Source organism: Miscanthus floridulus, chromosome 8 (genome assembly GCF_019320115.1).
Source record: "Miscanthus floridulus cultivar M001 chromosome 8, ASM1932011v1, whole genome shotgun sequence".
Taxonomy (NCBI): Eukaryota; Viridiplantae; Streptophyta; class Magnoliopsida; order Poales; family Poaceae; genus Miscanthus; species Miscanthus floridulus.
In genome coordinates, this window is record NC_089587.1 from 173,483,358 (window position 1) to 173,555,446 (window position 72,089).

The following is a 72,089-nucleotide window of genomic DNA, read 5'->3' on the forward strand; positions in this document are numbered from 1 at the left end:
TGCATCATGTTTATTGAGTAGGTGCATATCTCTTCTCGATTATTTAATTATCTACTTCCATAATGCATCGATTATGCCACAAAATAGTAGCTACTTGTTTCACTCATAACTGGAGTTCTACTAATCCAAATACAGTGATCCTAGACTTTCTGGAAAGCTTATCAAATTCTCTACAACTTTGTTATTAACTATTTTTACAGTACACATCATTTTCAACATGCAACTCATCAAACTCCAGAATCTGTCTAGAAACTATTCAATTTGCAATACAAAGCAACAATACTTCTACTTCATGTAATCAGTCAAAATTTGACAACATAAAATCTACCAACAGTTTAAGCATACTAAATACATTTAAGATAAAATAATGGTGAAGCCCAAACTATTTATTTAAATACCTTTATTATTTTACTGAGATATTTAGGTTAAATAATAAACATATACTAGATGTACTTCATAAATTCTCAAAAAATTTGCAGTGCCTTACTAATGCTATCAAAGGACTACTATAAAAATTTCATGTCATTTTACCAAGTAGAACATCCTATACAAAAATGACAAGGCAGCAAGGCTTGAAATAGCATAAATGGAAAACCTTATTGAAAAGTGTCAAACAATAGATTTCCTATTTTTCTTAGCATCCATATGGTACTAGGATTACCTCCAACAAATTTCATGAATTTTGGATTCATAAATAATTTATAAAAATTTACACAAGGATCTTCTAATTATAAAAGAAAAATCTATAACTACAACTCTACACATGCACTCATCTTCAAATTTTTACCAGAGCTCACATATGCTAAGACTAGCTTACCACAAAAATTTCATAATTTTTGGAGCACAGGAACTCTAGATATAAAATAAACAAATTTGAATGCATTCAAAAGCACATTTCAAATCCCTATTTAAATCTCCAAAAATTTCTACTGTAAATGTCAAGAACATATTTTTCCTAAATACTACACTTCCTAAGGAACACTAACAAATTTATTTCACAATTTTTGAAGCTACCAAACTGAAGATACAAAAATTACAAAACATATGAAATCTGCATTCAAAATGAACTGGCTTTAATACATGGAGTTGCTGACAAGCGGGACCCACTAGTCAGTTGACCCCACCTGTCATTGAGACAGAAACAGAGCCGGCGGTGCTACTCTATGGACACGGCCAGAGCTCGCCGACGGCGAACTTGTCGGCAGTAACATCTTCATGGCGTGACCTACTCGACCTAGCGCATCTATTGAACCACTTGGCTAGCCCTATCGTCGACGCCTGTGACGATGGCGGCGGCCATGGCGGAGCGAAGGTGTGGGCCGACGGCGAGACGCCAGTGGAAGCTACGGCGGCTCAATCAAACGCTACGCCGAGCATCACCGAGCTACGGCGGACCTAGCTAGCGCCCTATCGTGGCTTGGGATGGTCGGTGGCGATGTGGCCATGGTGACGGGGCTAGCGGCGGAGCTCCGGCGAGGCTTTGCACGGTGCGGTGGCTTATCAAGTGCTATCAGCGGGCACGGGAGGAGGCAGTTGGATGCTGGGAAGCTGGTGGTGCTGCTGCGGTGATGATTGGGCGGCTCGACGTGAGCTTGCACACGGCTATGGTGACGGCGGAGGCGAGGAGATGCTTGGCTATTGCTACGGGCGCTGCCAGTGATGAAGGAGAGTTGGGAAATGCGAAATGAGGGCGCAGACAGGAGTGGGCGGGTGCTGGTGTGATAATGCCGCGCTCAGGCGCGTCGTGGCCTACGCGGTCAGGGCAACAGCGATGCACGGCCATCGCGACCTCCACGCGGCACGCGATTCCTGCCAGTGTCGGCCACTGACGATTTCGATTTAGTCGGTTCAGTTAAGCAAGGCCGAGCCTAACGACGAGTTTTGCAATCGAGTTAACTGAGAATCCGTGGCTCCGTTGTGCAAACATCCTAAATCGAATTGGTAGACCTATGTACCAGCTTCAACTATTGTTCAATAATTGTGTTCTAATTCCCAACCAACATCGAGTAAAATCAATCCAAAGTCGGGCTAACAGCACTGTCAGTGATCAAGACTTAGAAAAATTTTGTGAAGTGTTGAAATCTTGATTCTTCTAACTTTTGTGGGACCAATTCAAGCATGCTAGGAGCTGAATCAGTCAATGACCTAAAAATAAAAGTTGTTCCTTATGTCAAATACTACAACTTTGCTTTAGTGATCTTCTCCATGCAAGGTCTCTAACACCTAGTTCAAACTTGGTCAAACATGTCACATTTACATGATGATACACATCAAAGCATGGCTTAATGACCTTTTTACCCCTAACCATGAATATCAAAGTTGTTCATAAAGATACTCTAAACATGTTTAAGCAATTTGCAAGGTCATTCAATCATTTCATGTAGTAGTCACTCATAGGGCTAATTAGTGTAATCACAAGAAAGCTTAAGTGTTGGTTCATGAAATGTAGCCATGAACAAGGTCCTATTTGCTACCCTAGGTGTTGCTACATGTTTGTGTGACTCACATCCACCAAGTACATGTGTCCACTCATGATCATATGCATAGACACATGGAGACATGAAATAACGAGAAAAGTTGCATATGTTTAAGAAACATGCGATAATAAGCAAATGTTGCAGATGTTTCAATCCAATGTTTCAAGTGTCAAAGCTTATATATGAATGCTTTATGATCATGCTCATGCTATGCAAGTCAAGTTATGCAAGGCTAACACCCGAGGTGTTACATTAGTCTTGTTGAGTACCATTGTACTCAAGGTTTGTTAACCCTTGTTGCAGGTGAGTCACATGCGCAGGCTTGTTTTGGTCTCTACTGCATGTCTGTGTTTGAAGTCAATGACGATGAGGAGTGATGAATGGCCTTTGGACAAGGCACTAGTTTATATGATAAATAAAGTTAATGTAATATTATCCCGCTACTATGGTTGTATAACACTTTTGGTATTGTAAGTTTGAAAACAACTGATTTGTAACCTATGTTACCTTAAGACTTCCGCTATCTTTACTCTGATGTATATATTTGAATAAACTATTGTAATCTATAATGTCTGGGATCAGGATCCTGTTTGAAAAGAGAATCGTGGATGATTCGGGTTTCCCGAGGACACCCGACAGACCTGTTGAGTTGTTGGGAACTCGTGAACGCTATCCGAGGTCTGTTAAGACAACGATAGGTGCACGTGGGCCCGATTCCTTAGGAGGTTCTGCCACAGCTTGCTAGTATTAGGGGGAGAGCCTCTCTGATTAATAACTTGTTACAAAAATCATATTACTCTCTTTTCTTTGTATGAGTTTTTCCTTTTTGGGTTTCTCATATAAAGTTTTTAATGAGGCAATATCAACACAAGGTTATGTCATATCATCTATTTTTCCCACAAGGGTTTTTTGATGGATGATATTGGGATATAAGATGCATTGTACTCTTTTCTTTGTGTGAGTTTTCCATTTATGGTTTCTCATATAAATTTTTTGATGAGGCAATGTCAACATAAAGTTATATGCTTATCATCTAGTTTTCCCCACCGGGTTTTTTGGAAGATGATATTTGACGCATATTGACCATATGGTCAAACTGTTTCTAGACTAAGGCTTTTGGTTTATCTCAAAGGGTCTAATAACACTGGTGATTGTATATCATGGTGTTTCTCCTTATTTTTTCCATCGGGTTTTAAGGAGTTTTGCCTAGTATACCAGTATTACTTTGGTTTTTTTCCACATGGTTTTTCAAAGATTCATAAAGATGCATAATAGACGAACAGTAAAGACTATAAGGAGTTAATTGATCAAGGGAGAGTGTTGAGAATTATTATTTAGTGCTCAATTATGGATTAATCCAAGGGGTGTCTTTTCACCCCCTCTCTCTCTTTCACACTTATAACCGTCCACATGGGCTCTGTATATATATGTACGCATTGTTCATTGGAATACAACAGAGACCATTTGCATCACTCGCTTCTCTCCCGTTCTCTACTTTTCTAACAGTAAAGTTCATTGAATCATCGATTGGCTGGGACAATTTATTTAGGACTCCCTCCTTTCCAAAAAGATCCAATTCTAGATTAGTGATATATTAAAGCACAATTGAGTTTGACCAAATTTATTTTCTCTAAAAATATTACTCCCTCCTTTTCAAATATAAGATGTATTATTTTTTTATACATTATAAATAGCGATAGTCATCTTTGATTATTTGCTACATTCGTATATTTTCTATTAGATATATGGTATATCTAAGTTCACAGTAAAAATTATATCTAGAAAAGTTAAATCGTCTATAATTTAATAATTTAAAATGAAGGAAGTACAAAATAGGTATCATTTTATTTGTCATGAGAAATATTTTCATAATATACTTATTTAATATTTTTTACCTATCGTCGAACTTTAGGCACTTTAACAAGAATGCATGTAGAATATTTGTATTTTTTTTTTAGAATGGAGGTAATAAAAACTATCCCTTTTTTCAACAAATAGCACTTTTAATTTCATAATTGCATAACTTAATTGCTACTTTCCTAGAGCTGACATATATTTGTGTCTCTCCATGAGCTCTGATGGAGGGGCATTGTACAAGTTGAGAATGTCTCTTTTAGCACACCTGTTTGTGATGGTTTTCGCGATGTACTCTGATGAAAACAAGCTACCAACTCAGATAATATAGGCCACCACAACGGTTTGGTTGCGTCCTCAAACGTGAACTTACATCGCAACAGCAAGCAGTAATGAAGAAAATAAGTGCTCCCGTGAACCAAAAGCAAATTCTTCCCACTCAGCTTGCGGCTCCCTCCGACAATGAGATTTTGGTACCTTCTAAATTTCAGTGCACGAGAAGCACACATTGCATGAACAAAATGCCTGAACTATGAGGAAATAAGTTCACTTCATCTGTTTCTATACCTAATATTAAAGAGACAAAATTTCTCTTCATTTTTTATCCACCTCCTCTTAATTACCCAGATAGCATAGTGAAAGGTCCTAATATGGCTAGAGGGGATGAATAGCCTATTTAAAAATCTACAAACCAACTAGAGCAATTTTATTAGCATAACAAATAGTGAAATGTAAATTGTTCTAACTCTACAAGGGTTGCAAGCCACATATCCAACAATTCTAGTTGCTATAATCACTAAACACATAATTTGTTATGTCACTACTCACTAAGAGCTCTCATACTTGCTACACTAAAGAGCTCCACTAGATGAACTTAAACTACAAAGCAAGCTCTCAATTCTAGCTACACTAAAGAGCTTGCTACAACTAGTTTACAAGAATATAACTGAGTGGGTAGGGTGATTATACCGCCGTATAGAAGAGTGAACCAATCACAAGATGAATACTAAAGCAATCACCGGGAGAATACCAAATGGCAAGAGACAACCAGTTTTTCTCCCGAGGTTCACGTGCTTGCTGGCACGCTAGTCCCTGTTGTGTCGACCAACACTTGGTGGTTCGACGGCTAAGAGGTGTTGCACGAACCTCGTCCACACAATTGGACAACGTAAGAACCTACCCACAAGTGAGGTAACTCAATGACACAAGCAATCCACTAGAGTTATCTTACGGCGCTTCGCCGGGGAAGGCACAAAACCCCCCACAATCACCGCGATCGGAGCCATAGACAATCGCCAACCTCCGCTCGATGATCCTCACTGCTCCAAGCCATCTATGTGGCGGCAACCAGCAAGAGAAACAAGTGAATCCCGTAGCGAAACACGAATACCAAGTGCCTCTAGATGCAATCACTCAAGCAATGCACTTGGATTCTCTTTCAATCTCACAAAGATGTTGGATCAATGATGGAGATTAGTGAGATGGCTTTGGCTAAGCTTACAAGGTTGCTATGTCAATGCAAATGGCCAAGAGGGTGAGCTTGAGCCGATCATGGGGCTTAAATAGAAGCCCCCATGAAATAGAGTCATTGGCTCCTCAGTCTACTGAAAAACGGGGTGACCGAACGCGTAGGTCAGATCGACCAGACACAGGACCCCAGCGTTCGGTCGCGTGATGCACGCCACATGGCCCCTGCTTTAAATGTTGATCGCCCGATCTCAACGGTCATCAGTGCACTTAAGTTGTGACCGGACGCGCTGCTTGAAGTGACCGGACGCACCAACACCAGCGTCCGGTCGTTTCCAGTAAAGTTCCACTCGTGACCATACGCGTCCGATTGATCACGACCGGACGTAGGACCCCAGCGTCTAGTCACTTCTAGTAAGCTTCCACAGGTGGAAATTCATGCCTGACCGGACTCACCCAGCGTTCGGTTACTCACGGTCTTCTCAGTGCGCTGCCACATCAGCGGGATCGGACGCAACCAGCTAGCGTCCGGTCGAAGACCGACGCCAGTGTCTTCACTGCTCCCACTGACCGGACGCTCCGGTCTAATTGAGACCAGCGTCCGGTGCACTATGTGAAACCCTACCTTTTCTATACAGGGCGCCGGTAGCATCGTCGGACTATCCGCACTCTATGCGCGGACACCTCGCCGATGAAGTTTCTTACCCTTGCTCCCAAGTGCTAAACACAATGTGTATCATATTATACTCTTTTCTTTGTATGAGTTTTTCCTTTTTGGGTTTCTCATATAAAGTTTTTAATGAGGCAATATCAACACAAGGTTATGTCATATCATATATTTTCCCACAAGGGTTTTTTGATGGACGATATTGGGACATAAGATGTATTGTACTGTTTTCTTTGTGTGAGTTTTCCATTTATGGTTTCTCATATAAAGTTTTTGATGAGGCAATGTCAACATAAAGTTATATGCTTATCATCTAGTTTTCCCCACCGGATTTTTTGGAAGATGATATTTGACGCATATTGACCATATGGTCAAACTGTTTCTAGACTAAGGCTTTTGGTTTATCTCAAAGGGTCTAATAACACTGGTGATTGTATATCATGGTGTTTCTCCTTATTTTTTCCATCGGGTTTTAAGGAGTTTTGCCTGGTATACCGGTATTACTTTGGTTTTTTTCCAAAGGGTTTTTCAAAGATTCATAAAGATGCATAACAGATGAACAGTAAAGACTATAAGGAGTTAATTGATCAAGGGGGAGTGTTGAGAATTATTATTTAGTGCTCAATTAGGGATTAATCCAAGGGGTGTCTTTTCACCCCCTCTCTCTCTCTTTCACACTTGTAAGTGTCCACATGGGCTCTGTATATATATGTACGCATTGTTCATTGGAATACAACAGAGACCATTTGCATCACTCGCTTCTCTCTCGTTCTCTACTTTTCTAACAGTAAAGTTCATTGAATCATCGATTGGCCGGGACAATTTATTTAGGACTCCCTCCTTTCCAAAAAGATCCAATTCTAGATTTGTGATATATTAAAGCACAATTGAGTTTGACCAAATTTATTTTCTCTAAAAATATTACTCCCTCCTTTTCAAATATAAGATGTATTATTTTTTTATACATTATAAATAGCGATAGTCATCTTCGATTATTTGCTACATTCGTATATTTTCTATGAGATATATGGTATATCTAAGTTCACAGTAAAAATTATATCTAGAAAAGTTAAATCGTCTATAATTTAATAATTTAAAATGAAGGAAGTACTAAATAGGTATCATTTTATTTGTCATGAGAAATATTTTCATAATATACTTATTTAATATTTTTTACCTACCGTCGAACTTTAGGCACTTTAACAAGAATGCATGTAGAATATTTGTATTTTTTTAGAACAGAGGTAATAAAAACTATCCCTTTTTTCAACAAATAGCACTTTCAATTTCATAATGCATAACTTAATTGCATTCTGTACGAGTGTGATTTCATAGACATTTTTTCTTATTTGATCCAAAAATTTTGGAGACGAAACTGTCAAAAGTCACATCATTTTTTTTTATAAAGTCACACCAACCGGTAGAAGTACAAAACTTAGAATTGTAGTTAGCAGCACTCACACCATTTGGTAGATATACAAAACTAAAAATTGAAGTTAGCAGCCCCCAGATGTTAGGTTCTGTTTAACATAGTTGTAGGAAACTGTACGCCTGCCACCCGCGCGCAATGATCTTTGCTACTTTCCTAGAGCTGACAGATATTTGTGTCTCTCCATGAGCTCTGATGGAGGGGCATTGTACAAGTTGAGAATGTCTCTTTTAGCACACCTGTTTGTGATGGTTTTCGCGATGTACTCTGATGAAAACAAGCTACCAACTCAGATAATATAGGCCACCACAACGGTTTGGTTGCGTCCTCAAACGTGAACTTACATCGCAACAGCAAGCAGTAATGAAGAAAATAAGTACTCCCGTGAACCAAAAGCAAATTCTTCCCACTCACATGCAGCTTGCGGCTCACTCCGACAATGAGATTTTGGTACCTTCTAAATTTCAGTGCACGAGAAGCACACATTGCATGAACAAAATGCCTGAACTACGAGGAAATAAGTTCACTTCATCTGTTTCTATACCTAATATTAAAGAGACAAAATTTCTCTTTATTTTTTATCCACCTCCTCTTAATTACCCAGATAACATAGTGAAAGGTCATAATATGGCTAGAGGGGATGAATAGCCTATTTAAAAATCTACAACCTAACTAGAGCAATTTGATTAGCATAACAAATAGTGAAATACAAACTATTCTAACTCTACAAGAGTTGCAAGCCACCTATCCAACAATTCTAGTTGTTATGATCACTAAACACATAATTTGTTATGTCACTACTCACTAAGAGCTCTCATACTTGCTACACTAAAGAGCTCCACTAGATGAACTTAAACTACAAAGCAAGCTCTCAATTCTAGCTACACTAAATAGCTTGCTACAACTAGTTTACAAGAATATAAATAAGTGGGTAGGGTGATTATACCGCCGTATAGAAGAGTGAACCAATCACAAGATGAATACTAAAGCAATCACTGGGAGAATACCAAAGAGCAAGAGACAACCAGTTTTTCTCCCGAGGTTCACGTGCTTGCCGGCACGCTAGTCCCCGTTGTGTCGACCAACACTTGGTGGTTCGACGACTAAGAGGTGTTGCACGAACCTCATCCACACAATTGGATAACGCAAGAACCTACCCACAAGTGAGGTAACTCAGTGACACAAGCAATCCACTAGAGTTATCTTCCGGCGCTCCGCCGGGAAGGCACAAAACCCCCCACAATCACCGCGATCGGAGCCATAGACAATCACCAACCTCCGCTCGATGATCCTCACTGCTCCAAGCCGTCTATGTGGCGGCAACCACTAAGAGAAACAAGTGAATCCTGTAGCGAAACACGAATACCAAGTGCTTCTAGATACAATCGCTCAAGCAATGCACTTGAATTCTCTTTCAATCTCACAAAGATGTTGGATTAATGATGGAGATGAGTGAGATGGCTTTGGTTAAGCTCATAAGGTTGCTATGTCAATGCAAATGGTCAAGAGGGTGAGCTTGAGCCGACCATAGGGCTTAAATAGAAGCCCCCACGAAATATAGCCACTAGCTCCTCAGTCTACTAAAAAACGGGGTGACCGGACGCGCAGGTCAGATCGACCGGACACAGGACCCCAGCGTTCGGTCGCGCGATGCACGCCACATGGCCCCTGCTTCAAATGTTGATCGCCCGATCTCAACGGTCATCAGTGCACTTAAGTTGTGACCGGACGCGCTGCTCGAAGTGACTGGACGCACCAACACCAGCGTCCGGTCGTTTCCAGTAAGGTTCCACTCGCGACCATATGCGTCCGGTTGATCACGACCGGACGCAGGACCCCAGCGTCCGGTCACTTCCAGTAAGCTTCTAGAGGTGGAAATTCACGACCGGACTCGCCCAGTGTCCGGTTACTCACGGTCTTCTCAGTGCGCTGCCACATCAGCGAGATCGGACGCAACCAGCTAGCGTCCGGTCATGAAGTGACCCAACGTCCGGTCGAAGACCGATGTTAGCGTCTTCACTGCTCCCACTGACCGGACGCTCTGGTCCAATTGAGACCAGTGTCCGGTGCACTATGTGAAACCCTGTCTTTTCTATACAGGGTGCCGGTGGCATCGTCGGACTGTCCGCACTCTATGCGCGGACACTTCGCCGGTGAAGTTTCTTACCCTTGCTCCCAAGTGCTAAACACAATGTGTATCACCTTTGTGCATGTGTGTTAGCATATTTTCACAAACATTTTCAAGGTGTTAGCACTCCACTAGATCCTAAATGCATATACAATGAGTTAGAGAATCTAGTGGCACTTTGATAACCGTATTTCGATACAAGTTTCACCCCTCTTAATAGTACGGCTTTCTAACCTAAATATGATCACACTCGCTAAGTGTTTTGATTACCAAAACAAAATGGCTCCTACCACTTATACCTTTGCCTTGAGCCTTTTGTTTTTCTTTATCCTTTTCCAAGTTCAAACATGTGATCATCGTCATGGCATCGCCATCATCATGTTATGATCTTTATTTGTTTCACCACTTGGAATGTGCTACTTATCTCATAATCACTTTGATAAACTAGGTTAGCACTTAGGGTTTCATCAATTCACCAAAACCAAACTAGAGCTTTCACATATAGTTTCCCATGTCTCGTATGTGATCCGAACTTGTTACCCATACTCATACGAGTTAGGAAACACGCGTCTAGAGATGATGAATACATAGTCAGATTCGAATATGTATTGGTTCACGCTCTACGTATCTCATATGTGACCTACACTTATAACATGTGTTTATTCATATGGGTTACAACAACTCGCATCTAACGATGATACAGAGTCTGTACCACACGAACACATTTGCTAGTAAACTAACAAGATCTATCGTAATCGTATAAGTTAAAGTACTTGTTTATCATAGGCAGACGATATAACAAAAAATATAAGGAGGCTTTGAAATCGTACTTGTTGATCAAATGATCTTTGAAAGGGTTTTGATGTCGCCTAGAGGAGGCTGAATAGGCGTTTTTGAAATTTATAACAACAAACAAAACCTCATGATAGATTAGCAAAGAGCAGAACTTCCGCAAATTCTAACAAAACTTTCGTACGATCTTGCGGAATTTTGCACACAACAAAATAACACAAAGTTCACTACGCCTAAAGGGTTCAGGAACGCCCCCTCCCTCCTCCCTTTCAACTCGGTGGGGTGGCGCATGTGGAGGCCATCTCCCCAGTGGACTGCTAGGGCAGTGCATGTGGTCGGAGCTCCTTGGCAACCTATTAGGGCGATAGTCCGATGAAGAAGAAGAGCAAAAAACGAGGAGTTGATGAGTGAACCTCACAACTAAGAAATAGTCCACAACGAAGAGTGAATGACGATGTTAAAACTTCGTCCATCATATTTGCCTCAATCACTCAAACTAAACATAAAACAAGGATGGATCTATCTCTCCTAGCCAAAACACAAAATGAGGTAATCTTATCCTAGAACTAGAGATGGAAACGTGGAACCATTCTATCTCAAGGTATCCCAATTAGCCCTGAGCAAATTACTCGCTATCCAATACCTGAACCTCTACTCGAACTACCCGATTTCAATTTTGCATAGTGATTCTAGAATTAGTTCGGGAAATTCAGGTAACACCGTCCGGTATTCGAATTATCTATATTACCCAATATTTCCAGAGCCCAACAGAACATCAACCTTTAAGCCGACTATGTGTACGCAGCCCAACAACTAGCCAACTCCCCTCCAGTACGGCAGTACTCCACGTCTCTACCCCCGACACCCCCAATTCCCCGAGATCGAGCGACTTGCGACTGGGCACGAGCTGCCCCCAAATCCCAAACCCCACGGAACCCTAGCGACCATCGAGTTGTCGTCGTCGCCCTCGCGCTGCCGCGCGGCCGAGCTGACGACGCAAGCCTAAGCCCTAGCGACGCCGAGTCGCCGACGCCCGACGCTGCCCCACGCGGTCAAGCTCCGATGCCCCGATGCTGCCGACGCGACCACCGACGTGAGAGCCCTGACCCCTGACGCCCCAACGACCGACTTCAACAGTCAGCAGTCTGAATATCGGGTAGTTCGGGAATACCCGAACCCGAACCCGAATTATCGGGTAGTCTTTTTTCAGAGCTAAATTTGGGTAACATTTTTCATTACCCGAGCTACCCGACCCGAAAAATTCAGGTAAGAGCAAGTACAACAATTGGCTTATAGCCAAGCTAATAAATATTTTTGCTGATGCGGAAGAGAGAAGGAATGAAAGAGGAGAAAGCTTGGCTCTCGTGCAAACAACAAGCTGGGCACGAAAACATAAGCAATAGTGGGTCCCAAACTCTTAGTAGAGATGTAAGGAAGAATAGGAAAGAGAATGAAAATAAAAATATTTAATAAAAAAATTTATAGACAAATAGAAGACTACCTATTATATAGCTCGACTTTTATAACTTATAGCTAAGGATTTACCTATTGCTCTACACCGAAGCCAGGGCTAATCCCAATGTGCTACCACTGACGCATAAAAACCTTTTGGCCCTCGAGCAAAAGTAGCAAAAGCACGAACACGAAGGCGACGTTTTTACTTCTTGTTTGACCTCCCGTTTTATTCAAAAATTTTATATAAATATTATCTATTTTGTTATAACTTATTTTACTATTAGAGATACTTTAATAATAATTTATTTATTTTTTAATTAATATAAATTTTTTAAATAAGATGAATGATTAAATAAGATTTAAAATAAAAAAAATAATCACTTGTTTTGGGACAAAGTAAGTATAAAAAACAAAGAAAAGAACACAGGACAAAAGCCCAGCAAAAATATTCGACAAGAAATCTATTTGTGGCCACACCCCACCCCACCAGCGGCCACCAGGCCACCACTTCGCCATCGCCACGGCTCCACCGCTCCACGTCTCGGCTTTTGCTTGCTTGCTTGCTTCCTTCCTCCTTCCCTCCCGTCAGGCTCGGCAGATTGCGCCCGGGCGCACCGAATCTCCAGACGAGATCGCCCCCGCATCTGACGCCGCCGGCGCCGGAGCCCACCGCGACCGCGGGCCTCCGCCTCCGATCTAGAGGTGCGACTCCTTTCCGAGATTCGGCGAGCTTCAGCGGCAAGGAACGAGGGACATTGGGAGTGGTTAGATTGGCTTGTCTGGGAGGGATCGGAGCCGGACCTGCATTTTGCGTGGTAAGTGGGAATCGTTTCAGTTGTCCGTGTGAATGCGCGCGGGATCGCGGTGATCTGCGCCTCGCGCTCCAGCTGTGCGGTGAAATTTTAGTTGGTTTTTAGTATTGCTCTAGTCTAGCTCGGGAGCACGAACATCGGGTTATCTGAATTCCTTGGTTTTGGTGTATCTTTGAGCAAGCATCCAGCGATTCCCTCGAGATCGCCTGATATTAGCCCGATAATACAGATGCGTGGGCTCCATGTGACCCTAGCTTAGCAGTAGCTGCATCTGATTCGCTGTTTCGGCTTATCTAGGTGACGAGCCAGATTTCTCGTTAAGAATGCGGGCATTAGTGCTTATTCAAACAATAGGCGTGGTGTTACAATCATCAGAACGGCGCAGAATCCTTATCAGGTGATTGTCTACTTGTATAGGGTGTGGAAGATGGATTTGAACGGCATTGCTATAACATAGTATATAATTTTGGTCCTCGCACCTTGATAGTGCTTCATGCAGACAACTGAAGGGGGACATCATTCCTACACATGGGATGATGGGAATGAAGTTTAGTTTCATTTAATTTCATACAATATATAGTTTTGAGAGGGGAAAAACAAGTAAAATTAGCTTTAGAATATCAAGTCTGTGACTTATTTTTTATCTGTAGGGTTCTGAGATAGTATGTCGTTTGATCTGGTACTAATGGGCTCATATAGTAACATTCCTTGCATATTTTCTCAGTGACCTCCATGGGGAGAAACATCGTTTGCATTTCATGAGTTCAGAACATTAGACTTGTTTCTTTCTTCGGATAATTTATCATGACTGCAAAACTGTTTCAATGGTTATTCCATTCACCTTTTATACATGTCTGCTTTCATGTTATGTGGCTGCTTATCAAAGTATTATACTGTTGCCCTTTGGTTGACACAGAAACATTTGGAGAACCATACCCAACAAAATAAGCACCGGTATTTCATCCTTTGTCTCGGTATTCCAATAATGTGGAAACTCAATCCCTTTGGGGGTAAAGCACAAAGTGGGCTGGATGGTCGCACTATTGATGTTGGGAGTGTGAAGATCACAGTACGCAATGCCATTGCACAAGGAGGTTTCTCTTGTGTATATTTGGCATGCGACACAGTACATCCATCAAAGATGTACGCATTGAAGCACATTATTTGCAATGACTCAGAATCGCTTGATCTTGTCATGAAGGAGATCCAGGTTATGAACCTCCTCAAAGGGCATCCGAATGTGGTCACACTTGTTGCCCATGATGTTTTTGACATGGGCCGTACAAAGGAGGCACTTCTTGTAATGGAGTTCTGTGAGAAGTCCTTGGTGAGTGCAATGGAGAGCAGAGGTAGTGGTTACTATGAGGAGAAGAAGGTGCTCTTAATTTTTAGAGATGTCTGCAATGCTGTCTTTGCCATGCATGGACAATCACCGCCAATTGCACATAGGTATGGTAGTGTTTATGCTGTTCTGTTTCATTATTCAGTTAGGGTTTTTCAAATTAATTGGCAATTACTGGTAAATAGAAAGTGATTATTGTTTTCTTTTGTGTACTATATTTGAATCCAGCTAATATTCTGAGTTGGGTTGAAATTTCTATACCTTGTAGCTGGAACTGTGGGAGGGCAAATACTGTCTGTAAACAGTTATTTCTCGTACCAGTGTGTCATATTAGGTGTGAGGGGCTAGTTTGCAGTTCCTAAAACAAGTTATGAAGTAATAGGTATGTATCAACTATGAGCAAATATATCTTATGTTCAACCTTTTTGCCATATTGTAGGGATCTGAAAGCAGAAAATGTTCTTCTTGGATTGGACGGTGCATGGAAAATATGTGATTTTGGAAGCACATCAACTAATCATAAATGCTTTAACAAACCAGAAGAGATGGGCATTGAGGAAGATGTCATCAGGAAGCATACAACCCCAGCCTACAGGGCCCCAGAGGTAAAAGAACAGATGTCTGCACTGTGGATTTAAAATAAAATAACCTTGTACAGACTCCAATGATTTCATGATGGCTTTTCAGATGTGGGATCTCTACAGAAGAGAAGTTATTAGCGAAAAAGTTGACATTTGGGTAAGTGCAAAGCATATGAACATGAGCATATGGCCTTTAGGATACATGTCTCTGAATCTTAAGCAAACCTTTGCATATCATGTGCTACGTTCTTCATTTAATTATCAGAGAGGCAAATTAAGTTCGTAAAAAGTTTAAAGGCATATGTTTTTCATGTTAATGGATGATTGCTAATAATGATCTGGCTCCAGTATCACATTGTATTTAACATTAATCATTGGGCTATTCGTGAAGAGTGAAGTAATTTGTAACCTTTTTTTTACCTACCACTGGCAGGCCTTGGGGTGCCTTCTATATAGAATATGCTACTTCAAGTCTGCATTTGATGGAGAATCCAAGCTGCAGGTACTCAATGGCAATTATCGTATCCCTGAGCAACCCAAGTATAGCGCTGCTGTCACAGGGTTGATCAAAGATATGCTGGAAGCCTCTCCAAATGCCAGACCAGACATCACGCAGGCAAGAGCTTTGATTGATTGGCCATTCATCTCCATGATACTAGGTTAGTCATAGACTGTTGCATGTAGCCCTAGGAATCAGATAAATTGTTTTCTTTGGCTTATGCTATATGCTGTATATTTGACAGGTCTGGTTTCGTGCTAATGAGCTACTGCCGCTTGAGTTACAGAAAAGGTTACCCGATGGACCTTCACCAGCCGTTTCCTTGCAAGATGAAGGTGAGGTGCTAGAAGAAATTTTATCTGTACAAGTATGGCACTTTATTGATCACGTGGGGTTGCCATTGATTCACAGTACTTCCTGAAATGCTTTTTAGATCGTATGGGGCCAAATCTTTACTGATGATATTTTATTTCTCTTGTTTGTCAATTGAAAAGTCGGCCCTTGACGACAGAAAAGGTGTGTGTGTGGGTGGGTGGGTTATGCCGCTGGATTCGGGGAGAACCTAACATTACCTAGTGACATAAATACCTAGTTATACAACAATTTGACATGTACCAATAGAAATTGGTGCATCTTTGATAGATAAATGCAGTAGGGTTTGATGCTATGCATTGTGTTCATTTTCCTGGGTTAGTGGGCTTTGACAAGAATTCTTTGTGTATTTTGATTATTTGTTTCTTTATTATCCTATTTAAATATTTGTTGTCTCTGTGGACTGGCCTCCAATTTTGATAATTACAACTAATATACTCTAACACCATCGTGGAATATCTGTTTGGAACACGGGATTGCGTTTTTTCTATGAAAAAAATTGAACTGATTCCTGTCAAATTCCTATGAAAATCGCCACCATCCTACCATCCTTCCCTTCTTCTGTCATGTCTCTATTCTGCATGCAGCGTTCTGTAAGGATCATTTAAATATTTTAACCTGATTTACATTCCATATGTTCTCTGCAAGCAATGTGTAATTGATGAATGAGGTCATTTTACTGATGTGTTTTTGGACATCACTGTCCAAATGATGTCTGTTTGCTGATCATCTTTTTTTCTTGTGTAGGTGCTCATAAAAGAACACCTGTGATGCCTAGAAGGAACCCTCCTCCACCTCCAAGAGAGCAATCTAATAGTTCTTTATCGCATGGAAGCTCAAAGGCAGGAGATGCACCTTTTGGTGCATTTTGGGCGACACAGCACGCACAAGGTGCTCAAGCTGCAGATAATAGGAACCCTTTGTTTGACGAGGAGCCAATTAAGACAGCACTGTCATCAAAGCAGAACCAAAGCTGGGTGGACACCAGCATCAGTATCCCTGGCGATAGACGCGGTCATTCTGGTCAGATGTCACGAACAAGTAAAGCACAAAGTAACTCCTTGTCCAATAATGGTTTCAGAGGTCTATCTGACACGGAGATACAAAATTCTGGGAAAATTAAAGCACAACCACCTCAACCCAAGCCAAAATGCGAGAAGGATCCATTCAACAGCTTTGTTGCAGATTTTGACATTCACAATCTCAACATTGCCGTTGGTAAGGCATCCGAACTTGAACTTGAAGTGTCCAGTCTGAAGGAGCAGTTGAAGAAAACCACATTAGAAAAGGCTGAGATGACATCCAAGTATGAAAAGTTATCTGCAATCTGCCGATCACAGCGTCAGGAGATCCAAGAGCTGAAGCGCACTCTTGCTGAGGCAACGCCTCCCTCAAACAAAGTCAGCTCAAGGACACAAGAGTCTGGATCTCAGTCTCAGGTGATTGACCTGCACCAATGTCTAATGCACCATTTTTCACTCTCCTTAAGTTTATTAACATCTTACATAAGATCTATAATCCATGCAGCGAAAGGAAAAGATCCAAGGAACTGTGTGGGAGCTTGAACAAGGGATGCTTGCTAGCAACTCCTCATCAGCCAGTTCTGATGCCAAAACATGGCAGGCTTTCCCTGACACAAAGACTCAGGCCCGACCAAAGGTCGATCATGCAACTAATGGGAGCCAAAACATAACCAAGAACACAACATCAGGTGCTTCCCCCGATGCGTGGGGTTTTGGTTCTGATAATTTCAGAACATCAGCAGCAGCAGTAAGCGCTGCTACACAGATCAACAGGGCCGCTGCCCAAGGGAGCCCATCCCAAAGATTTAATGCTGGTGTGGCCAAGAAGGTAGAGCAGCCATCTGGATGGGCTGGTTTTTAACTTCACGTCGTGCGTTAACCATCATTCTGGTCAAAATTTGCAATCTGCCCTACGCAGCTGCTGTTGCCGATCCTTGCCGGCCACAGAGCGTCAAAATCGGTTGGTTATCTTGAGTGTGTTCATCTAGACAATTGATTCATGGGATCACTTGAAATTACCCGTTAATAATAAGTAAATATATATTGACAGTATTGTGCGTATTTTTCTGTGTATGATTATATGAACATGTAACGGCTGAGTGTAACGTCTTACTGCCCTAGCAGTACCAACGCCAAGATATATCGTCTCATGACTAAAAGGCTTCAGCCTTCTGAGCTCAAAACGAGAGCTAGTCGTATTCCATTTTGACCATAGCATTATCGTTGACACCCAGTTTTATTTCTTGAAATTGAAAACAATCTTTCTTTGCTCACACAACGTTTGAAAACCGGATAAAGTTAGTCTTCTAGCAGATTAAAAATATCTTTTCATTCACTGAATTCAGAAAGATAAAAATCTTGTTAATATCTAAAAAATTATAATTAGTTAATTTTAAATTATAGTAAGAAATAAAACTTAAACCATTGATACCCTATATGGAGTAATTTAGATTTTATTTGTTGTTTTATCCTCATAGTCATGTACTCATGTCCTACTTATTTAAGTTGTTATTATTTTGTGTTTCATTAGGAGCGGGAACAAAAAATGGGATCCAAATAACTTCAAATAGAAAAAAATAAAAGAGATTATAATATTGGCAATGACTTCATATTTTTCTAATTTATAAATGAATTAACTATAAATCTTTAGAGTCTAAATCAGTTTTTTATTATTTCTATAAAATAGCATATCACATTTAAAAATAACTATTAGAAGGCTATATCTTTGGTTTTGACATTTTAATTATAAAATAAAAGTATTTTTTTTAGTTCGAATAGCTAAAGATAGATTTATTTTTTATTTTCCTTAAGGAAGAGATGTAACTATCCGACAAACATTAGACATAAATTTGAAAAGGAATCGTAGAGGCCATGACAAAAAAAAACTTGCGTTGTTTTTTTTTCGCAAAAAGACTTGTGTTGATGCTATGTGCCTGACTGCCTGTGCAATCCTTGACACGTGGGCTGATCAGGCGATCAGCCTTCGCAATCCTGCACCGTGGAAAAACTAGGAGAAAGCCTTTCCTCTCTCGTTTCTGCATTTGTTTGTGGGAGCGTGACGCCACTATGGGTCTCGCAGGAGGCCAACTGGCCCATCTAAGATGGACTTCTCACGCTACGGAGCAGCCGAGCAACATAACAAAGCAAGAACACCCGAACGCAGCGTCGGCCAGGCACCGTAACGGGGGGGAGTTTGCTTGAGCCCAATGACAAAGCCAGCCCACCGAGAAGCAGGCATGTGGTTCCCGGGCCCCTGGACGTCTGAGCCGACCTGTTGAAGAGGCCCGTTAGCCGGCCGGGGCGGGGGGGAGGCCGGCAATCGCCGGCGGGTAAATGGGTCGGCGGGGTCGAAGCCCCTGATCTCGCCGAGCTGGGGCTTCCACGGAGTCAGGCTGTCCGTTCGTGGAGCATGGGCTCGCAAACTCTTTTGTTCCTCTGTATTGTTTTTTTTTTCCTAAAAATAAATGGCTCTGAAAAAACTTGAAGCGTCTCCTAATATTCATATGCTCTGACAAGTTGACGCCTCTTTGGCAAAATAGAGTGAGTGTAAAGATGGCAACGGGGAATTCCCCGTCGGAGGTTGCCTCCCTATCCCCGTCCCCGCGGGGAGAAAAAAATCCCCGTCCCCGTCCCCGCCAAAGCTCACGGGGACGATTTCTCCCCCATCCCCGCCCCCGCGAGGGGAAAAATCCCCGTCGGGGATCCCCGTCCCCGCATTTGTTCATCACCATTCAGGTTAATTCATCATCATTCACATGAGTTCATCGACACAATATTAGAGTACACCACGAATCACAATCCAAAAATAGCTAAATAGCAAGAAGCAGGATATTAATCATCACAAAGGTGTAGAACTAGGGTTATTGCTGTTATATATACTCAGAAGACATTGGGCCTTCGTGGGCTGGTTGGGCCATCAGGAAAGAGAGCAAAGCCTGTATATAAACGGGGCGGGGATGCGGGTATCGGGGACGGGGAATGCTCCCCCAGACCCGTCCCCGCCAAACCCGACGGGGGACGTTTTCTCCCCGTTTAGATCCCCGTGGAGGCATATTTGACTCCATCCCCGTCCCCTAATAGGGGAATTCCCCACGGGGAATCGGGGATCGGGTCCCCGTTGCCATCTTTAAGTGAGTGGGTTCTAATTTTTACACTATTGCATTTGCCCTTTACCGGACATTTTCCACGTTCAGCCATGGACAAAAAGTTGATGTGGGGCTATAGACGTCACTTGTCAAAATTATAAACGGATGGCGCAGCTGAACGAAAGATGCAAATGCCGAACATTGCGTTTTCATCTATATATGTAGTGTTGTACATGGACATACACATCAATTCAAAACTTTATTTCCCTTTACTAGCTTAATCAACTTGGGAGCGTTTTTACTGAAATAACAAAAACTCTCGTCCTTCAGTCCCGTACTGCTACTGCTATGCTAATCAGACTCAAAGCAAATACAGCTCGCCGGCCGATGTGTGAGGCTGTGACTCCATCAAAACTTCAAAAGAGGCTGACGCCCATGAAAATGAGGCGGGTTTATTTGGACCGGGAGCACGGCGCCTCATTGCCGTTGATGGGCCGGTCTGATCAGCAATAGCTGGCGGAGGCCGTCTGTGTTTGTTGGCCGTTGTGATATGGAAGTTTAGTCGTTGTTTAGTTCCAGGGGTGTAAAGTTTTGATTGTCACGTCGGGTATTAGGGGTGTCGTATGGGGTGTTTGGATAATAATTAAAAAATAAATTGTAGAATCCATCAGTAAACTGCGAGACAAATTTATTAAACATAATTAATCTGTCATTAGCACATGTGTGTACTGTAGCACTTTATTTGGTGAATCGCTAAGCTATTACAGTTACAGCCATTGGATATGAATAAATTGATCAGTATCAAAACGATGTTTTATTCATACGTGCATTTTAAAACTGCAGATTTAAAACTTTGATCATATATGATATGATATTCAATGTCCCACGCATGAGGCATCAAGGAGCGCTACACAGTCTACAGTTATGAATGATTTGGGTTCTGTGTCATTTTTCTTTTCAGTCTCACACACAAAACATGCCGTGATGCAGATGAGGCAGGCCAAAAAAGATTTTAGCAAAAGCGCATGCAGACTAATGCATTCTCGCACTCTGTTTCTGCAAACCAAGCGCTCATCGTTAGTCCCATACCGGTAGTCACACTCTGAGCAACCCAGCTTAAGAAAGCACACTTCCCCAGTGGCATCCGCCGAGCTCGGTCGCGCGAGCCTGTCACTCCAGTCAGGTGGAGGGCTAAAGAGTTGTTGTGGTGACATGGTTCTGGCCCGGCCCAACGGTTGGGCCTCTGCCTGGGTAGTGAGTTCTTGAGCCTAGGAAAATTGTGGGGAGGTCCATCCTGTCTTGAACGGAAGGGCAAAGCCGAATCGTTTTACGCTTCGGCATAAGAACGGTCGGCCCGAGGGGGTTGCCGGAGCCCAAGCTGCGTCTCGTCATGTGTCCATTCGGGTGGTCAAGGGAGAACCAACTCCTCTGATCTTAACCCATTAAGGTAACCAGGGACTCGTATGGACTCCCTGGCTCACTCACTAACCCCTCCCATCAACTCTTTTTCTTTTCATGCTTTGTTCTAACATTTGAGGGCAATTTTTGGAATTGATCCATCGTATTTGTCTGATTGAGCTAAACGTTCGTGACCTAAATTAATCTGTCTGAATGTTTTCAGAACAAAATACGAGAAATGTACTGCTCTTTCAGGTTCGGTGCGACAATTATACAGTCTTACATGCTATACTGTGTTATATAATTATCTAGTACACTCACATCTTTTGTTAGTTAATTTAAGGTTTGCGATAGCGTCGGTTTCCATAATTTCTTCAAAGATGATTGCTCGAGATATAAGCACAGAATTTGAACTTTGTTCAGGTTCCGCCGTTTTGGTTTTCGCAACCCACCTAATATTTACATGCATGGTAGTGATAATACTATGGATTATTTGGTCGTGACCCCAGAGCAAAAAAAAAAAAAAAAAAAAGACCATACAAAGAGATGATAGTTTTTATTTTGTACCAGAAGTTACACAAAAAGGAAACATATATTTTCCTGGGCACCCCGAAAAAAAAAACTTTAATATCTTTACTCTAAAAAAATATGAGTTTCTTAGTTATTAGTTCACTAAGGCTTCTCCTGCTGGTCATCCAAATAGTTGGATTTGGTAGTGGTTATGAATCACAACTTGATCATTATAATCTGCGCGCACTACTACACTTCTTTTCAAACCTCAAATATATTTCAGTACCGTATGACTTTCTTATATAATATATGGTTTCCTTTACCTAAAGTATTGTTCAGATGCTAACATACAGTAGATCTCAAACTTGATCCACAACAACGTCTCACTAAGCCGCTAAGCGGTTTCAGGATCTGCGTGCATCTCGAACACCACCAATTTCTCAATTCATATTAGCAACGGCGTGTTGAATATGCAGTTCTTGTACTCACGAGTCGATTTCACATCAGTGTCACATACTGTCTCTCGAACTTTGTTAAAGTATATCACTAAGCTGGTGTAACTAGTTGGGTGACTACTTGTTGGACACCCCCACCTCCAAGATTTTACTCAACACAATGCTTACCAGTTACCAGAAACACAAACAGGACGGAAGACATGAGACTGGAAAACAACGATTCAGAAAGCTAGGCTACACGATGCAGTACATGGTTGTATGTTACTGTCCTTGTTAGCTAACATACCTATCCAATCTGCGCTTTGCAAATTGAACAGCATAGTGTACTCATTGATACTGCGGTGCCATCTGGTTCTTGCCTGCTCAAGGCATGGTCTGTGGTATAGGATCCTGGTTAGTGTGAAATCTAGCTTAGCTGGACCGAATCTTCGTTTGTCCTCCGCACCACACATCCAAGGGCCCATCCAAGGGCCACAGTTCAGCAGCCTGTTCGTTTCGGCTGAAACGATTGTGAATTATTACTGCTGGCTGGTTTGGTATGAGAGAAAAATATTGTTCTGGCTTATAATCCATGATCGTTTACGACCAAGCGAACAGGCTGCAGATATAGTCTACACTGTGAACAGAACGACCCTAAACATCCCTTAGTTCAAGTTTAATCCGCGGAGGTACATCGTTCCAATCAATTTCAATTGCTCCGAAATTTGGTTGGCCTGCAACAGCAAAACACAAATGATTTAACAGTATTGCGTTCAAAAAAAATGATTTAACAGTACAAGTATAACCAAAACAGAACACAGCAGGAAATAAGATAAGCATATAGAAATCTTAGCAATGCCTTAAGATGTCCTATGATAACATTTTACAGTATAAATGAACTGCATTTTTTGGAGAGTTTTAGTTCAGTCCAGAATCAACAGCTTACTGGTTCAAAAAGAACAGAAAGGACCTTTGATCTTAAAAAAACTAAGAATTCCAGAAAAACAAAACAAGCTATCCGACACTGATGGATTCATACTTATAAGGTTTTACCCAAGAAAGAGTTGTACCTGTTGTGCATGATTTATACAGGCAATTTGGGCTCAAAACTCGCATGGTAGTTGGTGTTAGTACTGCCAGAAGTCTCATAAGAGGTTGAAATACTTCTGGCACAGTGTTGTCGACAGACTGGGTAAGACCACTCGAAGTAACATCGTACGATGGGTATTGAGCTCCACAGTCGAATCTGGTGATTTCTCCGAAATGGACATCCCCACTAATAAATATCACTCCAGGTATCTGCAAATAGTCACACAGTCCATAGATGTTTCATAAGAGTAATGAACACATAAACATCTGGTATCATGGTATATTCTAGAAGACTCAGGATTCCTTCAAAAGTTAATTGAAGGAGATATGCTAGCAACTACTGCATTTTATTATTTATGGAAAGGCTTAGACCCTAAATAATAGCTTGTCCACAGGAAAGTAATAGTAACCAACCTTACTACTATCAATCAATCTGAACAGCCTTTCTCTCTCCCTTGGGAAGCGTGCAAAGGACTCCACATAGAACAAAGGCCCAGTAGTGGCTGAAAGATTAGACACTACCTGTACATTGGGAACACAGCTATTATACAAATGGAGCACGGCTATTATAGCATATAAAAAAATGAAAGAAAATGCAATTGCTTATTATAGTTAAAGCATTAAGACATAAAATATAGAGCGATGAATCGGTAGGATATTCTCTGCCCATTGAAGAGCTGCCAAATAGGTGAATGTATTATTCAAATTCCGTTACCAAATACAATCACATGTACCATCTGTTTTATTTGAGGGAAAAACAGCCTACCAAATAATACAAGATATTTTATACTATCACTAAAATAAAACTTCTGGTAAGGTGCATTTCCGTATATAGATTTCTGACATTGTAAAAGTTTGTGAAGTTTTTTCAAAACTTCTATGCAGCCCATTAGTGGGAAACTAAGGTGTGCATCCAGAAAGTTCCATGGGAGTGAGCTTTTTAATAGCTTTTGCTGTGAAAACTTGTGGTATATGATTTCTATCTGACCATCTTTGGTACCTGGCTAGATTAGTTTTTGAAGTACATTTTTTAAAGTTTTCAATAAGTATATATATACGTGAAATAATAGGTTTACCTGGATCGAAGATCCAATGATGGTGATCTCTGATTGAGGACCATGAAGCTCCCTCTCTAGCCACTGCCACTGGGGATCTCCCAGAATAGTTCCATCACTTAATAGCGTGTCTCTGTGATATCTGGTATCCAGCAAGATTACCTGCAATACATTGCTGTTACCTTTAATTCAAAATTGATGATAAAATACAATTTACTACAGAAGGGGCAAAGGCACTAGTTCATATTTTTTTTTATTTAGCCCGGATGGATGACCATTCTAGACCTTATACCAGCTTTACGCCCAGTACCACCTGTGGATACTTGAAACGGCTACTGGGATGATGCTTTAGATTGATTGGGACATGCAAAGATGTAACATGTGTATGTTGTACCGATGTACTAAATTTAAATAGGGCAATATCCGGTGTAAATTGGATAAATATCAAATATCCATAAAAATTAAAGATGTAACATATGCGTATGTTGTAACGATGTACTAAACTTAATAGGCCAATATCTGGTGTAAATTGGATAAATATCAAATATCCATAAAAAAATTTATGTGAAGTTCTCAAAGTTTACATATATAAGAGGAGGACATGCTCTATATCACTCAAAAATTTGAACCTAAGGCTACCAGATATCAAAGGGGGAAACAGTATAGCAATGTGTCGCACTGTTCATAAATGTTTTTTGGTTTACAAGAAATATGTATTTTTTTGTCTTTGTATCCTGCAAACATAATTGACCTTGATCTTTAATTTTGCCCATTATCTATTGTTGAACACACACTTTCCTATTGTTTTTATCTTGAGAATCTTTAATACAAAGCAATGACTGGATTCAAATTCACAGAGTAGCAAGTTATTGAAAACTTGGACATCATTAAATACAAAGTATCGATTGCTGAGATAAGTTTGCACTCAAGGAACAAATAACAAAGCCAAAACAGAGCTGCTAAGGATAACCAGAAGGGATACATGATCCATTTTGAGAATTTGTTTTGAAGGAAATTTTACTAGACTCATAATAATGAAAAAAGGAGAACATAGCAAAGACTTAAAGAATCACTGCATCATGAGTATGATCAGGGGCGGAGCCAGGAATTGAGTATAGGGGGGCCATGTACAAGACTAGAACTAGTAAACCATACCAAGTTTTAGTCACATATATAATAGTAATATATATTTCACAAATATTAACCAAAAGAAAATTGCACATCTATTATCTTAAATTTAACTCTACGACTACCAATGAGATCATAGGCAATTGGATAAAAGAATAATAGTGACCGTTAATTACTAGATAAAAGTATAACACTGCATGATTATGGATTGCGGATTACCTGCTGCTTCTGGTGGCCTGACCGCCTGACGGAAACCTACAGAAGGCAATGTGGACGGCAGGTCGGCAGCCGGCGCCCGGCGGCGTCAATTTGGGGCAGCGGTGGCGACATGGCGTGGCGTCTCACGTTCGGCCTCCCACTCCAACCGTACCGGCGTGGCGATGTCCGCCAACCGGCGAAGCAGTCAAGCAGAAGAGAAGACGGACAGTTGAACAAGCAAGAAACGAAGGAAGTCAGGAAGGCTCGACGCTTTGTAGGCGAGAAACGAAGGAAGGCCCGACGCTTCATATTCAGTCGATGAAGGGAGCAGCAGCAATTACATGTTCGTGTAAATGGGCTGCTTCTTATTGAACCTCAAATACACTTATACACAGTATACACACGTTTGGAATGAATGGGAGGAGCCTAATTAACAGCATACATGCATGGATATTAACTAGTATATACTAGAGACTAGCAGCACGTCAGGGGGTGCCAGCACCCCCCCCCCCCCCCCCCCCCCCCCCCTCCGCCACTGAGTATGATGATGTGTTATATCACCCTATTTGAAAAAGAAATTAGATAAACCTTCTCTAGTTAACAGCAAAATTGAACATGACATAAGAGACTAAACCTTCACACATTTTCCTTCAGGGCCAAACACGTATGAGGCATAAACACCAGCTTGTTTCCTCCTAAACAAACAACAATAGAGTATTAAATTATCAGGCAGGGAGATTTCTTCCCTTGTTGACCGTTAAAAAATGAATAAGATTATTATGAGACATCTGCGGGTGTATGTCTGTATGTATGCAGATCCTGAAACTCAAACAGAAATGCCTGGTCACATCCTGGAAGAAGACTTTAATGTTACTGTGACCACAAAAGTAACAAGGAAATACCATTATAGCAACAATGGCAATAATATTCCATCCTACCTTAAATTCCAATAAAGAAAGAAACTACAAACAAATGAAAAATGGAAGAAATTTACCAGAAAGTTGCTACAGGCCTACAGCTATTGAACTATATATGTTATTACAGAACAGAACAAGAGCAGAGATTAAGGAACGTAAAAGGAGACAACTCCTGCTGATCCCTCCAAAAAAACTATATATATGTTAAACTTACAACAACAAAGGCCGGAGGTAAATAAAAATCTAAATGAGATCAAGCGTTATAGACACAGACTTGATAAGTTGATAGTGATCCATGTTTAGTTGAAATAAATGCAGAGCAAACAATAGAACTCACTTATGAATTGTATGATGGTTAAAGGATATAAGAAAATTAAACAGATGTTTGAGTGTCCAAGTTTAAAAATGAATTCCCCAAGTAATGTGGTGCTGATGAAATGCAGTATTTCCAGCGAAGGAAGCTGTTTTCTAATGATGAAAAATAGGTAGTGGGTGTGGACACAAGTATGTAAGACAGGTTGTAGGACAATGCTTTAAAGAAAACAAATAACATACCAATGTGCTCGGTCTGAATCGATTCAACAAACAATAACTACACAACATAAAAATGAAGAAAAGCTAAGATTAACTCCAGCGCTTCTAAGTGCATACCGTTTGCTGTCTTCAGGTTCATCCAAGAAATCTCCCTGCCTTACTTATGCAGTGTTCGGCTGAGCAACAAGTCGAACAAGCCGGCTTTTTGCTCAGCCGAACACTGCATAAGAGAAGCCTTTGAGTAATCACTTTCCCACTAAACTCTTTTCCTGCATCATTCAACCCATAATCATGGTCACCCCACGTCCCAATAACCTGCGGTTAGTGAATTTCAGTAGTGACACCACACCAGTTTCCCATCTTTCAGAAGAGGAAAGAAGAAGTAGTGTTGAAAACTGTCCATGAGTGCAGAACATACGTGAACTGTAATAAACGAAGAGACAAAGTAACACCCTAGCCCACAGATGGAGATTAAAAGTCTGTCTAAAATGCCTTCTTCTCTACCATAGAACCAATTCGGGACTGGGGACTGGGGTGGGGAGTGCATTATTGTAATGCTGTATCATCAGCATATCCATGCTACATCTTATTGTAATATCAATATAACCCTCAAATCCCATGAGGCCATGACACGAAAGCTGACAAAGCAAATTAGTCAGGAGCAAACGAGTAGCTGCGATCGTCAATGGGGGGGGGGGGGGGGGGGGGGGGGGAAGAAAGCAAAGGAGGCCAGGCCTGACCTGAGCGGTCTCCCTGAGCCTGGCGTACCCGGGCTGCGCCCTGGCGAGCTGGTACCGCCTCCGCAGCTCCTCCTCGGTGGAAGGGTAGAAGCGCGGCGCGTTCTTCCAGGGCCCCACGGTGCGGTCCCTCCCGAAGACCCGGAACGGGCGCTTGTTGTCGCCGTAGACGTTGTCCCCGAGCCAGACGAACACCTGCGGACCGAACCCCACGACGGCATCCCAAATGGGCTGCACGACGAAACAATCCCCGTCACAACGAATTGATCGAAATGGGCGGGCATGGCCGCGTGGGGCGTTCCGTCGACCACCTGGGGCTCGCTCTGGTTGGCGCAGGATCCAAAGGCGATCCTGGACACCACGGCGTTGGGGTCGGCGCGGGCGGATGAGGACAGGATTATCAGGAGGAGGAGGAGGAGAGGGAAGGTGGTGGCCGCCATTGCGGGTGGGGAGCGACGTACGAGCGAGCCCGGCCGGCAGCGGACGAGACGCCGAGACAGCGAGGAGAAATTCTCAATTGCGGGAGGGGATATCCCAATTTCCAAGGCGCCGGATCCCAGGCAGGAGAGGGGGAGGCAGAGGTGGACGTGTGGTGGTGGGGGCGATGCCGATGGCAGACGCAGACGCAGGCGCAGGCGCAGGCGCACGCAGAGAGCGAGGAAGAAAGCTGGAAGCTCCTTGTTTTGTTTGGCCTTTCTTTTCACCAGTTTCGTTTTAACTAATTATTAAATTAACGCGGTGGAACTGTGACCATTCCTTGGTTAACAAACCACGCCACGCCGTGATGACGTTTCTAGAGAACAACATGCAGGGATTTGCAGTGTCAGGCTCATCGAACTTCCTTTCAGCAAATGTACCCCCTTTAACCTATGCTGTTGCTAGCAATTTGGGATTTGGAAATCGTGTCGTTCGTCAAAAACAAAAGACAAGGGGATTGGAAATCATGCCACGGATCTACTCTACTACGTACTTTCATGGTGAATTGATGATCATGTCTTTGCTTGCCTCACGACCTGTTACGAGAGACTTGGTTGGGACGAAACTGCAGCAGCCCTTCCGGCTTTTGCAATGGATGGGAGCCAAAAGGCGTGATCCGGAGTGAAAAAGCTGCCAACTTGGCTAATTTACGTTTCGCCTTTTGCTTGGGATCATCAAAGAACTTTGCAACATGTGCTAGCAAAGTTTGCAGCAAACTGCTAAAGGCATCACGTTGCTATTCATGCTGAAGTTTCCATTTCGAGCTGGAATATTTCCAGAGTTATCACCTGTGTTAAGCAGAGATAAGCTGGCTTTTACAGAGGACCTAGTAAAGCTTCAGCACGAAACAAATTATCAGACGCTTTAATACTTTATGAACGCTGCAAAACCAGCCTGAGGCATCTGATTCCAACAAATACATAGCAGCTACATGCTACTCGTATTTTCTACCAACCATTCCAGACCACCACAAGTACTAAAACAAACAGATTGAAGAGCCATGAAAGAAACCACCCAGATTCGGCCAGGTTGCCGAGCTGCAAGCCTGCAACTCGAATTCTCGATACAGCAAAGAGCCGATTACATACAGTCAGCAACATAGTACATGGTCAACGAAAGTACCCACATTACATCTCATCTAGTCTAGATTCCAACAAAATATTACAGGCCATTGGGTTGCATCAGTTTATGTTTCCCCAGATAGCTTGCCCCGAGGTCACTTTGTTGCTTGGCCTTGCTGTCAGTTCATACAGGATCCGAGCAAATGTGTCTGAGTATTTCCCTTCTGATGTCAGAATCTCAGCAAAAGTGTTCTCGTGCACAAGGAGATGCATCCTGTTTTGAGGCTCAGAGACGAGGCTCTCCAGGATCATCGACGTCTTCCTGCACACCTCAGGCACGGGATGCGGCGTCTTCACAATCTTTAGGAGTCTATCTACAGCCCTGGTTCAATTGACATCAAAATGGTAAAATTTACAGATTGTTAATGCATTGTCTAAGTGTATGAAGCAGACATTTACCATCGCTCACTGGCAAGCTTGAGCCTGCAATCCATATTCACTTCGGCTACATTGTAGAGTGCACTAACAGCAGCAGCCTGTGCATCATATGCTGGTACACTCAATAGGTCAACTAGTCGTTTGTATATCTGCATCAAGTAAACCAATGTAAGTATGACACCTAGAGAGCTGGGAAACAGATAGCTTTATTCGAATCCATCTGCATACCATAACAGTACAACAGTAAATACTACTGCTAAATACAAAGAGTGATCCAAATTTCAAAAAGCATTTACCTGTGGAATGACAGGAAGAAGAAATGGCTCGTTGTCTGGATTTATTATCAGACGGCCGATCAATTCAGCAGCGGCACAGTGCCATGGCTTTACGGAAGAAGAAAGCATACCCATTATGGCATGAACTGCACCTTTCTCACTATCTTGGCAAAGAGCAGGCAAATGAGTAAACCTCAAAATAGAAATGAATTGGTAAAGAATAATGCAGTTCTAGAGTCATATCTTACGTCATTTTAATGAAAGATGGCTTTGATGAGCTGAAGATCCTCAGGTCCAACACAGGTGCTAAATTGACAAGGGTCTCCACCATGTTTGTTATGAGCTCGTCATCTTCTGCTCAATGACAAATACCAGTACCACATGAGTTCTATGTATTAAAGTCTGTCAGAAAAAATAGCTGGAGACATGTCACATAGCCCCAGGATAAATAGCTCACTCAAGTTACAGCAGATAGTCGAATAGGAGTACAAATATACCAAAAAAAAACATATAACTTTCACATCATCCAAATTTTGCAGAGTTAGACCAAACACAAAGTTCAAATAGGAACCATAAATAGCCAGTTTCTTTGCCAAGCTTGTGGAGAACTGAGCAATAGCTCGGTTGCAGAGGCCTCAAGTTGAGAGGCTAGCCACCCAGGTGTTCACAGTCACAGGTCATGTATGTACCTCCTTAAAGGGTCTGGCAGACTGGCACCTTAAGACAAAGCCAAGGGGAAGTCACCTCGTGGGGACTTTTCATAGAGTAATAAACAGCCTAGAAGGAGCATATGCAGGTAATAATTGGACAAAACATAAACTACAGCAAATTTAAAGAGCCAAACACATTCACGTAGCCTCATTTGACCATCACCAAGTTAATCTATAAATTAAAAAAACAAAGACAGGACAGTATTTCAACATTTACCTCTATTCTGGTCTTCTAAGCAATGGAATATAGTCTCCAAGCAATGCCTATGTTGAACCATGATAATCTCATTTTCTGGCATAAAAGAGAAATTGCGGATTATATTGGAGGCTGCAATAGCACACTGGTGCCTTTCTGCCCTCCCTTCATCATCATTGTTAAACAAGCCATCCTCATCAAACCAAAAGCTTGCAGCGCGCTTCTTCGTGACACTGGAGTCTTCCGGCTTTGATTGGTCATTATTAGAGGTACTGTAATTAACACATTTTATAGAACATAAGTATGGCAGTAAGGGCCATGGATACTGAGATGGGTTGTCAGGATCTTGGTAAGACTAGTAACAACATACGTGGCAGTGTCAGAGTAGACTTTTTCCATGTTCTCCTGGCCAAAGCCCGAGAGTGTTGTGTTGGCACCCAAAGTTCTTACTCTAGGTGGTTTCATATGGTCCTTAGGCATTGAAATATCTCTCCATTCATCAATCTGCACAAGATATCAAAGCATAAGACAGAATGCAAAAGAAAAGTGATGGTAGCTTCTTTTTGAGGAAATACACTGGCACATTAGTATGTTACTTAGCAAGAATTTAATTTGGTATAAGAAACATATGAATAAGATGAGATGAGAAAGTGCTTGGGTGACCCAGTAATAACTGAAAACCTCTTTTGACGTTATTAGGAAGAAGTTTATTGTTAGTTATCAACACGACAGACTCTTCCACAGTTAAATCTCTATCTGCCGCGTCCCCTCTCTCTCTCCCTCTCTCACCTCCAATGATGTGATTGCCACATGACAAAAAAATAATGTTGTCGCAACCAAATCACCAAACAAACACCTACACTCGTCCTAGGGAATGGTTTGCACCTGTTTTATATGATTCTGGACAAAAAAGGGTGAACCCTTGTGGGATATGGGGAGAACTCTGGGCAGCCTTATCCTTGCTTTTTTTTGCAACATGTAGGATAAAATTTTAAAAAGTGAAGGTTTGGGAACCATAATTAGATGACCTTTTTTTCCTTTGTATTATGGCTACAAACCTACAGTGGGCAATGGTGCATTGTTGCCATATCATAGTATGCATGAGGCCATTACCATTTTATTCAATGTTTATGTCAAAGGGAGATGCTAGCTTGATTAAATCTAGTTCAAATGCATTCTAATGCAAATACAACTAGCACTCATTAGCCAGACAGAACAAAGATTATGATAAAAAAAAATAAAAAGGAAATTGCATGATTTAGTAAAAGATACATCAAACTGGAAAGTAAAAAGGGAGACATACAACTTGAAGAAGAGCATCTAGGAGCCCAGGAACTTTAGCAAGAGGTGTTGTATCACGTCGTTGGTCGTCCTTCTCCTTAAATGAGAGTACTGTAAGGGCATTCAGCGCCCACAGTATCTCTGACTTCAACCCACTTTGCAATGCAAGGACAATTCTTTTGTTGTTCTGATCTGTCAAATAGCCAATGCTGGTAACCGTTATTAGAAAATGATTACTTGTGCAGTTCAAGCACATGATGAAGAACATGAGATATCATCTCTAACAAATGGGATAAAACAAGAGTAAAAGGACAATATAGACTCTATGCATCTTAAATGTAGAGAGCAGGATCACAAAAAGAAGGTGGTCATAATTGTAGCATGCCATGATTTGTCATCTGTACAAAAAAAGCTGTTTCCAGATTGGAAAATAATAACATGTACACACATTATAAATGCGTGTAGTAAAAGTGCTTGGCTGCTTGCACCTACATACACTTTCAAGCAAGGATATGTGCACAAGTATAAAATATCTAAGTCCAATTTTTAGTCATACCGAAACTCAGCTCTCATTTGACAGAGCTCCAATTCACAGCACCACGCCAGATATGAAATTTGTCGACCAGATTAAAGTGGTTTAGATATTTATATTTACTCTAGAATAGAAACACAATGATACAATACAACCAAGTAGTCTCAGTGTATCCCTGTTCCAGTTTCATGTATTTTAGAGCAAGGAATACACAACTTCAAGAACTCCTGGAGCTGGAGCTGTGCCATAAAGGTTCATGCAACAGAAATCATTACAGTTAACTTGGCTTGCAACACAACTCAAACTGGAAATGAAGCATATTACAAACTTCTAAGAATAAAAAAAGAAATCAGACTGAAAAAATGTCTAAATTGGATATTAAGGTCAGATTCAAAGTTGTTTGGAACTCTATAACCTAATCCAGGCCTGAATTATGTGTCTAAGCATTAGAGGTGGAGCAGTGGTCTGAAAGATAGCCTGTTAGTGTTCTACTGTATTGTTTTGATAAAGGGTCCAGTTGTGAGGTCAAACTTTTTTCCATTATGTGCAAACTTTGGTACTCCGCATGACTGTTTCGAGAGTATGAGCTGGGATCTGAAGGGAGCAGAAACTTAAGCTAAATTAGCTGCACTGTAGATCTTAGTTTGTATAACTGTGAACATGGCTATGATGTTGCTTCTGAGAAAACAACAAGCCACAACAAACTGACCCCAGATCTCCACCCATAAAACGTGCACTCAGATGCGAAAATCTTGGACCCCAACGCATTATGCCTCCAATGTCAATACCGGGCACATAAAAATTACACGGACCTTTCCAGCTCCAGCTGAAAGAGAGGATTATTCACGGTCTAAAGCCCCTAATTTGCATCCGACTACTCTACCCTAAGGAACGGAGGCAAGAGCAACAATTCAGAGGACCAGCACCCCAGTTCTTCAGGCTCCATGCCCTAAAAACCCATATAGGCTCAGATGAACTGCAGAAGCAGACGAATCAGCGGATTACCTGACAGGGCTGATAGGACTTGGAGGGACGGCCCAACCAGCACGGCGGACGCACCCGGGTCGACAACCGCCGCCGCGGCGGCAGCGGCCGCGGCTCCGCCGCCGGTGGTGCTCCCGAACGGGCGGCCGCGCTTCGCCGGCGTGCCTCCACCGGCCCCGCCAGACTTGCCTGTCTGCTTCTGCATAGCTAGGGTTTTGGAGCTCGGAGCCTGGAGGGCGGAGTGATGGAAACGTCGTGGTCGGAGCTCGGAATTGGGTGGGCACCGGCGTACCGCGACGGAGGCAGACAAGGGTGGCCGCAGGATCTCTACTCGGATGGTGGAGATTGAACGGACTGCTCGCTGTTGCTCTACAGATCTGGCATTCTGGCTATTCAGGTGGGCCCGATGGCAGTCCCAACCAATATGAATGTTTTTCTCAGAGTAAATTGCACGGCTGGTCCTTAAAGTATTACTGCCTGTTTAGTTGCACTTCATTTTGTAAAAATTTTCAAGATTTTCCGTCACATAGAATCTTTGGACGCATACATGAAGCATTAAATATAAATAAAAAATAAAACTAATTACACAGTTTAGACAAAATTCACGAGACGAATCTTTTAAGCCTAATTAGACTATGATTGGACACTAATTGCTAAATAACAACGAAAGTGCTACAGTACCATTTCGTCAAAATTTTTACAAACTAACAAGGTCTTAGACGGATTTCATCTCCCCCAAGCTACGAAATCGTACGCTTTGCTCCCTAATGTATTTAAGTGATTTCATTTAGGTCCAAAATAGACACGAGTAGTGTTAGAAGCAGACGTAGCCGTCCACGTGGACGATTTAAGGTGACATGGCTCTTTCCCCTTGCCCGTCTTCCTCCTCCGTCTCCGGCGCTAGCTCCCAGCTTCCCACTCCGCTTTCCCAGGCTCGCCATCTCCACCAGCGCTAGCTCCTAGTCTCCCACTCTGCCTTCCTGGGCTCTACCGCCGGCTTCTACCACACCGAGGTCATCGCTGGCTCCGAGGCGGCAGCGTAGGCGTCCGATTCCAATGGGAACATGACCCAGGTGTCGTTCATGGCTGGCGGCGCGGAGAAGAACGTGAGCGCCAGCTTGTTGCCCCGCTCGTCCTCGGTGGCAGCCGGTTCTCTCAGGTCCATGGTCCACTAGGTCACTCTGGTCAGACTCCTTCACAGCCACCACTAGTCTGGCGGCGTCGGCGCCGTTTGAAAGCTCTAGTTTGGTTTTGGTGAATTAATGAAACCCTAAGTGCTAACCTAGTTTATCAAGTGATCATGACATAGGTAGCACACTTCAAGTAGAGAAGCTAATGAAGATCATAGCATGACAATGGTGATGGCATGGCGTTGATCAAGGGCTTAAACTTGAAATGAAGAAAGAGAAAAACAAAAAGCTCAAGGCAAAGGTATAAAACATAGGAGCTATTTTGTTTTGGTGATCAAGACACTTAGAGAGTGTGATCACATTTAGGTTTGATAGCCGTACTATTAAGAGGAGTGAAACTCGTATCGGAATGCGGTTATCAAAGTGTCACTAGATGCTTTAACTCATTGCATATGCATTTAGAATCTAGTGGAGAGCTAACACCCTTGATAATATTTGTGAAAATATGCTAACACATGTGCATAAGGTGTTTGTAGGGTTGAGATGGGTTTGGGTCCTCGACAGGATTTGGCGCTTTCGGGAAAATGAAATGCCTATTTTCTATTGCGCCGGATGCAAATTCTTGGTGGTTGGTACATTGGAGTAAGGGTGGAGAAGATAGAAGTGAAAACAAGTTGATCGCGAAGATGCTGGCGTCGGTCAACTGACCGGACGCTGGGTCTAAAAGCACCGGACGCTGGCAGGGTGCGTCCGGTCAGGCTGACGTACGGTGATGCAGAAGCTGGAGTGTGATCGGACGCTGGGCTGCATCCGATCACGTGCGACCGGACGCGTTCGGTCGAAGAAATACGCCTCGGGTACCTTACTGGAAACGACTGGACGCTGGGGTCCAGCGTCCGATCAGTTGAAGCTGCTACGTCCGGTCGCGTTGACTGTCGGTATAGTGGCTAGGGTTTACCACCGGATGCTGGGCTGTGTCCGGTCGAGGTGGACCAGACGCGTCCGGTCGAGGAAAACCAGGTTTTGACCCTTACTATACTCGACCGGACACTGAGGTTCCAGCGTCCGGTCAGTTTTAATCGGAGCGTCCGGTCAGCGTCATAGCTGTTGGAATCTGACGAACAGCGTTTGAAGGCAATGACACGTGGTGTCCATCTGTGGATCGGATGCTGAGTCTAGGGTCCGGTCAAGTGGACCGGAGCATCCGGTCAGAGCACAGAGTACTCAGTGAAGGGGTACAACGGCTCTATTTCGTGGGAGCTTCTATTTAAGCCCCATGGCCGGCTGTGGCTCACATCTTTGACCATTTTCATTGACATAGCAACCTTGTGAGCTAAGCCAAAGCCCTCCCACTCATCTACATCATTGATTCATCATCATAGTGAGATTGGGAGTGATCCAAGTGCATTGCTTGAGTGATTGCATCTAGAGGCACTTGGTGTTCGTGTTTCGCTGTGGATTTCGCTTGTTACTCTTGGTGGTTGCCGCCACCTAGACGGCTTGGAGCAGTGAGGATCGTCGAGCGGAGGTGGTGATTGTCTTCGGCTCCGATCGTGGTGATTGTGAGGGGTTCTTGACCTTTCCCCAGCGGAGCGTCAAAAAGTACTCTAGTGGATTGCTCGTGGCTTGTGTAATCCTCATCTTATGTTGGTTGTGCGGCACTCTATTGAGGGTTTGGCGTGTGAAGCCAATTAGCGCGTGAACCTCTAAGTGAGTGAATCGCCACAATAAGGACTAGCTTACCGGCAAGCAAGTGAACCTCGGTAAAAATTATTGTGTTCATCATTGATTCCGAGGTGATTGGTCTTCATTGTTATTCATCTTTGTGATTGATTGGTACTTTATCTATACGGCGGTATAACTATCCTAATCACTCTCTTTACTTTACCGTAAACTAGTTGACAAGCTCTTTAGTGTAGCTAGTTGTGAGAGCTTACTTGGTTGGTTGGTGTGGTTCTTTAGTTAGTCTTTGAGAGCACACTAACATAGGATAGTGTCTTTGCTATTGTGTGAATAGATACTATCTAAACTAGAATTGTGGCAGGTGGCTTGCATTTTGAGTAGGCTAGCGCAACACTTGCTTCGCCTCATAATTGTCTAACCACTTTGTTAAGTGTTATTGTAGAAATTTTATTAGGCTATTCACCCCCCTCTAGCCATTAGGACCTTTCATCGCTGGAACGCCGCTGCTGTTCGTGGCGTTGATGCCGAGGCGCTCGAGCAGCTCCAGGAGGTGGTTGAGGAGCAAGAGGACGCACACCAAACTCGCCGCGGATCGTCATGACCGTCGGTGGAACCTCGCTCGCGTGCGGCCACGGGACCTCACGCCCACCGCGGAGCCTTGCTCGAGTGACCGCTGGCAGGACCTCGTGCTGCCGCGGATCGTGGCTCGCGCGTGGCCGTGAGACCTCCCACGCACGAGGCCATGGGTGGAGATGCCTGAGCGCGGCCGGGCTCACAGCGCCATGAATGGAGACGACGGCACGCCAACGACAGCCGAGGTCTTGATCACGCAGGTGGATCTTGCCCCGGCCACCGTGACGGCGCAGCGCTCAAACCACAGCCATTGCATCTGTCATTGAGGTCCAGTGGCAGAAACTGTAGCGACGGGCGTGGCCCGGCCGGTGGCATCATGTCCGACGACGACGGTGCGTGTGGTGCATCCAGTCCGAGCAGTCCCACATGCGGTGCCTCTGCGTGCTCAGGACGGACGCCATTGTTTGGCTCGATGCCCGCATGCTCCGATACTCCACATGGTGCAACAGGTGCCGGACATGGCTGCTGCACGCGCACATGGTACATGTATGGTGCTCCATGGCGGCGTCATTCGTCATTGTTGGCGATGAGAGCACTCGTGCAGCACGGCTACGATAGAGTGACAGCGAGGCACATCCACATGCACGGTAGCATGGCACGATAAGGTCATGGCGGCGGCATGCCGCGTTCCAGCATCGTCGCAGCAGCGCTACCCTCACACCCCACCACGGATGCTTCTACTACCTAGGGTGACCCCGAATCGAAAGAGAGAGGCAGGGCAGACCGAGATCGAGGGAGGACGACCATGCACGAGCATGCGTCTGACGACCATGGTGGATGTCGCACCGAGATTTGGACCAATGGGCCTCTACCTTGGATGAGCAGTGGTGCAATCTGGTGGAGAGGGTGGAGAAGGCCTTGGCTAAGCTGGAGTAGAGGGGAACCAGACAATGGTGAAAGCTCTAGTTTGGTTTTGGTTAATTGATGAAACCCTAAGTGCTAACCTAGTTTATCAAAGTGATTATGAGATAGGTAGCACCACTCCAAGTGATGAAGCAATGACAAAGATCATGACAATGGTGATGGCATGGTGATGATCAAATGCTTGAACTTGGAAAAGAAGAAAGAGAAAAACAAAAGGCTCAAGGCAAAGGTATAAAATGTAGGAGCCATTTTGTTTTAATGATCAAGACACTTAGTGAGTGTGATCACATTTAGGATAGATAGTCGTACTATTAAGAGGAGTGAAACTCGTATCGAAATATGGTTATCAAAGTGCCACTAGATGCTCTAACTCATTGAATATGCATTTAGAATCTAGTGGATCACTAACACCCTTGAAGATATTTGTGAAAATATGCTAACACATGTGCACAAGATGATACACTTGGTGGTTAGCACTTTTGAGCAAGGGTGAAGAAGACAGAGGAGATGCCAGTGTCGGTCAAGTGACCGGACGCTGGATCTGTATGCACCGGACGCTAACTGCCTATGTCCGATCACGCTGACCTGGCGGTACAGTAGCTAGGGTATACCACCGGACGCTGGGCTATGTCCGGTCGAGGTGGACCGGACGCGTCCGGTCGAGGAAAAATGGATTTGGACCCTTACTGTACTCGATCGGACGCTGAGGCTCCAGCATCCGGTCAGTTTAGCCGGAGCGTCCGGTCAGCGCATAGCCGTTGTGATCTGATGGTTCTGTTTTAACTCAGAGTGACACGTGACATAAATCAGTGGACCGGACGCTGAGTCCAGGGTCCGGTCAGTTTGACCGGAGCGTCTAGTCAGAGCGCGTTTTGCCCAGTGAAGGGGTATAACGGCTCTATTTGATTAGGGCTCTATTTATAGCCTCTTGGCCGGCTGAAGCTAAAACTATTGCACATTTTCATTGATATAGCAACCTTGTGAGCTTAGCCAAAGCCCTCCCACTCATCTCCATTATTGATCCATCATCATTGTGAGATTGGGAGAGAATCCAAGTGCATTGCTTGAGTGATTGCATCTAGTGGCACTTGGTATTCGTGTTGCGCTGCGGATTTCGCTTGTTTCTCTTGGTGGTTGCCACCACCTAGACGGTTGGGGCAGTGGTGGAGGATCGACACGAGTTGGTGATTGTTCGTGGCCATCTCCGGTGATTGTAAAGGGAGTTGTACCTTCCTCGGCGGAGTGCCGAAAGGTAACTCTAGTAATTGCTTGTGTCATTGAGTTACCTCACTTATGGGTTGGTTCTTGCGGTGTCCTATCGTGTGGACGAGGTTTATGAAACACCTCTTAGCTGCCGAACCACCAAGTGTTGGTCGACACAACGGGGACGTAGCGTGTTGGCAAGCACGTGAACCTCGGGAGAAAATCGATTGTCCCTTGTCTTTGGCATTCTCCCGGTGATTGGCTATATATTCATCTTGTGATTGGTTCATCCTCTACACGGCGGTATAATCACCCTACTCACTTATTTACATTCTTGCAAACTAGTTGATACAAGCTCTTTAGTGTAATTAGAATTGAGAGCTTGCTTTATTATTTACATTCATCTAGTTGAGCTCTTTAGAGTAGCAAAGTTGAGAGCTCTTAGTGAGTAGTTACATAGTAAGTTTGGGTGCCTAAGTAATCATTGCAACTAGAATTGTTGGATAGGTGGCTTGCAACCCTTGTAGAGCTAGAGCAAGTTTGCATTACGCTATTTGTCATACTAATCAAATTGCTCTAGTTTATTTGTAGATTTTTAAATAGGCTATTCACCCCCCTCTAGCCATATTAGGACCTTTCAAATGGCGAGACGACGATGGTGAGTTTGGAGGTCGAAGCTCGTCGACGTCAATGGCGGGGCTCTAGAACAAGCAGAGAGGAAGAGCAGAGCAGCGCAACGCTACTCCTCATTCTTGCCCACGCGGGGCGAGGTAGCAAGCTGCGTGCATGCTGCCGCAGACGAGAGTCGTCGCTCTGCCTCGCGCCCAGGCCGCCGTGGGCGAGCGCCGCTACGCTTCGCACGCACGTCGCCGTGGGCATGCACTCGGACATCGCTGCCCCGTCGCGCACGGCCATTGCTATCGTACCACCGCCTCCACTTGGGTGTGCGGATGCTCTGCGCCGCCGTCGCTCACACGCGTAGGCGTGGGCAGGCCTCAGTTGTCCATCAATTGCGCCACCACCACGTTGCAGCCGTCCGCCGCCTCTGCTGCCGCCATACATCATGTCCATGTGGACGACCACGTCAGCTTCCAACCCTGCTCGTGTCTATTTTGGACCTGGATGAGATCACTTAAATATGTTAGTAAACCAAACGTGCGATTTCGTAGCTTGAGGACCTAGACGAAACCCGCCCAATACTTTAAGGATCGGCCGTGCAATTTACTCTTTTTCTTAAAAAAAGCATTTCTATAATATTGCTAAGGCCATATTTGATATCACTTATAAGCTGCTTATATGGTTAAAATAAGCTAAGATTAAAACTCAATGGTAGTTTCTCTGGCCACGTTTCTGTCCGTAACACTCTTTTGTACTAAAATAGAGAAGTTGGGTCTGATCAACTTTTTTTAGCCGCTCTTTTGATTCTTAGTTAAATGCTTTTTTCACCGCTATACCCAACAGTGTTTAAGGGTTTTTCGATCCTACCTGCTAAGAATCAGCACTATGTCTGAATGCTAATTAGAAGGGCTAAACATGAATTATTTTTAAACTAATTACATAAGTCGTGACTAATCAGCGAGACAAATCTATTAATCCTAATTAGCCATGTTTACTGTAGCTAATTTAGGATTAATAGATTCTTCTCGCTAATTAGTCACCGCTTATGCAATTAGTTTTAAAATTAGCTCACGTTTGATCCAACTGAATAGCATCTAAACATAGTGCTATTTTTTTATACTAAAGATCCAAATAGATCCTAAGTCAACCGATGATCTTTTCAAAAATAAGTTTTTGTTCAATCATATATATTCTTTCATAGTACTTCTACCAGCGCAGTCAGGATGGTTGGGTTGTGCATTGTACGTTTGTTAGTAAAAGAGAAAAAAAAAGTTTGGTGAGAGGGGTTAGTGAGTGAACCAGAGCAACCACGCACGGAAGAGCCTTTAAAGGCTCACTCATCCGCATGGAAACCCAAGGGAGATGTACAACGGGCCTCACCATGGATCAATGTCATCAGGCGGGGCCCATCGCCGGTGCGGCGAGCTCCCCAGGCCGAAGCTGCCTCATCATCATTTCTTTTCATTTCATGAGAGATCAGGGGCCACCGGCAGGAACAGTCCAACGGCTTTGAGCACTGGCTCAAACTCACAACCCAAGGCTGAGGGCCCAAAATTTCGTTTCTTCCCGATCAACTGGGCCCAGCAGCCTTTGTCGCTGCATCAAACTCTTTTGCCCTCCGGTGGCTGGAGTGACAGGCGCGCGCCACCAAGCCTGGCAGCGCGCGTTCGGCTGCGTTCCATTCTAAGCTGGGTTGCTGCGCCTTCGATTAGCGGTACGGCACTACAAGACAGCGTAGAAGAACCTGCAGATGAACGTGGTTTTTTTTGCGTGATGGCCATGCACGAGAGCAGTCCAGGCAGAGGAGGGCCATCACGCAAAAAATCCCGTGCCTTCCTGTTTGGCTTTCTTTGTTTTCAAGTCTCAAGTCACACCGGCAGAAACCAACATCGACCGTGGGCATGCGCAAGCAGGACGCAGAGCTCAGTGCGGCATGCGTCGTCGGTGGGCGTCACGGACACCGTGCCCACGGGTGGGGTCCGTGACTCCGTGTCCGTCGCCGCCGAGGCAGACGACGCGGGTGCGGCAGCACGGCGTCGCGCAGGAACGTGAGGAGAGGCTCCCGGGACGTGCTTGATGCTTAGCTTGATAGGTGTGAGGCTTCTGGTTTGAGTGACTTATCCTGAGTTACCAGCGTCGCATCCTTCTTTATTTATTGCCAGCCGAGTCAACACCCTTATTGACAAAATGCTGGAGAAGAATGGAACACCTGAGGCGCTTGCCTTGAGAGTAAAGGTAAATAAAACTAGAATTAACTGCCTCTTAATGTTAGAACTTAAACTATTCACAAAAGTATGCAATATGCCATCCTCTGTTCTCTGGCCCAAACTAGCAAATTAGTTCTCCTAGAAGAAATTCTCTGGCCCAAGGTGGGAGGCGTTGGCCAAGAAACAGAGGTTGTTGTGGGCATCCCACCGGTGTCAAGAACCCAGCTTGAATTGGCATTCTTAACTTCACAAAAATAACTCTCGAGTGATGCACTTTCAGGTCAACCCGATGCCCAACCAAGCTTTGCGGGCATTATTTCCCTTACCCGATGTGAGATCATGTAATTACACCATAGGAACTGATGATAGGTGATTAGCGATCAGCCAATTATGATCTCTGTTTGAGATGTGAAAACTAGAAGAGTGCACAACCATCAGTATTATACCTTTCCACAATTTGGGCATGTATCACTTCTCTCCATCCATTCATAAATACAACCAAGATGAAAATGGTGACAGCACTTAGTTATAAGTTTTGGATCGCCTGGCGTGTATTCTGCACAGTGAATTAAATCATTAATGAATTGGTGAAAAAAATGTTCAGACACACCAAGATGAACCGCCATGTGCTTAGGAAAATTTATTTGAACACAAACCTTCCAGAGAAGTAGGGCAGACATCCTCATCTTCTGTAGCTAGACAACTCATAGCTGGTTCAGAGACGAACCTTATATTCATCCTCATTTTCAGTGTTGCATCACTGAATAATTAATAAGAATTTTTCACAGTATCACTGAATTACTAATCTATGTCTGCATGTATGTTTGTTAGTAATAATTAATAAGTAAAGAAAAAAAAAGTTGGTGAGAGGGGTTAGTGAGTGAACCAGAACGACCATACGGAAGGGCCCATGGGCCCCTAATAATGCATATAAACCCCGCATGGAAGCCCAGGGAGACGTACAATAATAGGCCTCAAAATCCTGGGACATCTAGGCCCATCCAATCGCCGTACAACAGGCTTCCCAAATGCTGGGCATCTAGCCCCAGCCAATCGCCGATTCGGCGAGCTCCCCGTGCCAATGCCCGTCTCGGGTTGAGCTGCTGGCTTAAACTCACCACCCAGGCTGAGGACCCAAAGTATATCCATTTTTTTCTCCACAGACCAACCAGCATCTGGCCCAGCAGCCCTGTCACTGCACCAACTCTTTTGCCCTCCGGTGGCTGGAGTGACAGGGCCGCGCCACCGGACCTGGCGGCGCACGCATGGCCGTGTCACTTATTAAGCTGGGTTGATACGGAACTAAAAGAGAGCGGAGAACCTGCAGGTGAATGCGGGTTTGCCTGATGGTCATGCACACGAGACGAGAGCAGTCCAGGCAGAGGACGAATGACAAATTAACCTCGACCGTGGTTTTTTTTTCCAGTTAAACAATAATTTGGCGCGCAGTGACACGAGCAGGCAGACCGACGACGTAACTTCGGAGTTCCGAGTAGGGCGGTTGCCGTCCATGACCAAATGTCTTTCCTTTATTCGGATCCTATCGTACTATAGTATTATCTTTTAATTAATAATGCCAAACCATCAGTTATGGTTTTTTAAATTTACGTGGTCACTGGTCAGTCAGGTGGATGGGATTGCATTTTCAGAGATAACCATGGCCCATTGGCTATTGATCGATCGGCCTCCTAGGCTCCTATCTTTATCATTGTGATTGATTCTTTTGCGCAAAGTTTAACGCGCGCTAGATCACGCTGAGAGCGCGACCCGGGCTGGCACATACGTGCGCGCCCACGCAGTCCGCTCTCGCCCCCACGCGGCCCATGCACACAGCTAGGGTTCTGGCCATGGCGGCGGCGGTCTTCACGAACTCCGGCGGGGCGTTGGTCGGCACCGGAGACGAAGAAGACGACACCGGCAGCTAGGGTTCCGGCAACCTCCATCTCCAATCCCGGCGGGCTTAGAAGGGGCCGGCCAGGGGGAGGCTGGTCGGCTAGGCGGTGGGAAAGGAAGTGTGGGGGTATTAACCCCCTATACCCTTACGGCTAGGCATGGGTCGGCCCGGACCAGGGGGTCTGGCCCACTAGAAGACGACGCGCGGCCCGGCCAATCTGTTCGGAGTCCCGCGCAAGGAATCAAGGCAGATTTGAAGATCAAGCAAGATCCTGGTCGGTTAGAATATGAATCCTTATCCGGCCACCTATGGCAATTGTAACTGGTTAGGATTAGTTTCCAGATCTGTAACCCTGCCCCCCAGACTATATAAGGCGGGCAGGGGACCCCTCTCAAAAACATCTCTTATTGATATACAACAATACAATCAGACGCAGGACGTAGGTATTACGCCTTCACAGCAGCCGAACCTGGATAAAACCTCGTGTCTGTCTTACGTCACCATCTTGTTTGTAGCTTGCGTATCTGTCTGCCGATAATCTACTACCTTGGGCATACCCCTAGGTAGACTGCCGACCATATTTCGTCGACAGTGGCGCGCCAGGTACGAGGTGTGCGTACTGCTCTCCAGACGAACAAGATGGTCATCATCCCCGGTTCCATGGCTATGCCGAACGGCCTCACGTTCACCATCGGCCAGATCACCTGGACCACTGGCTCCGACGACTTCATCGCCATGACCACGGAGGAGGCGCAGATTCAATCTGCGACGACCACTGCTTCATCTGCATCGGCTACGGCTCCGACCATGGTGGATCTGGCTCCGGCCACGCCAGCATCGTCTTCAGCCACGCCGACAACCCGTCGTCCGCTTCCTTGCTACAAAGGGAGGCAGATCGACAACACCGACCTACTCGACTCCATCGATCGGGTCGGAACCAAACTTGCTGAAACCCTAGCTCTGGTAAGTTCGATTCAAAGTCAACCTAATGAGCAGGTAACTACTACCCACAACAGATCTACCCGACCAGCTCGGGCCAGTCGTCCTGCATGACTTGGTACGGATCTCGTGGTCACATCTACTCCTGAAGGGCGCTCCGTTCGTCGCTGGCCAGCCCCCGCGATGGGACTCTGGCTCTCTGAGTACGAAGCCTCGATGGAGAACTACCAGGCTCAGCCCTACGGCCTGCGCAACTTCATCAACATGGTTCGGATTGAGGAGTATCAAGAAGGATCGGTCCACATAGTTCAAGAGGGTGGCTCAAGCTCCCCGTCCGGCATCGCATCTAATGGCTCCGTCCACACCGAGATCCAGCATCATGACGATGAAGGCGTTGAATACGATCTGGATATCCCAGACCATGCCCCAGGATTCCCATGATTCTCATCCTTCCCACCAAGGCGAGGAGACTTGATCAATGTTGTCAGTAATGATGAACCACCGGTAGTTGGCGAAACAGAACAAGAAAGGCTAGCACGCGAAGCACGCAATATTGACCGGTTTAATCGCCGACAAGTCGAAGCCGAGGCAGAAGAGGAGGCACGACGCATAAGGGTCCAGCCACGCGACCTTAACAATGCCTTTGACAGGGTGGGGGACAAGCAGGTCTTCAGGACTCCAAGCGCCAACGTAGCTGTTGCTATGGCGACAATGCAACGACTACCCAATACCCTAGAAATCTAGGCAGTTCGTGATGATATACAAGCTTACCTGATGGCTGCTATGGCCTAGACCACAGAGATTGTAAATCAAGCCCGGGCTCCATCCGTCTCAGTCGAATCAAGCAACAGCCGCCAGTACTCAAGTTGCTCACAGCCACCCAACCAACGTGGCTCGCGCAACAACGACCCATCAGACAACCATCAAGGCGGAAACGGTGGTCATGATGGTGGTCGGGACGACAACCACCGCGACTACCAGGATGACAACCGCTGAGACAACCGCGACAATCGCCGTGATAACCGCGGTCGCAGGGTTAACCAGGGTGGCAATCGGGATCGCCGTGATGGCAATAACGATCTCCGCCATTCCCTCGGAGAACGCGATCTACGCGATCGCATTAACCAAAGAGCCAACGATCATGCATCCCACGAAAGCTATCGCCGTATGGAATATGATACTACCCATGGCCCTCTGGGTTTGAAGCAGTTTACTCCACACCTTCGCCAAGTCATATGGCCCAAGAACTTCAAGCTCGAAAAACTTCAGAAGTACGACGTCAAGGAGAACCCCAAATTATGGGTCATGCTCTACGAAACCGCGTGCAGATTAGCCATGACTGACGAGCACGTTATGTCTAATTACTTCCCAGTCGCCGTTGGCCATGCAGGCCACCAATGGCTGGTCAGCTTGTCGGCGAACTACTTTGATTCTTGGCAAGAGCTCAAGTAAGCATTCATCGACAACTTCATTGCTACTTGCGAGCAACCCGGCAACAAATATGATCTGTAGCGGATTCAAGATCGCAAAGATGAGCCACTGCGCAAGTATGTCCGACGCTTCTCAAAGATGTGTATCAAGGTCCCATCAATCTCCGACAATGAGGCAATCGAGGCTTTCATCACTAGTCTCCGCTTCCACGATGCCCTAAGGGACAAGCTCCTCCGCAAGAGACCTAAATCAGTCACAGCGCTCCTAGCCACTGCTAAAAAATATGCGGATGCCGATGATGCTAAAAAGATAATCATCGAATAAGCAGCAAGGGTTCCACGCTCTGACCACCCCCCACACCGCGACTACCACAGCAACCGTGGTCGGAATGACAATTTTGATCGCTGTAACTAGCTCAACGATTCTCGCGACCACCATGACTAGCATAATCAGCGGCGTAATCGCCATGACGATTACAGGGGCAAGCGTGCTCGAGAAGACGATGGCAAGGTCAACACCGTTAAAAAAGGTGGCGCACGTCGCAACTACGAAGAAGACTACGCCAAAGCATTGAAAGGACCCTGCCAGCTCCATCCCAAGTCAAACCATATCATGGAGAATTGCTATGTTCTCAAATCTATCTACACGCGCTAATAGGCTCTAGATACATCCGACAAGCCTAACAACGTAGGGGAGCAGTGTAACGAGGACAACGATGATGAAGACACAGATCCCCGTCACAAGTACGTCAAGCCAACCGATCGTGTCCACACCATCATTGGGGGCAAAGTGTCCATTGAGACCAAACAAGAACGCAAGTTGCTCGCCCGCGCTTGCTTGAACGTGGCCAACGCCGACAACCTCATCGCTGATCTGCGGCTCCCTCCTTGGTCTCACCGCGAGATCTCCTTCAGTAGAAAGGACCAATGGGCTGCAATACCTAAGCCAGGATGTTTTCCTCTGGTTCTCGATCCTTGTATCAACAAGGTTCAGTTCGATAGAGTGCTGATTGACGGCGGCAGTTCCATCGATATACTGTTCAAGAACAGTTTGCCAGCCCTGAAGATAACCTAGGCTGATCTCAAGCCATACGAGGCATAGTTCTAGGGTGTTCTCCCCGGACCGAGCTCCACACCTCTTAGGCAGATCACGTTACCTATGCAATTTGGTACCCCGGACCACTTCCGCACCGACTACGTCAACTTCGTGGTCGCTGACTTTGAAGGCACCTACCATGCTATCCTTGGTCGACCAGCGCTCACCAAGTTCATGGCCATACCTCACTATAGGTATTTGGTGCTTAAGATGCCTACTGAGAAAGGGGTTCTAACTCTTAGGGGCAACGTATACGCAGCTTATACCTGTGAGGATGATAGCTTCAAAATAGCAGAGGCTCATGACCTCTCTATTCGTATGGCCGAGACCACGCTCGATGCCAAGAAGACCCCAGCCAACCACCTAGAGATCCCAGAGCTCGAGGCCCCACACAAGAACATTAAGTCCAAAGAGCACAAAGCGATCCAGCTGGTCGACGGTGATCCTAGCAAAACGGCCCTTATCGGGGCCAACCTAGATCCTAAATAGGAAGACGCGCTCGTCAGGTTCTTGAGGAGCAACGTGAGTGTGTTCACATGGAAACCCGCTGACATGCCTGGTGTACCTTGGAACTTGATCGAGCACTCCTTAAATGTCGATGGCAAGGCCAAACCTATCAAGCAGAAGCTACGACGGTTCACTCATGACAAAAAGGAGGCTATTAGGGTAGAAGTTACATGGCTTTTGGTAGCCAGATTTATCAAAGAAGTATATCATCCGAAGTGGTTAGCCAACCCGGTTCTTGTATGCAAAAAGAATAATGAATGGAGAATGTGTGTTGATTACACTAATCTCAACAAACACTACCCTAAAGACCCTTTTGGCTTACCTCGCATAGACGAGGTCATAGATTCAACTGCCGGTTGCGAGTTGCTTTCCTTTCTCGATTGCTAGTCTGGTTATCACCAGATCGCTCTTAAAAAGGACGATCAGATCAAGACATCCTTCATCACGCCCTTCGGTGCCTACTGCTACACGACTATGTCGTTCAGGCTCAAGAACACCGGGGCTACCTACCAACATGCCATACAGGCCTACCTCAAAGATGAGATAAAAGACGACCTTGTCGAGGCTTATGTTGACAATGTAGTTGTTAAAACCAAGGAATCATACACCCTTGTTGACAACCTAGAACGTACCTTTGCAGCTCTTAACACATTCCAATGGAAATTAAACCCAAAGAAGTGTATCTTTGGTGTTCCATCTGGTATATTGCTTGGCAATGTCGTCAGCCACGACGGCATACGCCCTAACCCAGAGAAGGTAAAAGCTGTCTTGGACATGAAGCCGCCCAAAAAGGTGAAGAATGTTTAGAAGCTTACCGGATGCATGGCTGCCCTCAGTCGTTTCATATCAAGATTAGGCAAAAAAGGAGTACTGTTTTTCAAGCTGCTCAAAGCATCCGAGAAGTTTGAGTGGTCGGAGGAAGCAGACGCTGCCTTTACATAGCTGAAACAATTCCTTACATCACCTCCGGCCCTCACTGCTCCCAGAGAAGATGAAACCCTCCTGCTTTACATTGCGGCAACTAATCGAGTGGTCTCTACTGCCATGGTGATCGAGCGCGATGAGCCCAACCACGTCTACAAGGTACAACGACCAATTTATTTCATCAGTGAGGTGCTCAATGAATCCAAGACCAGGTACCCACAGATTTATAAACTGATCTACGCCATACTAATCGCATCCCGAAAGTTGAAACACTACTTCGACGGATATCGCGTAGTGGTCATAACTAAGTACCCTCTGGGAGACATCATTCGCAACAAGGATGCAAACGGGCGCATCGTCAAATGGGCAATGGAGCTATGCCCTTTCTCCTTGGAATTTATAAGCCGTACTACAATCAAGTCTCAGGCACTTGTCGATTTCATCGTCGAGTGGACAGACTTAAGCACACCTGCCTCTCAGGGGCCCACCGAGTATTGGAAGATGTACTTCAACAGCTCTCTCAACATCGACGGCGCAGGAGCAGGAGTCCTTTTCGTATCACCATCCAAGGAGCAGCTCTGATATGTCCTCAGGATTTATTTCCCGGCATCTAATAACGCCGCTGAGTACAAAGCATGCCTACATGGTCTGCGCATTGCGGTCGAGCTCGGTGTCAAATGTCTCTATGTCTATGGAGACTCGGCTTTAGTCATCAACCAACTCAACAAGGACTGGGATACGACCAGCGAAAAGATGGACGCATACTGCAAATCGATCAGAGAGTTGGAAGGCAAGTTCTATGGCATCGAGTACACATATGTGGTCCGGGACAAAAATTAAGCAGCAGATGCGCTGTCAAAGTTAGGATCATCTTGAGCCAAAGTCCCACATGGCGTATTTATTCAAGACCTGCTCACGCCTTCCATCAAAGAAGAAGATCCCGCGGTCGACAAGCCTCTAGACTAGCTATTGGTGGCTATGGTTCCGGCGTCAAACACCACCGAACCACCTCTGACCACTAAGGAGTCTGACTAGAGAGTACCTTTCATCAAGTACCTAACAGATGGTAGCGGTTACACTGATCAGACAGAAAACGAATGCCTGATGCGTCGTAGTAAGGAGTATCTACTCATCGATGGCAAATTGTAGCGTAAGAACGCGAAGGAGGAAATTTTGATGAAGTGTATAACCTAGGAGGATGGTGAACATCTCCTAGACCAAATCCACTCTGGCTCCTGTGGCAACCACGCGGCCTCGAGAACGCTGGTTGGCAAGGCTTTTCGAGCAGAGTTCTATTGGTCGTCAGCCGTAGCCGATGCAGAGAAGCTAGTCCACCATTGTGAAGGTTGTCAGTTCTTTGCCAAGAGAATCCATGTACCAGCACACAAGATTTAGACAATATAGCCTCTTAGGCCTTCGCATGCTGGGGACTGGATATGATCGGGCCTTTCAAACCAGCCCCTAGGAAATTTACATGCGTCTTTGTGCTGATCGATAAATTTTCCAAGTGGATAGAGTACATGCCCCTGGTCAAAGCATCTTTAGAAAAGGCTGTCGCGTTCATCGACTAGGTCATCCATCGCTTTGGCATACCCAACAGCATCATCACTGATCTGGGTACTCAGTTCACCGGGAACACTTTTTGGGACTTCTACGATGAAAGGAGCATAGTAGTAAAATACGTCTCGGTGGCGCACCCTAGAGCTAATGGACAGGTCGAGCGGGCAAATGGTATGATCTTGGACACACTTAAGAAGAGGATGTATAGAGAAAATGACAAAGCTCCCGGAAGATGGCTCAAAGAGTTACCAGCCATGGTCTGGGGTCTCAGAACCTAGCCCAATCATAATACCGGCGTATCACCATACTTTATGGTTTATGGCGCTGAGGCAGTGCTCCCAGCAGATATAGCCTTCAAATCAGCATGGGTAGAGAACTTCGACGAAGACAAGGCCAATGAAGTACGGGAGCTAGAAGTGAATAGTGCAGAAGAGAAGTGGCTCAATTCTTGCGTATGTACAGCCAAATACCTTGCTATTTTGTGTAGGTACTATAACAAGAACGTCAAGGAGTGGTTCTTCGTGGTTGGGGACCCGGTCTTGAAGTGGAAGACGAATCAGGCTGGCGTCCACAAACTCACAACCCCATGGGAAGGGCCCTTCATGATCAAAGAGGTTACATGCCCAACATCTTATAGGTTAGCTCACCTAGACGGTATAGACGTACCCAATTCATGGCACATCGACAAGCTTAGGCGTTTCTATGCTTAACTACTAAGATATGTACCCCTCTTGTACTTTCGATTTAATTCAATAAAGCTATTATGATTTCTTTGACCACTCTAATGTGTCACTTCGAAGTCTATTGTTATTCTAACTCAACCAGTTAAAACCGACCACCATTCCTTTTTGGGTTTTCGGAGCAGGCCCTATCTCCGATTCCTCCCAACGCGTGCATGGGATCCGCTCTCTATGCTACGGGTGATCGGCAGGTGCTCTCTGGTTTGACTTGTGTGTTTCTACATGTGCACAAGCTACGCACCTCACACCCTGACCACAAGACAAACTAGGGCCATACAAACCTTTTAGGATGACATGTCGACTAAACTGGTACAACTAAACAAAACGATAACACATTCTAACTTAGTTACACCAACACGATATCTGAGCTTAAACACGTTTTCTACAAAACAAACAAGCTTATGCTAATATACAGTTACGTTATTACAAGCTTGCCTGAAAAGGTCCAAGTTTACAATAACACAACTACATCTTCTTCTACAGCTATAGCCTATACTATTGGCTAGTCAGGGCACGCGGCACCTGCTGCTCGCTGGGCCTGACATCGTGCAAGGGTCTCGGGGACTCTGGTACTGATTGAGCTAAAGAAGATGGCCCCACCGATGCCTGGCTGGTCGAGACTGCAGGCTTCGCCGGTTGGCTTGAAAATGATGGCGCTCCCAGCTGACTTGTCAATGGCGTTCCTTGTATGGGTGGTGTCGCACCTCCACATAGGTTAATATCACCAATTATCTTCGCCGACAAGTCCAGCTGAGTCATCCGTAGCTCCTCAGCTTTGTCTGGATCTACCTCCTTCGGGTATCCAGCCTCTAGGCGCTTGAGATCGATCAAGGGGTAGTGAGCACGTACCATGCTCAGCACATGTGCGCCTGCGTACTCTCCCGCCTCCTTCACGAACTCCTAGAACCATCCCCATGCCCTTTGGCATCTCTCAATCAATCCCAGCTACGGCGTCCTTGGCATGTCCTCTGCTAGCACCAGATTGATGAGGTTAAGGACTGGCAAAATGCCCATTGCCACCTCCTGGCACCGGTTTTTCTAGGTGTCACGATCCTTGGTGATCTCTTGGCATTGCGCCTTCCAGCCGTCATGATCTTTTATCATGGCCTCCAGATGCTTCTTCGCATTGATTTTTATAACTGCAAACCACACATGCTGTTAAGACGTTATATTATGCCAAACTAGGTAGGCAACAAAAATGAGCAAAGGGGTTTGGAAAACTTACCTTTCAGCTCCTCTGTCATCTTGGTCGTGTGGTCCCAGAGCTGTGATTGGTCTTGTGCCAGTTTTCTGTTGTCCTCTTTCAGGCGATCACACTCCACGACCGCATGACCGTTCTCCTCTTGGAGACGGACCACTTTGGCTTCTAAGCCTGCACTATAGATGTTACTATCAACAATGCAATAGCACTTGTCAATAGTTGTTGTGATAAAATGGCTACTTACTTGTTCTTTCTTGCTCTTTATTACTGAGCTGGATGACTAGGTTCTGGTTCTGGGACTCTTGCACCATCTTTTCATGGTTGGCGGCTTCAAGTCACTGGCGCAAGCGTTCCACCTCCGCCGTCAGCTCCTCGTTGCTTGCAGCGATCCCCTCGATCTGGTCGAAGCATTTCTTGTGGTACCTTGCGGTCTTCATTAAGTCCTATGTGCAGATAGCTAAGTAAGACAGCTACGACTAGATAGCAAGATCAGGGGGTGAAGCGAAGCTTACCTGCACCTCCATCACCAGCCGTTTCGCCGCCCGTTCAACTTTCTTGGTTTCTTCGACCTCCGGGATTTCCTCATGGACAACCCATTGGTCGTTTTGCCAACACGACACATACACATGTTGTTGCTTGTCCTGCGGATGGCCTAGGACCTCCTCCACTTTGTCCTCTTTGGGCTCTTCTTCGGGTCTCAGTGCTGGTCCAGCGTTAGCAGCTTCTGCAATCACCAAAGCCTTCCCAGGGGTTTCAGCGTCGGTGAATGTGGGTTGTGCTCTCACCTCCGGTTGTTGCTCCTCGGTCTGCTCCATCACCCTCGACATTGAGGTGTTGCCCTCAGTAGGTCTAGTGCTTGGAGCACTCATGCTCGGCTCAGTTGGTCCCTCAACCACCTGCTCGGGCACTGTTGTCTGACTGCTCCCTTGCTGAGGCCTCGATGGATCTTCTGCTATGGCTTCCTCGGTGGCCAGCTGCTGGGCAGTCTGCTATGAACTTATTGGCAGAGCCACGCAACTTCCGGCTAGTTGGTCCAAACTTTCTGTGGACGCCGAACTAGTACATCCGAGAAAAGTTTAGAAGGCAACCATATTTAATGCAAATTGCTAACTTATAATAAGGTTACAAATACTTACATGTTAGAAGCGCAGAATGATGTGGTGAATGCGTGTCTCTTCGACTACACTTGCTCCATGTGCTGTGCGGGTGACTCCTGGTCTCCCTCTACATCCAGCACTATCGCTGGGCCTTGGTGCTCGACCCCTCCACCGCTTGTCCTTCGCGCTGCAGTGGTTGATGGTGTGCTCGGTCGGGTTGTCGCTTCCGTCACCGATCACGTTCCTTGCCTAGGTACTCCTGAGGTCGACCCGACTGCATCCTTCACTGACATCGACGATGTGGGTCCCATAGGCGCGGAGGAGACACCTTGCCCCATTGACTCCAGTTGTTTCCTCCTCTTTCGAGGGACAAGTCAAAAGGTGTCTACATCCTCTCCCTCCTCTGCATCATCGTCCGACCAGGCAAAAATCGCCTATTGACGCTTGCTGGCCGGTCTCTCCTCCAGGCCTCCCTTGGGCTCGTTAATATTTAGCGCCCCCCCGGTGAGCAGGGAGGTTGCTGATCTCTTCTTTGACTGTTTGGGGCAGCCGGCCGCTTACCAGCGGCTAGGGCCGCTGCCTCCTCTCCAGCTCTGAGCACCGCCCAGTCGATGTCCTCGTCCTCGATATCGACACTGGTCTAGGTGGTGGGACCAGCTCCTTGTGGCCACTCCACTCCAGGGGGTGGCGACACAAACACTGTCGCTATATCCCGACCATTAACCTGGGTAACAAAAATGAGTGCACACAGTAAGTTTCCATTTTTCCTACCACAATATAAGACTACGGGTACAGGGCAAGATGAGTTACCTTTGGGGGAGGTTGGGCAAGCTTGAAAGCGTGCTCGATGTCGCTCAATCTGGCATAATTTGGATCAGCTAAGTTGAATAGCTCTCCAATTCTGGCTTTGACTTTGATTTTGTCAAGCGCCCCCTGCCTTGTCCTCGTCGGGTCCGTGCTACCTTGATATTCATAGCTAGGATGTACTCTCCTCTGGCAGGGCTAGATCCGTCGGCTGATGAAGCTCCCGACCACGCTCGGACCATCTAGTTTTTTCCACGGGATCATTCCAAATATTTCTGGAATCTATTCCAGGTGCTTGGGTTTCTCTGACCAGCTTGTCCTCTTCTCCAGAATGTAGCCCACGTCGCACAGTGTGATCATGTTTGGCTCTTTGTGGATGTAGAACCATTTCTTGTACCAGTCATTGAGCGACATGTTCCATGGGCAGTGTAGGTACTGAGCTTTCATGCCGTCATGGAGGTTGAGGTACACACCCCTAGCTATCTTCGAACCACCGCTTCCTTTCTTCCGTAGACAGAAAAGACGATGGAAAAAATCAAAATGGGGCTGGAAGCCGCCATATGCTTTGCAGAGATGTATAAACGTGGTGACAAGAAGGATCGAGTTGGGATGTAGATTGCAAATCCCAATCTTATAGTAAAGACAGAGCCCTTGAAGAAACAGATGTACTGGAACCCCAAATCCCCATTTAAAGAAGTCTTCGAACACCATGATCTCACTTGGTTGTGGATCGGGGTACCCCTCGCCCTCCGGCGCACGCCATCCCGCGAGCTCCTTGTTGTAGAGTACCCCCATGGTGACAAGGTCTTCAATGGTCTGCTCATTGCTTCTCGATTTCCACCATTCCTTCGCCATGACCTCGACTTTCTTCTACGCATCACTTTTCGCCATGAATCTGGCCTTGCTGGTGAACGGGGAAATGGTGGCAGATTGATTGACGATTTTAGATGTATTAGGGTTGGCGAGAGGAAGAAGAAAGCTACGGTTGTGAATGGCAATAGGGTTCAGTAAAAAGTAACTTACTTATCCTATACTGTATTTAACCTAAGAGTTATGCCGTTTCGTCTGCCCGAGATTCTTGGGAGACGTGTGCACGTGCCATAGACGGTTGTTTTCATAGCCTCAAGATCTATGCCAATATATGCGCCTCTTCATTGCCAGTGTGGGAGGGCCCACGCTGATGCACCTACTGACAGGTGCCACGCAACTGTTTGCTTGACAAGACAAAAAGCAGTATGACATGCTATACCCGTCTACTTCTTTGACCAGACGTGTCAGATCGGACTTGTCAGAGCAAATGAATAATTAAATACATGAAATAATAGTACAAGTGGCATATGGTTTTTTACCACACTTTTTGTGCTTGGGGATTATTCAGACCACCCTCGAGCTCAAGGATTGTCCAGACTATCCATCGTGCTCAGGGACTGCCCAGACCACCATTGTGCTTGGGGACTATTTAGACCACCCTCGAGCTCAGGGACTGTCCAGACTATCCATCGTGCTCGGGGACTGCCCAGACCACCATCGTGCTCGGGGACTGTTCAGACCACCATCATGCTCGGGGACTATTCAGACCACCCTCGAGCTCGGGGACTGTCCAGACTATCCATCGTGCTCGGGGACTGCCTAGACCACCATCGTGCTTGAGGACCGTTCAGACCACCATTGTGCTTGGGGACTGTTCCGACCACTCTCGTGCTCAAGACAGTCTCGATCGCCCTTGTTCTCGGGGACAAAACTGACTACGGTTATTCTCGGGGTTTCGTCATTTACCTGTGCTTCGCTCGGGGACTGCCCTGACCGCTCTCCTTGGCTACATGTGATTGGTACTCGCATACAGTTGAGAGGCATTTATTTTTTCTCACTTAGACCTTGCTACAAGGCTCATACCTCACCTTCCAGCAAGCTCGGGGACTACATCGGTACGATGCACCTACCGGTGCATCTCGTATCGCCTGTATGACGATTGGATTCTCAACTTAACTAGGAATTCTTTTTAGACCATGGCACCACGTGCCTACGTCACCTACTACCAGGCTCGGGGACTAAGTTGGCACACTTCACCTTGCGGTGAATGTGCTTGTTTTTCGGCCACTACGCCCTGACTGTTGGCTATAACTACTACTGTACAAGGGTTACTTACATTTTTTTAGAAATACAAGTGGGCACACTTGATCAGGAAAGAAATCTTTTTCTTTTTTCTTTAGAGCACCATGCATTCTTTGGACAACCAAAATCTTCGGCTATAATCGTGGTCTACTGCTCTCTGTTCTAACCAGAATACTAGCACATTCGCTTGGTCAATGTTTCAACCAGTTGGAGATGACATGAAGATGGATCGCATTAGCCGAAGGAGATCGAACGGCGTGTCGCAGCATAATACATGGTGCTCGGGGACTAGCTGTGGGGGTATTAACCCCTATGCCCTTATGGCTAGGCATGGGCTGGCCCGGACTAGGGGGTTTGGCCCCACTAGAAGACGACGTGTGGCCCAGCCAATTTGTTCGGAGTCCCACGCAAGGAATCAAGGTAGATTTGGAGATCAAGCAAGATCCTGGTCGGTTAGAATAGGAATCCTTATCCGGCCACCTATGGCAATTGTAACTGGTTAGGATTAGTTTCTAGATCTATAACCCTGCCCCCCAGACTATATAAGGCGGGTAGGGGACCCCTCTCAAAAACATCTCTCATTGACATACAGCAATACAATCAGACGCAGGACGTAGGTATTACACCTTCACGGCAGCCAAACCTGGATAAAACCTCATGTCTGTCTTGCGTCACTATCTTGTTTGTAGCTTGCACATCTGTCTGTCGATAATCTACTACCTTGGGCATACCCCTAGGTAGACTGCCGATCATATTTCGTTGACAGGAGACTAGGCGGCTCAGGGCCCTGGTGGCCCTAGCGCACCGCGATGGGGGTAGTGGTCGGCAGCGGGGGAAAGGACGAGGAGGAGGCGGGGGTGGCGCGAGGAGGAAGACGAGGCGAGGAAGAAGAAGAACACGGGCTAGAGCCGGATCACGCTTTCCCCCAAGCGCGTCACCGGTCGCGGCATAACCACGTCCATTCTTTTGCATGCGAAAGTACCAACCTGCACCTGTCTTTTTAGCAAATGCTCCTGTTTTATTTTAGAAACAACCCTCCTCCACTTTCTTAATAATAAAGAGGCAAAAAATTTTACCATTATTTTGGTCCATCGTCCCCTAGCTACCAGATAGTGAAGAGTTTATTTTCCCGGACTTATATGACCAGTGCTCATAAGAATTTGAATATATCGTGTCTAGCGATGATCGATAAAAAGTCTGATTCTAATAAAAAAAATACACCGTCTGTTACCCGCTCAACCAAGCTCTTTTTTTTACGTTTTCTGCTCTATTCGCTTAGCTTATAAGCTGTACTTTTTCAGCCAACGAACAATATTTTTCTCTCATAACAAATCAGCTAACAGTACTTTCAGCCATGGCTTATCAGCTAAACGAACGGAACATCGCCGGCCATCTGTCCGCCCGTGTCCTATGCAAATTTTGCTATTGCACATATCTTTTCTTTTCTTTTCTTCTACACATGAGTTATGTGCCCATGTACAACCACATCATGGCTCTGTTCGCTTCTCTTATAATCCGTCTTTTTCAGCTTGTTTTTTTAGCCGAAACAATATTTTTCTCTCACAACAAATCAGCCGGAACAGTGTTTTGGCTTATTTTTTTAGCGAAGCGAACGGGGCCCATGTATAAACTTGTATGGGCCCACAAGGTTTCCGATTGCCAATTTGCCATGAGTTTAAGTCCCATACGGAGCTCACGGAGGTGCTTTTTCGTCCCAAGGACGTTCAATATGGAGTCAATTTGTAGTACCTTGAAGCTAACTGTCGAGGACCGAATACCAGGGTATCTAAAGAAGAGGAGCTAATAACCATCAAACAATGATACTTCCGAACAGATAAGAACACAACTTCACTATGATATGAATGTAATCTTTGAATTTTGTTGTAACTAACCCACGCTGTGATTTGTAGAATGCAAGTGCACATTGTCAAACAAATGTCAAGTGTGAAAGCCAGGTATCTAGACCCTCAAGCTATAGCCCAAACAAATTTTAATTACCCTAAATAGTGGACACTGGATGCCAAAGAGCTAGCTGCTGCAAAGACTCTTCGGGAGAAAGAGCGTATCCGTATGGCAAAACTAAGGGAAGAGTCCCTTAAGGTTGCGGCATACATTGCCCTGGCTTTCAAAAATCTCCAACAACTCTACTATATGGCTACCATACAATTTTGAGTAAGTTCAACTCTATACTTAAAGCTTTGTTCGATATTATTTATTCGATGCAAAAGAGCTTATCTAGTTCTATGATTAAATTCATGCAGCAACCACTAGATTTGTATAGTCGTCAATGTCAGGAGGAGCATGGCATGGGTCTTTGATTCAATAGATAGGGACCCGGTGACATACAAAGACTTCATATCTATTCTCAAGACGTATACATATCGACAATCCTCATTAGCTTATATGTTTGTATACGTACTTGTAACATTCACTTTTGTATTCTAACAAGTTGTATTTGCTAAAATAATTTGAACATGGCATTTATGTTCTATGTCACTAATCATCATGGAAGGCATGATCCAGCAAGGAAGGAAAAGCTGGCTATAAAAACACTATGTGCGGTAAGTGTAACTTACTTCTTCAGTACTCCGTTACATGGCTGTCAAAAGCATTACTTAACATTTTCATATACAAAACACACAGTGCCCCAAGCAGAAGCCTGGGAGTGTACATTGTGGATACTATATATGTTCTATGATGAGTAACACCGGTGCCTACAGGAGACACCCCTTAAGGGTAAGTTTGAACCTCTTCACCCATAGTATAAAAAACTTCATACATGGTATGAAATACTAAACCAAAACTTGTTCTCTTGTAGTGAAAAGAAGAAAAAGAAATGAAAATAGACCCATACAAGGATGACCAACTCTTAGAGCTCGTCGGCGACCTTTGCAACTTCATATTGGATCAGATTGTACACGTCAAAGGCGCCTACCATGATCGAGAGTCTGAGTTAGGTACACATCCTCAGTACCAATACCTTCGTGAGACTGAAAGGCTAGCTCTAGGACATTGATAACAATATGTATGAAATTTGTATATTTAATGATGGATTCAGTGACGGACCTAGGTTTTTACCTCTGGGTATGCGCAGCAAAAAAATTTCTTATGCAATTTGGTGAAAATTTCCTTTTTTTTATTTTTTTACATTGAAAATTTCTACCTATCTCTATGACTGATGGACCCCAGGGTATGCGGTGGCCCACCCTGCATACCCTATGGGTCCGTCCCTGGATGGATTGTATATATTCTTGTGAATTGGACTTGTAATTGTAGTTTATATAATACTCTTGTGCTTATAGTCACGGTCGCGGGGCGTTTGGCAACGCGAACACGGTTCAGAACGTTGGTCGCAGGGCGTTCGGCAACGCGAACGTGGTTCGGAACGTTGGTCGCGGGACGTTCAGCAACGTGATTTTGAATTGTAAATTTGAATTTTTTGGCGGGAAAAAACGTACTGTAGGGGCGGTTCTAGATTGAACCGCCTCTACAAACAGCTATTTGTAGGGGCGGCTAGTACTACATCCACCCCTACAAATTGATTTGTAGGGGCGGCCTGGGAACCGCCCCTACAAATGCATGATTTATTGAGACGGTTCGGTAGGGGCGGCTGGCCAAACCGCCCCTACAAAGAGTTATCAGCCGCCCCTACAAATGCTTTTTATAGTAGTGGTTGGCTCTGCCTCGCCCAGACCCCTAAGGGCTGGCTCCGCCTTGCCTGACCCCCGAGGGCTGGACTCTGCCTCACCCGACGTCTGGGGGCGAACTCCACCTCGCCTGACGTCCGAGGTATGGCTCTGCCTTGCCCGACCCCTAAGGGTTGGACTCCGCCTCGTTCAACATCTGGGGGCAGACTCCGCCTCGCTCGATGACTGAGAACTGGCTCTGCCTCACCCGATGTCTTGGGGCAGGTTCTGCCTCGCCCGATGTCTGTGCACTGCTCCTTCATAACTACGCGCGCAGATAAGATACCATTAGGATATAACCGCAATATTGAGGATCATACCCTGTACACCTACAATACCGAGGACCATACCCTGCACACCTGCAGGAAGGTACCATTAGGATATGACCATATGGGCACTTTAAGTCCTTCTAGGCATGTCAGAGCCCAAATAGTGTCGTGGGCGCCGACATTTGTCCTACAGTGTTATGGGCGCCGGCATTTGCCCTCGGACACGAATCTTGATGGAAATATATGCCAACCGCTATGGTCTAAGAGGAAACTCATGTCATCTATAGTAATGAACTTGGGGGCCTCTACGTCATCTGCTCCCCGTAGGGTCACAGCTCGACACCCTAGTGCGTCGTGCCACCCGTTGGGGCAGGATGGGACGTGGCCACTTGCTAAATGAAGCCAGAGCATGGGCCTATCAGGATCACTGAACATGCTATCCCTGGCACCGTCTGCCGTGTTAGCAGGGTAGGCTCAAAGGAAAAGGAAGACTCAGCACCTTCGAAGGACCCTCTCTGCCTCTGGTTTTTCTTCTTTCTCCCATCTGTAATCTCTGCTCCCCTTGATCTATAAAAGGGAGGGCAGGGCACCCCACTAAGGGGACAAATCAATTCTACACACCACGCATCATATAACACACAACTGAGCAGCAACCAAGCTCTCAACGCCCTTTCAACCTTTCCATCAGAGACTTGTGACCTGTCCCTCTCTCGATCATTTGTACCCCCTACTACGAACCTTTCAGTGCTAATAACACGTGCAATAGCAGCAAACTAGACATAGGGACATTCTGCCCAAACTAGTATAAACCTTGTGTCTTTTAGCACACGATCTGGGCCCAATGCGCAACAAATACAAATTTACTAGTTGGTGTTTACTCGAAACACTGACAGTTGGCGTGCCAGGTAGGGGACCTTTGCGTGTTTTGACGTTAAACATTAGGCCACGAATGGCTGGCCACAGAATCAGCTGGGTCCTAGGCGCACATGTGTGCTTTGGGAACCTAGACTTCATCATCATGGTGGGAGGAGAGTTGATGTTGGCTCACGTCACCATCCAACCTCTCCTCTCCATCGGCCTCAACTACGAGAGGCTCAAGCACCAGCTCAGTGTTTCCTTAGGACCCTAGCCATCTAGGGAGGACCAGCGCCGCCTCACCTTTTCTGACACCATTGACATGGCATGGCTCATCGGAGGAGAACCTCTCTCTCTAGGACACCCCACACGGAGCACCCGATAGTGCTTCCGTTTGGTCTCCGCAACGCTACGGCGACCGTTAGCCACCTTGTGGCACGACGTATGGTCCTGCCACCCATGAACAACGAGTTTGTGGGAGTGATTGAACATGTCACAGAATCTCTCCACAACCTTTTCATAGAGGAGCCGGGGTCGTCCTCTGGATTTGACTATAGCAAGGGGAGCCATCACCCCTCTCAGGAATGCTTCATGATGGGTACCCCTGAGGGACACGTCGAAAGCATCCCCGAGGAGGAAGCTACCCCAGTGGACAACCTCGATGACGAGGCCAAAGGGGAGACAACATCCCCACCTCGCATGGGGGTGGAGCAGTTGAAAGCCCAACATCGGGAGATCAAGGAAGCGCGACTCTAGCTTGAGCAGGAATGCACAAAGCTCGATCGGGAGATCGAACGCCGTGGAGACGGTGGGCGCGCACATGCCATGGCCTGTGATGTAAATCAGAGGATCATCTCCAACGATGAAGCCCTTCCTCGCTTCGCTTGGGTAAGCCAGAACATCGCCGCTGTAGCTGCCTTGCTCCAAGGTCTGCCAGAGGCCATGACGCTCGAGGATCATTGGACCCACCACAAAATTCGCATGCTTCTCGAGCGTGTGGCGGCATAGCAGGCAGAGAGCTCGTTGTCTCAGTGACATGAGCTCGATGCTAGCCAACACACTCTCTGGACGTCCCAGTAGGGACACGTCGGTCCACCAGGCACCAAAGGGTGGTAGGCAGTGCGCCACGGTCCTAGTGCATCAGCGTCTTGGCCATAACCACGACGCACGTAGCACTCTCGATGCTCGTAGGTGCACCCACAGCGATCCAAGAGAGGGAGCTCACTATGCCTATCATCCTCGTCGTGGCGGACGCTATGACAGTGGCGAGGACTAAAGCCCGAGCCCTAGCCTACTAGGCCCTTAGGCCTTTGGCCGTCACATCCTCAACGTTGCTTTCCCGCCAAGGTACCGACCACCGACCAATATACCAAAGTACTCTAGGGAAACAAACCCTGAATTATGGCTCAAAGACTATCGACTTGCCTGCCAAGCCGATGGTCCAGATAATGATGACTTCATTATCCGCAACCTTCCACTGTTCTTATCCGATTCGACATGAGCATGGTTGGAACACCTGCTGTCTGACACAATTCAGAGTTGGGCGGATCTGAAGGAGATCTTTGTGGAGAACTTCTAGGGCACATACAAGCACCCTAGGAACCCATGGGACCTCAAGAACTACCAGCAGAAGACTGGTGAGACCCTCTATGGGTACATCTAGTGCTTCTTTCGGTAGTGCAATGAGCTCCCTAATGTCGTCGATGTCGACATTATAGGAGCCTTTCTATCTGGGACTACCTGTGAGTCTTTGGTTCATAAGCTAGGATGCAAGAGCCCGTCAACCACCAAGGAACTCCTAGACATCACCACCAGCCATGCCTCAGGAGAAGAAGCGGTCAGAGCGATCTTTGATCACCTTGATGGCAAGGCAAGGCGGGATGAGGGCGCTGGTGAAGGTGCCTCTAATCATTCTGCCAAAAGGAAGAATAAGAAGCAACAGCGTGAGGACTCATTCGTGGTTGCTGTTGATTGCAAGGGTGGTTGGAAGCCCGTGGAGGGCACTCCAAACCATTTCAAAAAACTACTCGAGGGGCCATGCCTGAACCATGCTTTCCTAGTGAAGCATCTGTACAAGGACTGCAACCTCATGTAGTCATTCTTGTCCAAAGGTTCCAACAAGGGGAGCATGAAAAGGACACTGCCCCCACCGTAGATGACACTGACGAGAAGGACGATGACTTTTCGACAATGGACGGTTGCCTCATGATCTTCGGAGGATCGATGGCCTATGACTCCAAACGCCGTAAGAAGGTCGCGCGTCGTGAGGTCTATACGACCAAACTGGCCATGCCTACCTTCCTCTGGTGGTCAGAGGCCACCATAACCTTTGATCGGATCGACCACCCAAAGAGCACCCCATATCTGGGGAGATGTCTGCTCGTGGTCGACCGGATCATCGATCCGAAGCGGCTCACCAAAGTACTGATGGATGGAGGTAGTGGCCTCAACATTATATACGCCAAGACGCTCGATGAAATAGGCATCGACTAGACATGCCTCCGCCCAACCCTAGCACCTTTCCATAGCATCGTGCTCGAAACACAGGCCATGCCACTTGGGCAGATCGATCTGCCCATTACCTTTAGGGATCGGTTCAATTATAGGATGGAAACCCTCACCTTCGAGGTGGTTGGGTTCCTCGGAACCTTCCACGCCATCCTAGGACATCCATGCTACGTGAAGTTCATGGCCATCCCCAACTATACATACCTCGAGCTAACAATATCGGGCCTCAACGGGGTTATCACCGTCGACACCTCCTTCCAGTGCACCTATGAGTGCGAGGTCGAGTGTTGCGGTCATGCTGCAGCAATCATCGCCTCCGGAGAGCTCGCCGCCATCAAGAGGGAGGTCACCGAAGAAGCACCCAACACCAAGAAGTTGACTAGGACTTTCAAAGAGGTCCTCATAGATCCCAACAACATCGAGGGTAAAACGGTGCGAGTTGGTACCACACTTTCCTCTAAATAGGAAGGCGCGCTCGTCAGCTTCCTCCGCGCTAACAACGACATCTTCGTGTGGAAACTCTCAGACATGCTAGGCATTCCGAGGGAAGTCGCTGAGCATACCTTGAAAATCCATCCAGGCTCCAAGCCGGTCAAGCAACGCCTATGTCGCTTCGATGAGGAGAAACACAGGGCCATCGATGAGGAGATAGCAAACTTTTAGCGGCCGGATTCATCAAGGAAGTATACCACCCAGAGTGGTTAGCCAATCCCGTTCTTGTACAAAAGAAGAGTAGGAAATGGAGAATGTGCGTCGACTATACGGGTCTCAACAAAGCATGCCCAAAGGATCCATTTCCTTTGCCGCGCATAAACTAAATAGTCTACTCTACCTCAGGGTGCGAAACCCTTGCTTCCTTGATGCGTACTTCGTGTACCATCAAATTGAGATGAAAGAGTTCAACTAGCTCACAATATCTCTCATCACCCCCTTCGGATCATTCTGCAATGTCTCAATGCCGTTTGGTCTGAAGAATGCTGGGGCTACATACTGGTGCTGTATGCTCAAATGCTTCACAGACGTCATCGGGTGGACCATTGAGGCCTACGTTGATGACATCATGGTCAAGTCCAAATGGTCTGACCATCTTGTAATCAATCTAGAGCAAACCTTTGCAAAACTCTGAGCCAATGGCATCAAACTCAATCCCGAGAAGTGTGTTTTCAGGGTCCCGAGAGGTATGCTGCTCGGCTTCATCATCTCTGAGCGTGGCATCAAAGCCAACCTGGAGAAAATCTTAGCCATCACAAGGATGGGCCTGATTCAGAACACAAAGGGGGTTAGCGAGTCACAGGGTGCCTTACCGCACTCAGCCGATTCATCTCGCGCCTTGGCGAACCAGGTCTTCCCGTTTATCAACTCTTGAAGAAAGCCGACCGCTTCGAATGGACATCCGAGGCTGATGAGGACATCAACACCGACACGGGAATGGCTACTCCAACTGAACCAGCACAGGCGCCACCAGGACCCATCACTCGAGCTCGTGCACGTGAATTAAACTTCGTGATGATTTTGAAGAATGAAGGACCAGAAGTTTCCTAAGTGCATGCGCCATCTATGCTCATGATGAACCTGCCCAGAATAATGTCTAGGTGCTGCGCCACCTATGTGTTTTTTAGTTTTGTCAAGAAATAACCAGGAAGGTGCTGCACCATCTAAATCAGGAAAGGGAATCAATGAGATGGTGTGTGGCTGTTTGGGCGCCTATTCCTTGCCTTGTGGGCAGGCTGGGCGTCCTCCTTCCTCCCTCCTCCCCCTATTTAGCCAAGGGCTGCGCCCCCTCTTTGGCTTGGGTTTTGTTTTGCTTAAGTTAGCCATTGCTACTTCCGAAGCTTCGTCTTCGTGTAATTCAGAACCCCACCTTCGAGTAATATTCAGGGTTGCTCGCCTCAAATTCTTGCTTGTTCTTCGATTGCCTACAGGAATTGATCTTCGTGATCAGGTTGATCTCGCACCAGCAAGGTCAATAACCATCGGGAGTTGGTTCAGCGATTGCTAAGGCGCCACGGACTTGTTCGTCGTAGTCGGATCGCGAGGGTCGACACCCACCAAATCGTAGTTATCCTCCACTCACCGAAAGATCGGGTACTCCAGCTCTATCAAGTGGTATCAAATTTCAGGTTGCTCGGTGAGATCTATCCCTTTATTTGTAGTTTTGTTCATCGTCCTATCATCCACCAGAAAAGCCAACAAAAAAACGTTTCAGGTTAGAACCATTGTCCAAGACCTTTTGAGCCTTTGCATCTTTCATTCAGTTTACTGCTTTGTTGAGTTTTTGGTTGCATCGCTGTGTCGTGTTGCTGGTCTTGGCGTCTAGTCCATTAGAGTTTTGAGTTCCTGTCACGTATTAGTTCACATCTTTGCACTTGATCCTCCTTTTCCTTTGTCCTCCATGCTCCTGTAATCTTTCCCACGTCATAGACCCCCTTGTGCACGCCAATTTCCCACCTACAAAAGGAAAGTAATTTATTTCGGGTCTTGATTTATCTCGGCAAGGACACAGGCATTAGCTGTTGCATCCGTAGTCCGTTTGGGAAGTTTAGGTACAATTTGGAAAGCATATTTCGTGCCCTTTCCAACGGATACTCACTTGCCTTGCGATTCATTTTGGGCGTATCACAGGAGATCATGCGAGATCAGGCAGTCTGTGGCTACACGAAAGGAAAGAGTTCCTGATTTCCTTTTGTTTTCCTTTTTGAGTTGTGCAACGTGTTGGCAGTGTCATCAAACTGAAAAAGGCTAGAGGTGCATAAAACAAAAACAAGAGCCGCACCCAAAAAAAAAACAAAAGGCAAAAGGTGCAAAAAGAGCCGCACACAAAAAAAACAACAAAAAAAAACAAGAGATGCCAAGGGTGTGTACTCGCTGTCTTTTACTCTTTGTTCTTGCAATTCTGTGTCTATCTTTGTGCGTGGGCTCACGTCTCTAGTATGGTCTAGCCTAGGACCAGCACAACACCAGCTTTGAGTGATTATTCAACTTTGCCTTTGCTGAATGCTTGTGCTACTCCTTGCTACAAATTGAAGCCTTCCCATAGCTCCACAAATTTTCTACAGCGATCAAGCTCTGTGTCCTCTGGCAATCGCTCCATTCAATCTTTGGAAGGTTGTACCGCTGGTTGCAAGTCACCCCTGCGAGCTTGGTAAGAACGGGTAAGAGTTTGATAACAGCTTTAGTTTGAGTGCCTTGATCAGCACCACTTCCTATTAGCTTTAGGACACATACTTGTTTTCGTGTTCGTTGTTTTTCCACTAACAATGTCAGGGGAGCCAGCTGATCAGGACACCATGCCTCACTCCCCACGCACTAAAGGCATCATTCACCACTTTAATCGCAAGATGAACGAGCATGTGGAGGGCTTGGCAGAGGAGATTAGGATCGCCAACGAACAAGTGGGTCAATTTCAGGACGCTCAAATGGCCACAAATGCTACGCTTGCGGAGATGCAGCAAGCACAAGCTGCCCACGCCACCAGCCTTGCCACGCTCACTACACGCCTTGATGAGTTGGTACAACAACTTGCTGATCAACGTGCGGACTTTGATTATGGTGGTGATACCGAGATCGACGACCAGGACCGCCATGGAGGGCGCCACCGCAACCGCCGTGGTGAGCGTGTGGTACGTAATCGAAACGACTCATTTACTAAGATTAAGTTCACAATTCCTTCATTTAATGGCAAATATGATCCGGGTGCGTATCTTGATTGGGAACTTGCGGTAGATCAGAAATTTCATTGTCATGATGTTCCTGCACAATATCAAGTTAGGGCTGCTACTAGTGAGTTTACAGATTTCGCATCAATTTGGTGGCGTGAGCATCGCAGCAAACACCCTAATAACATTCCCACAACTTGGGAGCAATTAAAAACTGTCATGCGACACCGATTTGTTCCTTCCTATTATGCACGAGACTTGCTTAATAAAATGCAGCGTTTTCAGCAAGGAACCAAATCTGTAGAAGAGTATTATCAGGAGTTGCAAACCGGCATGATTCGTTGTGGTTTAGTTGAGACTAATGATGCTGCGATGGCACGATTTCGTGGTGGTTTGAACCGTGAAATTCAGGATATTCTTGATTATAAGCACTACGATGATATTACTACTTTGTTTGCATTTGCTTGCAAAGCTGAACGTGAAGTGCAGGGACGACGAGCAAGGACCCATTCTAACTCTTTTGCAGGTCGCACTACTTTGACCCATTCAACCCCTACGACGCCCTATACACCTAGTAGTACGTCACGTGACAAGGCAGCAGCTCCACCTCCAGCGCCCCCTTCAGTTAATAAGAGCGCCTCCTCTTCCACTAGCCGCACAAAGGACATTCAATGCCATCGTTGCAAAGGTTATGGGCATATGATACGGGACTGCCCCAACAAGCGTACGTTGATTATACGTGATGATGGTGAGTATTCTTCCGCTAGTGATTCCGATGAAACTATATATGCTATGCTTGCTGCTGACGTTTCAGGACATGTGGAAGAACACGTGGCTGCCACTGACGCCGACAAGTATGAGAGTCTTGTTGTGCAGCGAGTCCTCAGTACACAAGTTGCACAGCCTGAGCAGAACCAGCGCCACACTTTGTTCCACACCAAAGGCGTTGTGCAAGAACGATCCATTCGCATCATCATTGACGGCGGTAGTTGCAACAATTTGGCAAGTTCGGATCTGGTGGAGAAGTTGTCTCTCCAAACGCGTCCACATCCACATCCCTACCACATTCAATGGCTCAACCAGGGTGGCAAACTCAAGGTAACACGCTCGGTTCGTGTTCACTTCTCCATGGGTTCTTATTCTGATTATACTGATTGCGATGTTGTTCCTATGGAGGCATGTTCGTTGTTGCTTGGTAGGCCGTGGCAATATGATACTGATTGTTTACATCATGGTCGCACAAATCATTATTCATTACTGTTTAAAGGCAAGAAAATTATTCTTCATCCAATGACCCCTGAACAGATTGTGAAAGATGACATTGCTAGGGCTACTAAAGCATTAAAACAATGCCAACAACAACCAGCCACGTCTAAAGAAATTAAGCTACATGCTCCTGTTTTACTTGCTACGCGTGCTGATTTTGATGAACTACATGTTGATAAGATGCCTTGCTATGCGCTTGTATGTTCTCATGTGCTGGTTTCACTCGATGATGCACCATCTTTGGATATACCCCCTGCTGTTACTAAGCTTTTGCAGGACTTTGCCGATGTGTTTCCGAAGGACTTACCACCAGGTCTTCCTCCCATTCGTGGCATTGAGCACCAGATCGACCTCATCCTGGGCGCCCAGCTTCCAAACCGCGCCCCGTACCGTACCAATCCTGATGAGACAAAGGAGATTCAGCGCCAAGTCCAAGCACTACTTGATAAAGGCTACATTCGTGAGTCTCTTAGCCCTTGCTCTGTTCCTGTGCTACTTGTCCCAAAGAAAGATGGTACCTGGCGCATGTGTGTAGATTGTCGAGCGATTAACAATATCACAATTCGTTATCGTTATCCTATACCTCGCCTTGATGATATGCTTGACGAGCTTAGCGGTGCTGTTATATTCTCCAAGGTAGATTTGCATAGCGGGTACCATCAGATTAGAATGAAACTTGGGGACGAATGGAAGACGGCTTTTAAAACAAAATTTGGCTTATATGAATGGTTAGTTATGCCGTTTGGACTGACTAATGCTCCCAGCACGTTTATGCGCTTAATGAATGAAGTTTTGAGGCCTTTCATAGGCTTGTTTGTGGTTGTTTATTTTGATGATATTCTGATTTACAGCAAGTCTAGGGAAGAGCATTTGGAACATTTGCATGCTATTTTTGATGCTTTGCGCGCTGCCCGCTTGTTTGGTAACTTGGACAAGTGCGACTTCTGCACACAACGTGTTTCGTTTCTTGGCTATGTTGTTACTCCGCAGGGCATTGAGGTGGACAGCAGCAAGATTGACGCCATCCAGAGCTGGCCCACGCCAACAACAGTTACGCAGATTCGGAGTTTTCTTGGGCTTGCAGGTTTCTACCGACGGTTCGTGCGTGACTTCAGCTCCATTGCCTCCCCGTTGCATGAGCTCACCAAGAAGGGCGTTCCTTTCTCCTGGGGTGTGGCACAGGACGAGGCATTCACCATTCTAAAAGATAAGTTGACACATGCCCCCTTACTACAGCTACCTGATTTCAATAAGATGTTTGAACTTGAATGCGATGCTAGTGGTATTGGGTTAGGCGGTGTTTTGCTGCAAGAGGGCAAGCCAGTTGCTTACTTTAGCGAAAAATTAAGCAGTGCTAGTCTGAATTATTCCACTTATGATAAGGAGCTTTTCGCTTTGGTTCGCACACTTCAAACATGGCAGCACTATCTTTGGCCTCGTGAGTTTATAATTCATTCTGATCATGAGGCATTAAAACATATTCGTAGCCAAACTAATCTGAACCGTCGGCATGCTAAGTGGGTCGAATTCATAGAGTCTTTTCCTTACATCATCAAACACAAGAACGGGAAAGACAACATTATTGCTGATGCTTTGTCGCGTAGATACACCATGCTGTCCCAGTTAGACTTTAAAATTTTTGGTTTACAAACTGTGAAAGAACAATACGCCGATGATCCTGGCTTTAAGGACATCATGCTGCATTGCAAGGATGGTAAACCATGGGGTAAATTCCATGTAACCGATGGGTTTTTGTTCCGCGCTAACAAGCTATGTATTCCCGCAAGCTCGGTTCGTCTTTTGCTGTTGCAGGAAGCGCATGGTGGCGGCCTCATGGGACACTTTGGTGTTTACAAGACACAGGAGATTTTGGCCGCGCACTTCTTTTGGCCCCAGATGCGCCGCGACGTGGAGCGTTTTGTTGCACGCTGCACCACGTGCCAGAAAGCTAAGTCACACCTGAACAACCACGGTTTGTATATGCCGTTACCTGTCCCTACTTCTCCTTGGCTAGATATTTCTATGGATTTTGTTTTGGGCTTACCTCGAACTAAGAAGGGGAGGGATAGTATCTTTGTGGTTGTTGATCGATTCTCTAAAATGGCTCACTTCATACCATGTCATAAAACTGATGATGCTAGCAGCGTTGCTGAGTTGTTCTTTCGCGAGATTATTCGTTTACATGGTGTTCCAAATACAATAGTCTCAGATCGCGATGCTAAGTTCCTAAGTCATTTTTGGAGATCTCTTTGGAATAAACTAGGAACTAAATTGCTTTTCAGCACCACTTGTCACCCACAAACAGATGGGCAAACTGAGGTTGTGAACAGAACCTTATCTACCATGCTTAGGGCTGTGTTAGACAAGAATCTGAAACTTTGGGAGGATTGTTTGCCCCATGTCGAGTTTGCTTACAATCGTGCTACACATTCCTCCACGAAAATGTGCCCTTTTCAGGTTGTCTATGGTTACATTCCACGGGCGCCAATTGACTTGCTGTCCTTTAACCCTTTGGACGCCCCACATGTCGATGCTATTGCACGTGTTCAACAAATGTTGGACATCCATGAGCAAACACAGCAGAACATTGCGCACACTAATGCTAAAAATCAGGCTGTTGGTAGTAAAGGACGTAAACTTGTTACTTTTGAACCTGGTGACTTGGTTTGGTTGCATTTGCGCAAGGATCGCTTTCCTAGTTTGCGCAGGTCTAAGCTGATGCCCCGTGCTGCTGGTCCCTTCAAGGTGTTAAAGAAAATCAATGATAATGCTTATATACTTGACCTGCCTGCAGACTATGGTGTTTCCTCTAGTTTTAATGTTGCAGATTTGAAACCATATGCGGGCGAGGGTGAGGAGATGCCGTCGAGGACGACTTCGATTCAAGAAGGGGAGGATGATGAGGACATCAACACCGACACGGGAATGGCTACTCCAACTGAACCAGCACAGGCGCCACCAGGACCCATCACTCGAGCTCGTGCACGTGAATTAAACTTCGTGATGATTTTGAAGAATGAAGGACCAGAAGTTTCCTAAGTGCATGCGCCATCTATGCTCATGATGAACCTGCCCAGAATAATGTCTAGGTGCTGCGCCACCTATGTGTTTTTTAGTTTTGTCAAGAAATAACCAGGAAGGTGCTGCACCATCTAAATCAGGAAAGGGAATCAATGAGATGGTGTGTGGCTGTTTGGGCGCCTATTCCTTGCCTTGTGGGCAGGCTGGGCGTCCTCCTTCCTCCCTCCTCCCCCTATTTAGCCAAGGGCT

The 72,089-nt window shown here is 45.6% G+C and overlaps 2 protein-coding genes and 1 pseudogene across 3 annotated transcripts; 1 reads left to right on the plus strand and 2 right to left on the minus strand.

Moving 5' to 3' along the window:
* The first annotated feature begins 12,751 nt into the window (after positions 1–12,751).
* Positions 12,752–17,959, plus strand: LOC136474036 (uncharacterized). 2 transcript variants are annotated; one of them, XM_066471654.1, is made up of 8 exons: positions 12,752–13,084; positions 13,998–14,530; positions 14,863–15,028; positions 15,111–15,161; positions 15,438–15,620; positions 15,748–15,838; positions 16,623–17,314; positions 17,403–17,959. In XM_066471654.1, exons 2-8 carry the CDS (start codon positions 14,067–14,069, stop codon positions 17,757–17,759), a joined length of 2,004 nt encoding a protein of 667 aa, XP_066327751.1. In that variant the 5' UTR covers positions 12,752–13,084; positions 13,998–14,066; the 3' UTR covers positions 17,760–17,959. The 2 variants fall into 2 exon arrangements, with proteins under 2 accessions (XP_066327751.1, XP_066327750.1); XM_066471653.1 differs by having other exon boundaries at positions 12,837–12,971.
* Positions 17,960–22,146: 4,187 nt separating this feature from the next.
* Positions 22,147–28,658, minus strand: LOC136477554 (uncharacterized; annotated as a pseudogene).
* An 821-nt stretch (positions 28,659–29,479) lies between these two features.
* LOC136474037 (armadillo repeat-containing protein LFR-like) lies at positions 29,480–34,228 on the minus strand. The gene is made up of 8 exons (XM_066471655.1): positions 33,959–34,228; positions 32,444–32,613; positions 31,511–31,644; positions 31,162–31,412; positions 30,483–30,588; positions 30,256–30,394; positions 29,981–30,108; positions 29,480–29,903 (listed from the first exon to the last, which is right to left on the minus strand). Exons 1-8 carry the CDS (start codon positions 34,140–34,142, stop codon positions 29,642–29,644), a joined length of 1,374 nt encoding a protein of 457 aa, XP_066327752.1. The 5' UTR covers positions 34,143–34,228; the 3' UTR covers positions 29,480–29,641.
* Positions 34,229–72,089: the final 37,861 nt, after the last annotated feature.

Coding starts and splice junctions, on each gene's coding strand:
- LOC136474037 (XM_066471655.1), bottom strand. CDS start 34,142: ATGCAGAAGCAGACAGGCAAGTCTGGCGGGGCCGGTGGAGGCACGCCG. Junction 32,614..33,958: donor AGTCCTATCAGCCCTGTCAG/GTAATCCGCTGA, acceptor GCTATTTGACAG/ATCAGAACAACAAAAGAATT. Junction 31,645..32,443: donor TAGATGCTCTTCTTCAAGTT/GTATGTCTCCCT, acceptor TATCTTGTGCAG/ATTGATGAATGGAGAGATAT.
- LOC136474036 (XM_066471654.1), top strand. CDS start 14,067: ATGTGGAAACTCAATCCCTTTGGGGGTAAAGCACAAAGTGGGCTGGAT. Junction 14,531..14,862: donor TCACCGCCAATTGCACATAG/GTATGGTAGTGT, acceptor GCCATATTGTAG/GGATCTGAAAGCAGAAAATG. Junction 15,162..15,437: donor GCGAAAAAGTTGACATTTGG/GTAAGTGCAAAG, acceptor TACCACTGGCAG/GCCTTGGGGTGCCTTCTATA.